The sequence below is a fragment of the Drosophila albomicans genome, chromosome 3 (assembly GCF_009650485.2).
Source record: "Drosophila albomicans strain 15112-1751.03 chromosome 3, ASM965048v2, whole genome shotgun sequence".
Taxonomy (NCBI): domain Eukaryota; kingdom Metazoa; phylum Arthropoda; class Insecta; order Diptera; family Drosophilidae; genus Drosophila; species Drosophila albomicans.
In genome coordinates, this window is record NC_047629.2 from 22,670,772 (window position 1) to 22,742,397 (window position 71,626).

Below are 71,626 nucleotides of genomic sequence, written 5' to 3' on the forward strand. Positions count from 1 at the left end.
GTCAAAAAGCATTTGGCTAAAATGCTAACAAAAGCCAAATCATTTTGATGCGCAAATACTTTTGGGGGAAGTTGAGTTGGCAACCAAAAAAATGAAAGCACACACACTAATGACTTTGGCCATTTTGACAGGCAGCAAAACCGCAAAAGTATTTGGCGCTAATTGAGATAAAATACAATTTAATGTGCATGCAAAATGGTTAATTTTTGCATTTCGAATGTATTCTGGCAATTGTAGAATAGATACAATAAAACGGAAATGGTATGGAATTTCTAGTGGAATTTGAACTACAATTTCAGCATGTTTATATATGTTTAGTATTTTCGAATTTAGTATTTTTGAGTTGAGTTCAGTATATCTTAATTTAGTACATATATTTAAAAGACAAAAAAATGGAATATCAAGTGGAATTTCAATAACAATTTCAGCATGTTTAAGTATATTCTAATTCAGTATGTTTGTGTATATTTAGTAGATCATAATTTAGTATGTCTAGAGTAAACCAGAAGTATAATTTCTAGTGGAATTTGAACTACAATTGCAGCACGTTTATAAATGTTTAGTATTTTCCAATTTAGTATGTTTGAGAATCAGTATATGGGCAATTCTCTGATGTCGAATGCGACATTTGTACGCATTCAAACTGAAAAAAAACATGTGCCAAGACATTATTTTAATTTTGTTAAAATTGAAACTTATAGCTCTCGGTTAGCACTATAATTGGTGCTAAGATGGATTTTGGGCAATTGTTCGTTTTCAAGAAAATTGCAAAAATGTTGCGCATTCGCACGCGACAAAAACAGAAGTTACTTTTTCAAAAACCAGTTCAAGCACTTATTTCAGCGAAACGTGATGAAAGATTTTAACGCAATTAATTTTAATGTATTATGCATATATTTATCTAAATAGTGTATTTGGTTTGACTTAAAAATATTAAGTTGTCTTTTTTTAAATTAAATTTTAATCACTGTCGCACGCGACATGTCGCACGCGACATTTTTTCCATCATACTTTTTATGCTGTTTTTTGTTCTTTTTAAGTTCATTTGAAGAGCATATGAAGCATTTTCATAGTTTTTTAATATACTCAATATATATTTTTATTTTCAACTGAAATTTCATACTTTAAAAAATAACTTTAATAAAGGTAAACAAAACGTAATATATTTGTCGGAGAGTAAGTAATGCAGATTCGACACACTGACGTCACTGCGCAGCTGTGCGTGCGTCTCGGCACATTGCTGCGTAGTTGTAGGTGCACTTTGGCATTTTGGCAATGCGTAGTTGCTTGTGCGTTTCGGCACATTGTCAATGCGTAATTAAGAGTGTGCATGTTAGATTGCATGATTCTTCATTTGCGCTTTGTTGGTTGTCCGCATTTTGTCGCTTTGCCAAGTACAGTTATTGCGGGACGACAGCGTCGAGACGCTGTCGCTGAGTGTGGTTCGATGGCTATGGCGTAGGCAGTAAAAGGATCGAGCGGGCAGTGTGCACGTAGAATCGCCTGTGAAAGCATCGAAACTCGCTTCGCGATAATGAATAAACAGACTTCGGTAGAACAGACTCCGACATCAGAAGTGGGATTCGGCCTTGATCAAAGTACTTCAAGGGATGTCTTTACGTTAATAGAGCAACAAAAATCGAAATTTTTTGGCATTGATTAAGATGCCGGCGAGCGAGTTGTAATAGAATAGTGAGATCTGTTTGCCGAATGTAGTCCAGACATTGCTGGTGTGTATGCCATGCAGTAGTCTGCAGCGGTCAACATAAATTTGCGAGAAAAAGTTATTAAGTGACAGTGCTCTTATAGTGGTGTTGAGTGAAGCTTTGGAGGGCTTGGCGGTCCAGTGGTTGTGTCAAATATGTTACCCTGGAATAACCTGGCAACAGTTTCGGCAATCGTTTGTGCAGCGGTATGAGACATCTGAGACGCCAGCCACCGTCATTGTGAATCTTTGAAGAGTCGTCCAAGCAATAGTGAAAGTTAGCCTGTTGTTGTGAGTTGTTGTGTGACAATACTGTGCACAAAACTGCGAAATTTAAATTTCGATCAAATTGCCATTCCGTTGGTTTTTGGACAGATGGCTAATTTCGATCGGCGTCTGCAGCATGGTACATACAACACATGTAACCAATCGACGTGAATTGCAAGCGGAGTTGCAAGTGTTCTCAGCGCTAAGAGAACGTCGTTTTATATCAAACGGGGAACTAGAGGCCAAGCGTGCTAAAAGTGTGGAAATTAAATGTTATCAGTGTCGAAAACTTGGTCAAAAAAAAAAAAAACTGTAAAACTGAAATGAGTGCACAAGTTCTGGGAACTGGAAAGGAGTGGCGATCAGAGCAGTCTGGTCATGGAAAGGCGAATGTAACTTGCTACAGATGTCAGGAGCCAGGACACATTGCCTCTAATTGTCCAGAAGAACTGGGAGTGCGATCGGAGGATAGAGTGGAGCTGTGAGCTATGGTGTAGCCTCAATCGAGTATGCGGGTGAGAGATTTCCAATTACATTTCATTTGGAGCTGAGTGCTCATTATTTGAAGAAAGCGTTTCGGATAAGTATTTTGGTAAGCGGCGTTATTCCTTGAAAGGGAATAGGTAATGCCAATACGTACAGTACCGCACAAGCGGAATTAATACCATGATTGATGATAACTCTTTGGTTGTTTTGTTTCCTGTGTTTTGTACCAGTCGAAAGTATGAAAAATAATATTGTAATTGGTAGAGAAATATTGGATCAAGGATTATTAGTGGAAGTTTCTTAAGATTGTTAAAACTAAAGTTGTGAACGTGTGTGAAACCGTTCTACATGCTAGTTCTGATAAGATTGAAACAGAAATGCTCGAAAATTAAAAAAAAAAAATAAATAAAAAAAGAAGTCTCAATATTACTAAAGCAATAGTCAATATTTTATATCGAAGGATGACGCATATTAGCGGTTGCAACTTGTATTAGACGTTCTAGTCAAGGCAGATTCTCATTTAACATTCAAAATGTTTTTTTTCTTGAGATTGCATTGGTTATGGGATGAAGCCGAAGGAGATGCATTCAAGGTTGGAGAAGGTAGAGTTGCTAGTGTCGTTGATCCTAGGAACATGGAAGAGGTCGTTAGATGTGAGAAGACATAGTCTGATAAGGGTAAGGCTAAGGTAATTTGATTCTGTGTGGGTGGCTTTGGGTTGCTTAGAAGCGGTGAGAGACGGCAATCGGAATTGGACCCGTGGTTCAGAGGACCTTTTTGGTGGTTAGGTGTTGGACGGAGACCGATACATTTTGGAGTCTACACAGAACAACAGACGTTACAAGTACCTACACGAAAGTTTGCGAAAGCTACCGGATGTGCAAATCCCAGAAAAGTTAGATGTAAATCATAAAGAGAAAAGTCTGTTGGAAAAATTTATTGGAAAAAATCTATTGGAAAAGTCGGTTGAAACAAAAGAGAATTCGTGAAGTCATGTGATTGGCGATGGACGAGAGTTGCTTTAGCAATGCGATTGTTGATTTCGTGAAGCCAAGTATTGGGTGATGGACGAGAAATATGGTTGATGAATTTGAGAAGCCAAGAGTTGGGCGATGTAAGAGAAATATGGTTGATGAATTCGTGAAGCCAAGAGTTGGGCGATGTACGAGAAATGTGGTTGATGAATTCGTGAAGCCAAGTATTGGGCGATGGACGAGAAATATGGTTGATGAATTTGAGAAGCCAAGAGTTGGGCGATGTAAGAGAAATATGGTTGATGAATTCGTGAAGCCAAGAGTTGGGCGATGTACGAGAAATATGGTTGATGAATTCGTGAAGCCAAGTTTTGGGCGATGGACGAGCAATGTGGTTGTTGGATTTCGTGAAGCCAAGTTTTGGGCGATGGACGAGCATAATAAGAGAAGTGAAGTCAATGTTTTTGGCGATTGACAATTTAATTTGTTTGTATTTAAAAGTTGGCTGATAAAAGCCTGGTTATGTATGTACAGTGGATTAGGAACTGATGTTTTGATCTGATTAATGTATAATTTGAAAATGTTTAAATGGAATGGAAATTAAAGAAATGGTTTATAAGAGAATATAACCTGAGATATGTTAGAGTAAAGTTATGTTATGGAAGACTACATGGATTTGAGATTATTTGACTGGGTTATTCTGAGGAATTGAAATTGGAAAGTGAGATTGAAATTGAGATAGTTATTATAGACACGAGGACGTGTATATGTCAGAATGGCCGTGTCGGAGAGTAAGTAATGCAGATTCGACACACTGACGTCACTGCGCAGCTGTGCGTGCGTCTCGGCACATTGCTGCGTAGTTGTAGGTGCACTTTGGCATTTTGGCAATGCGTAGTTGCTTGTGCGTTTCGGCACATTGTCAATGCGTAATTAAGAGTGTGCATGTTAGATTGCATGATTCTTCATTTGCGCTTTGTTGGTTGTCCGCATTTTGTCGCTTTGCCAAGTACAGTTATTGCGGGACGACAGCGTCGAGACGCTGTCGCTGAGTGTGGTTCGATGGCTATGGCGTAGGCAGTAAAAGGATCGAGCGGGCAGTGTGCACGTAGAATCGCCTGTGAAAGCATCGAAACTCGCTTCGCGATAATGAATAAACAGACTTCGGTAGAACAGACTCCGACATATTCATATCATGTACATTAGAAACATAATTACCTATGTATCTTAAATTACATCATTAATGTCAAAATATTTTTTTTTATGAATATACTGTTCTAGTAGATTTCGTTTGTTGGCCATTTCAGCAAAACAAATTCATTTGGTTTATACCCGGTATACTGTGCACATTCATTCTATCATTGTTTTTAATGACAAAGTCTCAATTGGCGCTTATGACATGAAATTTATATTATTTTTTGCACATAAAAAGAGTATACATCATCTACACTAAAAAAAAAATAATTTAACGAAAAAAAAAAAAAAAATTTTTTTATGCCATGTCGCACGCGACAAACTTTCAAAAATTCTTAAAAATGAAGTTGTGCTTATATTCATCCAAATTTTATTTTATTATATTTGGTAGCAAAATATGTGTTTGGACACAATTTTGCATGCTCAATGGACAAAAACTTTAGATGCACTCATAACAAATGCTGTTTTTCACTGTCGCACGCGACAAAAATAGAAGCTGATTAGCTGAAAAGAAATTTACCGTTATTAGCTATTGCATCATTTCTTTTATATATTTTGTATATTCCTTGGATATTAAACAAGATATTAAACTAAGGGTATCAATGCATAAAACAAAACTTGCAGTAGAAATCTTCAAAACAGAACTTTTGCTCATCTTCGACTTTGCATTGAAAATTTTCAAAATGTGTTATGAGTAAATGGAAAAATCGTTTATATTAGTTAAATGTAATATTTTCCCTATAAACAAATGTGAAGAAAACATTCTTTTATAGAGTTTGAATTTTTTGGCGCCGGTTGCACTTTCTAGAGAATTGCCCATATTCAGTATGTGTTAATTTAGTATATTTAAAAGACAAAAAAAATGGAAATGTTTAGACCATATCAAAAATATAGTTGATATGGAATTTCTAGGGGAATTCAATAAAAATTTCAGTATGTTTATGTATGTTTAATATTTTTGAATTCAGTAAGAATGTTTAGAAGACACCAAAAACACAACTGATATGGAATTTCTTGTGGAATTTCGATTAGAATTTTAGCAGTATTATAATTTTCTCTAGGCAGCCGCATTAACCAAAAGCTCATCGCTCAATGTGTCAATTGCTGGAACGAACGCTACAACTGCCTGGCAGCTGTGGCAAACAAAAGAGGCAGCCAGTGAATGTGAATGTGTTGCAACAGCAGCCACAACAAGTTTGCCATTGCTGTTTCACAGCTGCCACATTGACAATGACAAGTAGAGAGAGACCGAGGGAAATGCAAGCCGAAAGCCGAAAGCTGACTGCAATTTATATAGCACTAGGTTGTATCTGAAGTTGTTGCGGATTTTCAATATGCATTTACAGAGAATACTTAACAAGTTCTTCTGCGTGTTGCAGTGTCTTTACAAGTGCCACAAATAGCGGCAGCTTCACTAACAAGCATCAAATCGCTTCGCAACAAAACTAAACACCCTCAAGACTAATTCTCTTTTGCCATCTCTCGGCACTCCAATTCCAATTCTCCAATCCAAGACAACCGCATTGCCAAAGCAAAGCTCGAATCTGAAACTGAAATGCTAAATTGTGAGAGGAGGGAGGTGGGAAGCAATCGCTGGCTGCGCATTGCGGTCAACAATTTTGATTGTTTTGTGGCCAAGTTAAAGTTAGCATGCCAATATCAAAACTGTGGCCCCAAAATGCCGGCCTCTATTTTCATAGATTTTCCCACAGTTGGTTTTGCTTGATTGTCAGTGTGTGGTTGCCATTCGCTCTCTCTCTCTCTCTCTCTTTCTTTCGTTCTTTTTGTCTCCCTCTCACTCTCTGCTTAGCACGCCAATCAACGGTAAACAAGCATAACCGACTCTCTCTCTCTCTCTTTCGCCCCCTCCGGCAGCACACAATTTCCGCACACTCTGTTGCCACCTTTGGGAGAGCCACAAAAAAAAATGCCTTTGATAAAAACCAGCTACAACGTAGACAATGGCCGACTCTGAAATATGCTCAATCGACTGCTGTGACTTTTGAGTTCCTCTATGAAGCGATGAAATCTTTTAGTGAAGCGTTTCAAAGTGGTTTGCAAACGTTTTCAAAATTGCCTTCATAGCTGTGCTGTTGAAAACAATTTGGAATGCTTATGTATGTTTAGTATATTAGAATTTAGTATGTTTGTTTATATTTAGTATTATTATTGGTTTATTGGGATTTTTGTATGTTGATGTATTTTTGGTATATTTAAATTTAGTGTGTTTATGTTACTTAACTGATATTATAGTTCAGCATATTTATTTATATTTACTATATTCAAATATAGTAAATTAATGAATGTTTGGTATACTAGAATTTTGTATACTTAAGTATGTTTAGTATATTAGTTAATATTTATTTTGTAGGCACAAGACTAAGTAGAAGTATATTTAAATATATCCGGAATAAACTTTAAGTTTTAATTAAAAAAGGAAAATTTCTAATAAAATTAATTATTATACATTTCACAAAAGAATCGGAGAAAAGAAATCAAATATTTACCAAACAATTCTCGTAAATTGAAGACAATTAAGTGCTTTAAATTGAAAAGGGATAAACTACTAGAAACACCTATTATTAGATATTTTACAGAAAACTTAAAATAAAAGAGAACAATAAACTTTGACAACTAGCTTAGAAATATTCGGCGAACATTTTTGGTGAGTTAAACCCATATTGTAAGTGCTTTAAATTCGAAGGGAATTAACTTAAAAAAAAAATTTGCTGCATATGCACTAATCAAATTTACATGAATTCATTGATACATTCACTTTTCTATATGAAAAAACCCTTAAGCTTGATAAGTAATTTTATGTCTTTAACTTAGTTATAAGTTAAGTGTATGTTATGCTTGCCACAAAAAGTAAAAAGCATAATTTTAAAGAATTCTCCTCCAATATCTTGACTCTTAAATGAAATTATATGATTAGCAACTCACAAATGAAGTCAAAACTATTTCCAATCACATTTATAACTAGTGTTAAATGTTAATCGCTTGTTTAAGCTGCAACATCTGTAGTTTAACCTACTCTACATATGTTCACAATTTAGCATAATCGAAGAGCACATTTATTCTCGAGATTCAGACGCATTTCATGGACTTGTGCGAGATCGTTACAAGAGACATGATGGATGTGATATGCCCAAGCCTGGCACTCGCTCGCAGTGGCTGTTAAAAGCCTTTTGGCAGCTTTTATGTTTATGCGCGGCCCAAGTCCATGCCCCACAAAAATTGGTGAACATCGCAGTCGGAGTTGGAGTTGGAGTCGCAGTCGTAGAAGGAGTCCAAGTGGCATACATTTTATGCACTTGCAATCAATTTGCGGCCATAAATTCCATGTGGCCCCAGCTCTCAACTCTCGACTGTTGGCTGCCTCGGTCTGTCTTGGTTGATGGGGTGGTGTTAGTCTGTTTTGAGTCGCCCCTTGGCGCATCTTGTGCACGTCTGCGACATGGCCAAATAAAAGCTAAAAGCAAGCATAATGGTCCTCCTTACAACCCTTTGCTGCAGCAAATAAAAATTTATTACCAGCCAGATGAGGAGAGCAAAAGAGAGGGAGAGAGAGCACGGCACGAGCTCAAATAAAATATTGGCTAATAATCGCATAATAATGCCGAAAGGATTCACATTTCTCGGGGGCAGCAATGGGGCATTATGTGTTGTGTTGTGATGTTATGCTCTGGGGACAGCGCACGCTGCGTATACGCAATCTACTCACTACGCACTGCGAAACCATTTACACTTTTGGCATTTTGCGCTACTTTGTGGCACGTTAATAATGCTCTGGTTTATTTCGCTCCCTCCGCCTTCGACTTGAGTGAGTGGGGTGGGCAACATTCATAATGACAACTCGTTTACTGCCCTCGGCATCAAATGTAGCCTCGAATGTCTGACTTGCTATTCTGCTTGCCTCCTTCTTCTCTGCTGCTGCTTATCCTAATTGTTGTTGTTGCTCACTCAGCTGAGCTCAGCGCTCGCAGCCGTGCCGCAAATAAAACGTTGCCCCAGTGGCAGCTGATAAGCTGCCGTCCGTTAAACTGCACACTGAAGTTGCGTTTAAGTGCAGCTTCCCTCCACCTTCACCTCCAGCTCTTTTCCACTTTTGCACTTCCTTTGCCACCCCGCTGGCTGGAACACATGTAGTGTGGCACGGCAAGTGCCTATGGTTAAGTTGTTGCACGTTGAGCGCCTGTAAAACTTATCCCTCTATTATTATAAGTATGTGATAGTCCTTGGCCAGAGCCTTGCGCCTTTGTCATTCCGTTTGCCACGCACAGGATTAACTTTTGCCATATTATGCGCATTTTACTTCTAATATAAATCACACATTTTATGGCTGCAACTTAAACTCTACTCTTAAACTCCGCTAGGCTATTTACTATTTAATAGAAGACTTCCTCTTATAAAGTTTATATCATTGCTTAATAGATCAGCAAGAAGTTATATTTTCATTGTAGTAGTTAAGTTAAATTCATATGTTTCCTATTCACTTTCAATATTTCCAGTAACTTTTTTTTGAACTTGATAAAATTTGAAATATGACTTTTATTTTCACATTAACAACTTCATAACACTTTTGTTTATATGCCAATTATTTACGTATTCTATTTTAACTTTGGTCTTTAGCCTACTGCTTGAATGATTCTTTTTCGAAAAACCTACAAATTTATATGTTTGTTTTTAAACTGCAATACTTAAAATTCCTTATTTTAAATGCTTTAGTTTGCCAAGTTTGTATTTAAAATCTAGTAGATAAACGAACTAAGGCCTGAAATCACTGTATATATAAATCGTCAATCTTTTGTCAGAAACTTTTATAAGAATTAACTTAAATATTCTTTAGATTGCTCTAACTAAAATATCAAAATCGGACATCAATTAAATTACTATAAAAAATGCATTTTAATTTTAAATCTCTTGCAACTTGGGCAACGCTTTTTTAACAGCTTGCATTTGCAACTCTTAAATGGTCATATTTAATTTGTTTTATTTTGCCTAACACTTGAATGAAATGTTATTAGACACAAAACTAAGACTTTATTTGTGAAATTGTTTTTGTGATTCATCGAGTTGAAGCTGTCGCAAATGCGATTATTTTAAGCTGAAGCCGCAGCAAGTGTAATGTCAATTCGTGTGGCATGGCAAGCAACTCATCCATTGCCACTCATTGATGTAGTTGCTATGCTTGTGTTGCACCTGTGAGTTGCTGCTTGTAGTTGCTGTTGCTGTTGTATTTCCTGTTGCTGCTGCTGCGTCAAGTTAAACTTGTAACTTTTTAACGTTTTTAGTTGTTGATAGTCCAAGTTGGCTAACTCTTTTTGTCAGATATCAAGCTAAGTTGCAGTTTTCCCTTGCAACACGCTTTAATTATGTGGTTCAACACACACACACACCCGAGTACACACACAAACACACACACCAGTACACACATGCATTAGAAGCACGCAAATCGTTTGGCTGGTTTTTAGCTTTGCATTTTTTATGGGATTTGGCTTCGCCACTTTAAATTGTGCGAATAGAAAAAGGAATGGAAACCATACAAAATATGTCAGCCACAATATGCTGCTGTCTGTATGCGAGACTGTATGTGTGTGTGTGTGTGTGTTAACGGGGCCAGCGGCTACAGGCGGAAATCACTAAAGGCGTTTCCTGTCGCAGCGCCCGCAAATGGTGTAAAAAAATCATGAAAGCAACACGCAGCTAACATAATGTTGTTGTTATTGTTATAGTACTTGTTGTTGTTGCTATTGTCGTTGTTGAACACCTATACACAGATAAGCTCGCACGTTAAACGTACTCAGTAGAGAGAGAGAGAGAGAGAGAGAGAGAGAGAGCCGAGGTCAATGGGTCGTTCGCTTTAAACGCCACGTTTGCTTCACTTTCTCTCTATTTCTATCTCTCTCGATGCTAGCAAATGTCAGTCATACTTGTCATAACATCCCACCACACACACGTACACATACGCAAACACACACACACACATAGTCAGATGCTAAGCCGTCAAATGCCGCAACACTTTGGCTCTGGCTCAGAGTCTGAGTCTGGCATTCGAAATGACGCAAACAAACCGCACAAACTGAAGACTTTCCCAACTGCCGCATGTGTGTGAGTGTGTGGCACATTTCTAAGAAATTCTGCCACCCAGCACACACACACACACAAACACACAGAGAGAGGGAGAGGGGAGAGAACGAGGCAGCCATTCTGAAAGCAGCCATGCAAAATATGCCGACATTAAATAACTTCAATCTACTCTAAAGAACTTGTTTATGCTTAGCTTCCCCCCTCCGCATTCGACCCCCCACTTCGGATATGGATAGGCAAGCTTTTTGACATCTCAGCTAGCTGGAATTTCACTGAGAATCCACTTTGACAGCACACACACACACACACGCCTCTCGTATATGTTTATATCAATTTTTGTAGCATACATTTCAGCGCTGCTGCTTCAGTTCGTTACAAGTCTTTAAGCAGCTGCTTTCTGTGCAACTCCTTCTTTCTCCTTCTTATCGCTGTGTGCATGTGTAAGTCCAGATTGCCAGTGTCCGATAATGTGCAGTGCCTGTGGCTTTGCATTCCCAAGTAAATACAAGATGTGATCACTGCAATCTCTTAGCTTTCAATCCTCCCATCCGAATGTCTGTCTGTCTGTCTGCTTGTCCCTCAGTATCGATGGCTTTTGCAAATGACATTGGCAAATGGAGTGCTGACCAAAGCCAAGCTGTGACATTTCGTATGTAAACTGCAAGAATTTGCCAAAGTCAATATTGATTACATATTTCCAGAGGGAGGTTCAAGTAGTTGGACGTCAAGGAAAAAAATGTCTAGCTTTCAATAATTTCAATATAAATTATATTATTTAATATATAAGAGTTATTCTTTACTACCTTAAACAACTCACTTTACCAAAGAATTTGCTTTGAATGCAAAATCAGTTTTACGTATTTTGCTTATTTATCATAAATGTGTATTCAATATCAATTTAAACGTAAATTTCGTAAAATTCTAGAGAATTATTATCAGTTTTGCCTGACAAATTTTTATTTAATTGAAGCTTAAAATCTTTCCAAAATAAATTATATTACCTTTTCTTGTCTTTTATATTTTACTTTCAACAATTCACTTTTCCGAATTCTCTTTGACTACGAGCTCTGTTGTGCATATTTCTCAGAGAATTAGTTTTGTCTGACATGTATTATTTAATAGATGCCTTAAATAATTCACTTTCCCAACCAATTTCCTTTAAATACAAAATCAGTTTTATATATTTCTCATCTTTATATTTTTATTCAATATCAAAGCAAAATTCATTTACAAACGTAAAAGAAAAAGTAATGTGTATTTTGTTTCGTTCAATATTTTGCTTACATTTAAATGTTAATAGCTAAATAATACAATGGTATTAATATATAGTATATGACTATGCTATTGAGTAACTGTACAATACGAAAAAATACGAACATAATTTACAATAACGTGTTTCTCATAGTATTTTTTGGCACACAATTTGACTATAAATACAAATTTTGGATCTCTTGCCGTATGAAAATATTTACATTGATCTAGAGAGAGACAGAGAAAGAGAGACAGGTAAACTGGGTAAAGAAAGAGACAGAGATAGAAACAAGGCGTATGCACTTTTCGAACATTTTTGTGCTTGGCCCACAAAAATGCAAAAGTTTGCCTCGTATTTGTTATTCCTTTGGTACAATGTGTGTGTTCTTTTGCTTGGCCGGATATATAAAAATTACTTCGTTTACATTTGCCAGCATAAGGTTAAGGATAAGAAGCATAAGAGCGAGTGATGAAGCAGACAAGGAAAACGGGTCACGCAGTGACCAGAGAGACAAGTAATAACACTTGACGCACGTCCGGGCTGCCGACGACGAGGACGTGCCTAGGACATTCGCCACTCGCCACTCGCCACTCAGGTGTCCCAGCACCCGAAAACTAGACAAAACTCTCCTGACGTGTTAAATTGAATTTCAGCGACGACGACGATGGCCTTCTGCTTCGCCCACTGTTGTTGCTGCTGCTGCCCGCTTGAGCCTCAGGCGTCTGATGTCCACTGCTAAACGTTGCTCCTCCTCCAGCTCCAGCTCTAGTTCCGACTCCAGCAGCCAGCAGCAGCTGCTCCTGCTGATGGGCCTGCAGCAATTGTCGCGCCAGCTGAGAGATGTCTCCACTGTATCCGCTGCCGCCTCCACTCTGATCCAACTGGGCAGCTCCACCCGCTCCACCTGCTCCAAGCTTGTCGGTGTGCATGGCCAGCGAGTGGCGCAGGAGATCGGGGAGACACCACTGCTCCAAGAGCTCAGCTCCGAGTGTGTGCGAGTGCTGGACGAGACGCGTCAGCGTGTGGAGAATCGCCTTAATGCTGCGCCGCTGGGCATCGCATTCGGCACGTGAGTCGTAGGTCTTGTAGAATTCCGTTTGGTAAACGGACGTGATGAAATTTATGATGATGCCGTTGGCCAAGTGGCTGTGGCACTTCTTGTTCAGCGACATGTTCTGCAGCATCCCAACGATTTGCTCCTGTTCAAACGATATAAAGCACAAATGTTGATGAGCAAAAAAATACATGTAATACAAACGTATAAAAGAGAGAGAACGAGAGTGAAAAGAGAAGAAAAAGATAGAGAGAGAACTGTTTGTGTATGTGTGTGTGTTCGTCGGACGCAAGGCAAATGAAAAATCGTGGCCAAGATTGTGAAAAAATTGCTTTGCAAATGCACAAATAAATTTTACGAGCTACTTCCAAGCAATGCTTTCAATAAAATTGCCCAGCAAAGCAGCAACCAGGGCTGGCAATCGATGCTCAAAAGCAACAAATTAGCTCACAAATCGATTCTCAAATCGTATTTCAATTGTTAGCGCCCTTTAAAGTTTTAAAGCTCTAAACTGTTGTGTAGTTAAAGTAGAGTAGAAGAGCGAATTCGTGAACTTTAAAAGGAACGAGTTATCAGAGAAGTTAATATAAAAAAAGGGAAGTTTCAACTAATCTCTATAATAATCTTTGTAAATATTTAGAACTGGATTTTGTTTGGAACTAAAAATAGTTACAAACTTCAACAGTGCTCAATATGAAACTAGTTAAATATAATGTTATTATTAATTTTTGTGTTCAAGATGAAACAGATATATTTCATATACTTAATATTAAAATAAAATGATGCACATTTAGAGAACTTATTCATTTTGAAATGAAATATTAAGTGAGTCTGAATTACATTAAAATCAATGACAATTTGAAACTTTAAAGAGCGTTTAAGTCAAATGACATTATTATCTCTATCCATTATATAATCAAATAACGTGCAATATAGAAATAAAATGGAGTGATTTTTGAACTCCTTTCGAAACTAGTTCCTTGCCTCACACACACACTAAAACATCCATCCCTGCCGCTCAGTATAATTCAATGTTCAAAGAAAGAGATGCAGAGAGTTAGCACTTACATAGAGAAAGACGCTGATGCCGTCGCTCTGATGCTCCAGCGTCGAGATCAGCCTGAAGATGGCCTCATTCGACATGATGGAATAGTGCGAAGTGACCTCCATGCGGCTCAGATTATTCAAAGCCGCCGCACACAGCAACAAGGTCTGAGCACAACACTCGGGTGTTAACAAAGCAGCCAACCCGGCAACAAGAGTTTCAGCGCAGTCTTTGAGTCCATCCACACGATGCTCGGGTCCATGCCAGCTGGCTGTGATTTGAGCTAAGAGAGAAACTGCTTCCCTCCGTTCGATGCCACCGCGTTCCACGTTGTTGTTGCCACCCACTTGAAGTATGTCCCGGACAATCTCAATCCCACCACAAGCGCCCAGCTGGGCAATTGCTTGCGGGGCACAGCAGAGTGTGGCGAGTGCACGCAAAGCCAAAGCACGCACTGAGCTCAGCTTGTGATCGAGCACAATGATGAGCAGCGCACGCACCGCTTCATTTTGGACAAAAGCATCGGAGAGCGAGGCGAAGCCATCGTAATCAATGTTCATCAGAGTGGCCAACATATTGATGTTGGCACGCAGCAAAAGATCGCAGCGACTCTGCTCAATGCTCAGCACCAAAACACGGGCCAAACGCTCAAAGATCAGACGCAAGGTGATCAAAGTATGTCTTTTAAGTAGCTGCACATCATCGAGCAGCGAATCGAGGTTCATGTAATGCTGTCGCTCTAGAGAATACCGTGTATCTTTGCTCACGGTGCGTATCTGCTCGAGATGCTGCTCGAAGCGTCGCCGCTCAACGCGAGCATCGTTGAAGAAGACGCCTCGACGCTCCAGGACACAGGCGAACTCATCCAGATGCGTCAGCAGCCTCGTGGCACCAGCCAAAGCTTCGGCTAAAGTTGTGGCCTGCATCCCAGCGAGCACTCGCTCGGTGCGTTCGAAATGCGCCTGGAGATCGAGCGCCTGCTGCTGCAGCTGACGCATCAGCTTGGCCACCGCGCTCGTCGTGATGGTGAAGTTCTTGTACGCCTCCTGGGCAATCGATTTGTGCTGCAGCATGCACATCACCTCCGGCTCGCAGCTCCAGCGCTCCTCGTGCAGCCAACTCTGCACAGCTTTGTTCTGCTCCAGCTGCTGAGGCTCTGGCTTCATGGGTTGCGTTCTCGCTTTCGCCTTGGGCGTGCTTGTGCTGGCTGTGAAGCGACTGCGCAGCGGCGAGAGTGGCTCGAATTTCAAAGTATCCTCCGCATCCTGTTGCGGCGCAGTGCCAAAGGTCACGGTTTCGTTGTTGTACGGCGGCGGCGCTTCACCCAAGTAAACTGTTTCGTTGTTGTACGGCGGCGGTGGCGTCACTGGTGACATGGGTTCCTCCTCGTCGGAGAGTTCGTGCTCCTGCTCCAGTTTCGATTTGCGTGCCAGGCGCTTACGACGTCTCACAGCCGGGCGAGGGGGCGTTGGTGCTGGCTCCTTCTCATCTTTGTCGTCCAGCTGCAGACTGTCGAGTTGCTCGAACAAGCGACTGCGACTGGCGGACAACTCGTCGTCCTCCTCCACATCGCCTTCCTCGCCAGCTGCTGCCAGTGGCTGCTTCTTAGGCGTTGTCACGCCATTGAAGGAGATGCGACGTGTTACGCTGACCAACGGCGAGTAGAAGGACGAGTTGCCCACGCGGCGTATGACTGTTGGCGGAGTTGCCACCGATCTCAAGGATGTGGGCGATGCACTGGGCGTGCCAGTTGCTGTTGATGTGGCTGTCGTGTCTGCCACAGCTGTGGAGCTTTGGCTGTGGTGCTGCTCCTCATTGTCAGAGAATCCCGAGTCCTGTAAAAGCAATACAAATCGAAATTTTAATTTAGAGCGTAAATTAAGTAAATAATCAATGGGTGGGGAAATAATATTGCATACGATCATATTTGAAAGGACAAAAGAATAGAGAGTCTTTAAATTCACATGAAAATAATTTAGGCAGGGAATAGATATTCATATGAAATTATTCAGAAGATTTCTTAAAAAATAATAAGAATATAGCAAACAAATATAAAATAAGTGAAACATATCGTTAAGAAGAAATAAGTGAAAGATGAAATCTATATACGTACATATAATTATATTTAAAGTATGTATTGTATAAGGAAAATTATGAGGAATTAAATATCGACTCAGTGAAACTAAAGGAAATGAATCAGTGAAATAAGATTATGAAGTGCATAGTAATTAAATTTATTTAAAGAATTGCACTCTTATCTAATGAAAACAGGTGACAAATAAGGAATATGAAATCATTATAGAATGATTCTGAATATTGGAAAACATATAAAGAAAGCATATATAAAACAACTTAATCACAAGAAGAAATAAGTTCAAAGTAAACCTTATATAACCTTATTTTGAATCATAAAATGTTGTAAAATATTATGACAAAAAGAATTAAAATAGTCAGAATAGAACTCTATTTTTAATTTACAATGAAAATTATGTGCAATAATGTGATGTAATGAATGTAAATCGAAGACAAATAGATTTTTTGCTAATAATAGAAAATATGTGTTATTCAATACGAAGAGTTTACAAATTTCAAATTCAGACTGTACTTTAATAAAGCAAAAAAGCTGGTAAAGAAATATAATACATTCGTTAAGAATGACAATGAACGGAATTGCCTCAAAATTAATAAGTGAAAATAAAGCTTTGCAGAATTTCTCATTTTACATAAATGTTGAGAGCTGAATTGCAAATTAAAGCGAAAGCTAAAATGGTAATACAGATTTCGATAGTATTTCGAGATGGCTGAAGAGATACGCATATAATAAAGTAAAGTATATGTAAAGTATATAATATGCTGGATAACACACCTGACTGCGCAGACTGCCGGGACTGTCGTGTTTGTGCCAGGAGAGCTTTGAGCTGTTCTGCTCATCGTCCACCTCCTGAATGCTGGACAGATTGCCAGCGTTGTTGCCCAGATGCCGTTGCAAGGCGCTGTCCAAGGATGCGGGCTGATGTTGCTCCTGTTGCAGCTGCAGCTGCTGCTGTTGCTGCAGATGCTGCAATTGTGGTTGCTGGTAACCGTAATTGAAGTGCGAATAGAAACCGCCGCTGGTGAAGCTGCTGCCCGACTGTTGGCCCTCCGAGCCCCACCAGACTTTGCTGTAGCTGCGCTGAAAGGACATTCCTGAGAAGGAGAAGAGAGAGAGAAATGCAAATCAGTTGCGTGAATCATTTAATAAATTGCCTCATTTGTTTAACCGCTTTAAATTCATTAAGTTTAATGCAATTGACGCCTGCTTAATTTATTTCAACATGCCCCCAAGGGTCCAATGGCATTGGGGCAAATGTCAACAACTATCAGGCCAAGTTTTAAAGTATTTTCCTCGCTCCCACACACACACACACACACACATACACACAAGAATAAACAAGCACAGACAGACGCTTCGTATTAATATCCGTTTGCAGAAAAATTAAATTTCCGCCGAGCAACGCAACAAATCATTATTTTAATCAATACATTTATATATGTATGTGTGTGTGCAGGTCCTTTTGGGTGTCCCTTTATGCTTGTGTTAAAGTGACCCTAAGATGGGAGACAGCTGCAGAGACTGGCTTCAACTTTGATTCGGATGAGTTTTCAGGCTTAATGCAAAGTTGCTGTTATCAAAATGACATTTGACATGTGGCAGAGACATAATTAGAGTGCAGCCTGCTGTGGCAACTTTTGTGCTCTCTCCTCCCCCTCCCCCTCTACTCGTCTCTCGCTTTCGCTCTATCTGCACTTACATATATAATTGTGTTATAATTTCAAAGTAATTGATGTGATGCCAAATTGTGGCCAGGTATTTATGCAGATTTTACTGCTGTTCCCATTACCATTCCCCTCTCATTCCCCCTTGGAAATCTGCGCACCTGTCCAGCCTCATCTACAACTCCAACCGGAGTTCCATCTACAGTTTATACAAGTGGGGGGGAAAAGGGAGAACAAATGCAAATGTTGGCCAAAAGCATTTACGCTATATTATGCAAATGAAATAAAGTAATTATGCCGCACATTTCTGTGCCGAGTGCTTTACAATATTTGCCACTGCTGCTGCTGCTGCCTGTTCTTGCCCCTCATCAGTTTTGGCTGGCACTTTTTGGTGGTTTTACGACATTCCTATATATATGTATATATACATTTTTTGGGTTGACAACAAACATAAATATATACATAGAAATATATTTTGCGGCTTTCACTTGTAGCAACATATTTATTACTGTTTATTTATTTACTTTTTGCCCACTGTTTACTGTTCTGTTTTTTTGGTTTTAGCATAATTATGCAATAGGAGTGCCGAAAAACGCAGTTAACCGAAAGCATTTACTGTATTTTCGTTCGCCACTGCAAAGTATGCAATGGTTTTTGTGCTCGCCGCATATTTGCCATTACAGTTTTGCAAGCACTGCTGCTCGCTGCTCAAATATTTAACCATTTATGCGTGGAGCGATAATAATGGAATAATTCGTAACGCATATGTGCTCTAATAGGTAAATATTTATAAATAAATGCCAATTTAATTGTTTAAAAGCGGAAACACTTGAAAAAAGTTGAAATATATAACTAAATGGCATACCGGGGTAAATTAATTGAAACGAACAGAGGAAATAAAACCTTTTCTGCTCTGCCTACTATGGGCTGTATTAAAAACTTTATTGCCTCAGAGAATACATGTGTAGACTTGTCTTTCTGCCTCGACTACAGGGTATATGGCAGTGCATGTTAATTGTGTTTTTAATTGAAATAAATGCAAAGCAAGTATTATTGTTAATTGTTTTACAAGGCATCTGAGAGATTTTTAATTAAAATGTGAACAATAGAATTTACGCAAATTAATTATACAAATATAAATAAATATCGAATAGCATTTTGTTAACTATTTAAATAGCAATGTTAAATTATACAATTTCAAGTCTTCGCGGATTTCTTGCCAAACAAATTCATGTTGATTTTCGCTTTACGCTTAAAAGTATGCAATGCAAATTTTCATTTAACGATGCGGCATAAAAAAGATGGCGGCGGCTAATTAATGAAGAGCTTTGCGAACACCCAACGCGCTGAAGAGGAGTCGAGAGGGAGAAGGGTAGGGGAGGTGAGGAGCAAGCCCATGGCTTGCACAATAAATATTGCGCAATGCTCGTTGGCGTATCTGCGCCGCCACGAACGTTTGCTGCAAGGCGATAAAAATTAACGGTACTTAATACCAATATGGAAAATCATTAAGTGATTTATAGCCGAACGCAGCGCAGCAGAAACGGCAACAGCAGCAACAACAAAAACAACAAAGGCAGAATAAGGCCGATTAATATTTGTCAACGCTTTTAAAGCACTTCAGTGAGACAGCAAATCAACGAGGAGGCGGTCACATTAAAAGTACGGCATCCCTGGTTTAAGCTTATTAATTGTAAATCTCGATGAAAACGGCGCGAGGCTCATTTATTGAGAATTTCATTAAAAATAACAACGCAAGATTTTCCATCACTGCGCTTATTAATTAACCAACTGGCTTTAATGTTGCAGCCCTGGTTGATGATGGCTTTATTCGAGTAATGCTCTGGGCACTTATGTTTCACTCGATCACACAGATTAATCGAGCATATCGATCATTAATTGGGATTTTCATTATTTTGATAAACACATTCAATGCGAATTTTAATTAAATAACATAATGTGAACTCATTAAATTCGCAAATAATTAAAGGTGCTTTGAACCAGCGCAATTAAAAGATAATCGCGCCATGACTTTTTTTTGTTAATAATTTCGTTTATTTCATTAAATCTGTTAAGTATATACAATATGATCCTAGCATACAGATAAACGCATTTTATAATACAAAAATACACAGATTAACAATGTCAAACTTGTTTGCGCTAAAGCATTTTGTGAAGTCTTCTCTCGCTGTGTGCAGAGAAAACTTGCGACTAAAAGTAATACATATAGAGATAATATCAAGAACCTATATCCAATGAAGGCCACAGACAAATTACGAGTCGAGTTTACAACCAAAGCAAAAACGAACACGAACACAAAAAAAAAAATGGGAAAAGGACAAACAAAATGTGATAGGAAAATGAAAATAATTATAAATTTTAATGGGGAGACGAAAAGCGAAATAAAAAGCAAATTGAGTCGAATTTTTTTTGCTAGGATTTCCTTTTCATTTCAGCTTTTCGTTTGCTCTCTAACATGTTGCATAGTAACGCGAGTGTGTGTGTGTTTGTGTGTGAGTGTGTGGCAGTCAATTAACAAACGCGCCACATAAATTTTCATATCGAATACACATATTCGTTTTTTCGTATTTGTTTAATCAAGATAAACGAGCTGTGCGCGCGGCAGCAGCCACATCGAATATGAGAGGCACACTCACACACTCGCTTTTACGCTTGCCACATGCCACACACAACGCAGCGGGTGGAGGGGGGAGTGTGTTGATATTACAGTGTTCTCAGTGAAAGCCAGCACCAATCTGTAGGGTAGGTAAACAGGATATTTATTACACATCGCCATCGCCTTCTCGTTCCTCTCTCTCGCTCTCTCTCTCTCTCTCTAATCCTCATCGCGGCACATCGTTCACCAGCAGCGTGGATGTGTAGCTGGGCGCCTGGATGTGCGCCGTCTTTGTGGTGGCATGCAACACCGTTGCAGGCTTCCCATTCACATCCACCATATGCGCAGGCGTCTCCTCCACATAGCCCACCGTGGTCACCTGCACACTCGTCTTGGTCAGATGCAGTGTCCTCGACCCGGAGTTCGGTCTGTCGATGTCGCCGCTGTGTTGGCGACTCACAACGTTGCCATTGCTGTGCTGTGTGTGCCGCGTCATGATCTGTGCCCCCGTCGTGGACTCATCGTCGCTGTAGTCGCTGGTCAAGGCGCTGCTGCTGCGCATGGAACTGTCATAAGAGTACGGAGATTGCAGACGATGCTTCTCGATGCTGTTCCCAATGTTGCTGTTGCTATTGCTGCTGCGCTGCTGCAGCGTTGTGGTGGAAACAGCAGCCGTAATATCCTCCTCGGAGATGTCATCGAACGCAGGCGGCGGCGTCGACATGCCCGACAACATGGCCAGATTCACTGGCCGCCCTCCGCCGCCGCCGTTCACCGCCACGTTTGCCGCATTGGAGGCGGGCGTGCGGGGGAGCGGCGTGCGTAGTTGGGTGGTAGAGGTTTTGCGCTTCGAGGGGGAATGTTTGAGCGGAAATGTGGGTGTCTTCTTGAACACCTGCTTGCCCATGGCGTCCTGGAAGCGCTTCGCATAGAACGACGGACGACAAACGGAGACCGTGTCACCATTGTACAGTATGCTCTTGAATGTGTGCTCCAGCTTCTTCTCCAGCCGATAGGATTGCAGTATATCAATGATGCCAATGTAGAGAAGCAAGCGTTCATCGTTCGACGAGCGTGCGGGAATGCCGCCCTTTGGCTCATCGTCGCCCTCCTCGATCGTGGCATCCAGATCGGCGGTGATGGACTCCATCGCCGTGGAATGTGCCACCAAACGCTGGCGATTCATGCTGCGCGTGCGATTCAAACCCGCTGCCGAGGTGCCCGGTATCGATGCGTAAGAGGCGACCGCATGCAGTTGATTCACCTGATCCGCTTCGGGTGCATCGTCATCGTTTACCGTAGCCAAAGGCGCCGCTGCTGCGCTTCCCTCTTTGCGCTGCAGCTTCGCTCGTGCGTTGCGGATGCGCTCCTCGCGTTTCTCTTTGGCCGCAATGTCCAGATTGTGTATGCCAACCAGCAGGGAGTAATCCATAATCTGGAAACTCTCCAGCACCATGCAATCCCTTTTGATAGTGTTCATCAGTGCCGTATAAGTGTCTGCCTCGAGGAAAATGCCATCGGGATGATGCTCGGCAAAGTCGAGATCCTTGAATGTGGGACTCGCCTTTTGACGCTCCGCCTTGGACGCCTTGCGCCTGAAAGTGGAACCCTTTAGATCGTATTTGGAGTGCATCTTAATGTCCGAAGGGAGCAGATTGTTCATGGCCACCAGTCGCACATTCTTTGAGTTGTAGTGAAAACAGTAGAGGCCAAAGAACTTGGGCAGCAGCGTTCGCGGATTCTGCGAGAGATTCATGTAGTAACCAGGCAGCAGTTTCTGCAGAAATTCACACTCTTTCTTCTGCACCGTCTTGATGATGAACTCATCATCGTCCGTCAGATAGAAGATTGATCCCGAGGCACCCGGATTGGACAACTCGCGCATTGGCGATGCCACCATGGACATGAGAAAATCGTCCGGTTCAATGTTGAACAGATCGCGGAAGTAACGAAAAGCTATCGGTGCATAGACCTTGAACCTAAAGTCGCTATAGTGATGCGCAGGCGTTAGCGAAGAACCCTCCGGGGGAAAGGCAATTGTCTCCATCTCCCAGAAGTCGTTCATCAGCAGATCTCGCTTCGGTTTGCTCGCCAAGCTGCCCACCGTATGCTGTATGCCCAGCTGAATGGAGCCCATGATCTGCTTCGACTGGATCTTCTTGTACGTCACTTCGCCGCCCTCTGCCACCCGACGATGACCGATCTTCTTCTCGTGCTTCGTCGAGGGATTCCTCGACACCGTCGCGTCCAACATCGAACTGTCGCTGTACACCTTCGGAATTTGCGTGGCCGCAATGTTGCTAATCTCCTGCTGTAGCAGCGCCAGCGACTCCTGGCCGCCATGAGCGTTAGCCGCTTCCCTGAAGAGTTGCCGCGATGTGCCTGCCACGGGCTCAACTGGTTGCGGTTGTGGCAGCGGTGTGCTGGGCGTGCTGCACGTTTGCTGGATTACTGGTATCACGGGCAGCTGTTCTGTTGTGGTGGCCACATAATCGTTGATCGAGTTGCTCGACGTGTTGATGTTGAGTTTGAGTTGAGGCGGTTGTTTCGGTTGTGGCTGCTGCTCCTCCACTTGCTGCATTTGCTCCACTTGTTCTCCACTTGCTTCGCCGTTGCTGAGCTGCTGCTTGTTCAGCGGCTGCAGCTCCAGCTGCAATTGCTCCTCCATGCTGCGGGCTGTGGCAGCAAAGCGTGAGGGGGAAAGAGAGTGGGAGAGTTAGCCAGAGAATGCAATATTGGGTGTTGGCAGTGGCTCGCAAACTGTAAAAAGCAACGCTCAAATTGCAGGCAACAAAGTAAATGTGTGTGTGTGTGTGTGAGTGTGCATGTGTTGGGTGATGATTAAGCGTCGCGTCTTGGCTACAATTGTCACGTTTGCAATTCAACACAGTGCGCATTCGCTATGACGCACAGTGGAGGCAAGCAACGAACGCTGACCTTCCAGCGAAGCGAGTGCAAACCGTAAAGCAAACAAATAAATCAACTGCAAACTGCCTTCAATTGTGCTGCAATTGTTGTTCTCTTTTTCTCATATCTTCTCGCATTTTTCTACTCAAAGCTAAGGCAGCTGCTGCCACAGACATCGCCTCATATATGCTGCTTATCATTGTTTACTCTACACAAACAACAAATCGTTTTTATCGTATTCCATTTTGGAGAAGCGTGACTCCCAAACTGTTATGCTACTCAAACTGTAAGCTTCGTCATGGAATTTGCAACAATTTAATAATAATTTGCATGTGCAATGCAAAAAAGATTATAAAAAAGAAGAGAGAACGCAAAACAATTGTTTGCATATGGCAAAAGTCAAAACAATTAAATTGCGTTAGAAAGAAAAACAATTATTTGGATTTTGATTTGTGAAATTGAAAGCCAAAAAAATATACAACACACACATACATTTGCCAAGTGTATGTGTATGTTATTTATATTATTTTTGTGCTTGTCAAGCGCTCTCTTGGCTACAGCTAAAGATACAGATACAGATACGGATGCGGAATTATGTATAATAGCGAATGTATATATTTTGTATAATAGATAAATCTATTAACAACATATAATGACAACGGAAAATTTTCATAATCTCTTTTTGCTGAATGAAAAGCGAAATTTTATGTGTGTGTATTTATTATTAGGGGAACTGTGGGCGTTGTTTTGCCTTTTGACCAGCTATTTGGTATTTTATCTTATCAGCGGCAGAAAAATACGTAGACGCCATTGACAAGCCAAAAAATGTATTAAGGCTTATGAAATGCGCTAATTAATTGTTTTTTTTTGCTCCAATTGTTGTTAAATAACAGTTAACAGGGCCGCGTTAACAGTTTTGCATGCTTAACAGAGCGTTTAACAGTCGTTAAAATTAAAGCTCACATCATCGCAGCTAATGTTGTTGTTGTTACGTAGATAGTGAGGCAATAGTTAACAGTGGCTTAACAGTCGTTAAAGAGAAGCAGCCGCTGTTAAAGCTACCTAAATAGTCAAGGAAGCTGAGAAACCTTTGGTCACAATACTGTTGTTGTTGTTGTTGTCAATGGGGAATATATGTACACATTTATGAGCTTGCAATTAAACGCGTTGCCTTTTGTTTCAGCCATTTGCTGCCATTTGAATAAATTTATTAGCGTACTTACACACAAAATGCTCGAGGGGAAACGCCGCCAAAGGTCACACGCACACAGCTGACTATGTGCGTGTGTGTGTGTAAGTTTAGTGTAAGCAACAAGTTGTAGTTGTAGTTGTATAGCACTCCAGCCAATTGCTGATGAGAGCTGCGAATCTTATGCGCCTCTCACTCTTTTACTCTTGCACTTCCAACCCTTCGCTGCAGCTGCTGTTGTTGTTGCTGTTGCTGTGACGCGTCGATCAATGAACGCTTTTATTGTTTCGTTGTGCTTCGCGTATTTCTTCTTGCTTGGTCAGACAGTTTGTGGTTTGTTGTTGTCGCTGTTCGATTTCCAGTTGATAAATTGCTTTCATAATTCACATATCCAGCAACAATTTCAATGACTGCTTAGTGCATATGTGTGTGTGTGTGCTTAGTGTCTCTCGCTATGTATGCGTGTTCGATGACGTCGGCGGCAAACAGCAAATTTCTTTTATGTTTCGCGTAGCAGCGACTGCGGCAGCCGCATGAAGACCCCGAACATCTCTCACTGTGCTTAATACGAGAAAAAGAACAAAAACACAATTGAGACGCGCGCGCACCGCAAACAAACCACAAAAAACTTTTGCTTTAACTGCCACACACACTCGTAATTTCGACTATTGTTTAATAATGTTTAAAAACAAAGTGAAATCTTGATACACTATTTTTTCTCTTTTTTTTTATTTGCAAGCGCACAGCACAGCTGGCCAAGTCATACGCGCAGTGTGAGTCAACTCTGTAGAATGATGGTGCGACGAAGCCAGCAGGGACCACAGCCAGACAACTTGTGCGTTAGAGCAGTGCCGCTATACAATCGCACCGTGTGCGAGAATGAGTCAACAGGTAGCGACTGTTTATTTCGAGTGCTGCAAAGCGCTGTGAAACAGTGCTGTGGAATGTTGCCAACTGCTGGCGCCACCTAGCCGTCGTTAGCACAAATGTCACAGCGATCACTCCACCGCTGCGACGTTGACCTATCGATATACATTCCAAGTAAGCGTTATTTTTTAAATGGCCAACGCAACGCAAAATCTAATTAGAATTAAGCATCATAAATATGTAGATATATTTGTGTATGACAAGAGCTAAGCGCGTTACTGTCGCGGCTCTGGCTTAACTAATTAGATTATGGCCGACACAAAGTGCGCCCCGAAGCCAGCTAAAGACACTCCCCCCCTTGGCAAAGTCGACTCACATTTTTGTGGTGTTAATTTACAGCAACAATATAATGCGCCTCATTAGCACCACCAACAGCAACAGCTATAGCAGCAGCCTCGCAATAACTGCGACTGTAATTTTCAATTGATTAAAAAAGAGAGAAAAAAACCTTAGCGAAATAATAGAAACAGCAGCGGGGAAACGCCTCAAATCGATATTTATTGTTGGCGATGAGTAATTTAAATAAATGTTCCGCTCATTAAAATTACAACAACAACCAAACAGCTCGTTACAAAAATACAAATGTCGACAATAACAACACAGTCACGATATATTTTGTTCAACAAAATTGCATTTAACAATTGACTGAGCCTCGAGCTGTGTTTAATAGTGTACAAATTGATGTAAAATTTCAATTTGGAATTCAATTCCTGACTTGAAGCGGAGACAGGGAGGTCTGCCATAATTATAGCTCATTCTATAGGACTATTCTTCCTCTCCTCCCCTCTATTTTGTCCATCCATTATTATCTGCATCTCTCGTATTTGTTTAATTAGCAGATCGATAAGCAAAAGTGGCGACAAATCAAATTCATATGCAAATTGTAAGAAATGTAAAAGAATCTTAATAAAGTTGTTTTGCAAATGAGGCGCAAACAGGTTTTGAGTTATCATTCGAATGAGTGTTATTCATATTATATTATAGCTATTCGAATTCATAGCCAGCAGCATTCTCGATATGCGATGCGCTTCAAGGGGGAAACAATTAATTGCGCTTTATCGGAATGCTTAGAAAGGGCATAAAGTGAATATCTTAATGGATAAACTGCTGCCAAATACCCTGTAAATTTAAATATAGATAATTTGTAGCAAAGAAATACAGCTAGAATAGTATTAAATATTTTTTCATTTTAAATAAGGTTTCAAATGTATTTTTCTTTATTTTTTGTTAAATCTTAGATCCAATCCAATTTTGTTATGTTTGTATATTCCACTTTTCATGCAAATAAAATGAAATTGAGCTAAGAAAGTGAATTTTTTTAATATTTTATTTATTCATTGATTAGTATCAAAGACTTTATCATTGACATTTTTAATTAGAAGTCAATTTGAATTTGTAAAAATCAATTTCTTTTTGTTTTGGCTTTTTTAGAAACTTGTGACTACACATAAAGAGTTTCCTCTTCCGATTTTCTTATTTACATAAAACTTGTTTACAGATATAGAAATTTGAAAATTGTAGAATTTCATTCATATTTAAGATTAGAAATTTGGCTTGCACTTCCTCTTCCCCTGTAAATTCTTGACCCCAACTAATCGCCTCCTTGTAGGGTATTCAAAGCATACAACCCAAAAAAAATAAATACGAAATAATACTCATAATTTATGCAACACGCGACGCAACAAAAGCGACGACTGTTAACGGCACTTTTGCTTTAAGCCGAATACAATAAGCCAACACACACAATTGGGCCCAAGCCATTAACTTCTTTGGTTCAAAAACTTTCAAGAAATGTCGATAACAAAAGCGATTATCGATAACATATTCGGTAAGTGCTGATTAAAATTGTGATAAGAAATACGCCCCAAAAATGTGCATAAAACACCCATTTACAATATTTAATGTAAAATTCAAAATGAATCAAGTGAATGGAATGCAATGAATGGAATTGAATAAGTGGATATCTCGAGAGGACATTAAGGACGACGTCATTGAGCAGGTCAGTGGATGTAATTAATTAATGAATATTACCATGGTTATAAAATTGTGAATAATTATGCAAATTTCTGAGAGTGATTCACGCAGAATTTGGGCTGAATTGAAACGGGTTATTCATTCACAAAGAGAGAAGGGAAAGAGTTAAATTTCATTCGAAATGTTATCGCCATAAAGTAAACATTTAATTTGGTTTACAAATATCATATTTCTATTTCCGGAATAATACAAATTTAATAACAATTCTTTAACTTTCAAAAAGATGATAAACTGAAATTGTTGCGAAAGTTTTCTCCCAACTTTTACAAAGAATATTATTCATAAGTTGTGTTCACAATTTCACTGTTCATTTAATTAACAAATTGTTGAGGCATTTTCGGTGTTTTTTGCGGCACTTGAAAAGGAAAAATGGGGGATTAACTTAATTAAGCGGCACTTGAATAATTGATAATAAAACAACAAAAATATACCGGGCGCCTTTTTAATAGTTGTCATATTAAAATGGTAAATAATAAATTGATAAATTGAATAAATGTGAAATGTGAAATCCGAAATGCGGAATAAGCGCAATAAATTTTAATCGCTGTGTTAAGCATTTCCCATTTGTTTATACACACACATTTTGCCAATTCATATTGATTATTATTACTCCACGTAATAATATTATTGCCCGCCCCTCGCTTTTGTTTAAATACTTATTTTGTCGTCTGGCAGCTGTTGCATTGATTATAATGCAAATTATTTATTTATTCATCTTTAAACGGGGCGGGCATCATCATTTATTCAGTGGATATGTGTACACCGAGAATAATTGGATTCCGTGTTCCCAGATGCAAAATCGCTGCAATTTCACCAAGTTAGATCCCTTTACATTTAGTTAACTTAAAGCTAATTGTTTACTTTTTAATATGTTGAATGCTATTTGTTTTTCATTTTTCTATTTCTTACATTGTGAATATGTGTAAAATGAGAATAATTGGATTCTGTGTTCCCAGATGCAAAATCGCTGCAATTTCACCAAGTTAGCTCCCTTTACATTTAGTTAACTTTAAGCTAATTGTTTACTTTTTAATATGTTGAATGCTATTTGTTTTTAATTTTTCTATTTCTTAAATTGTGGATATGTGTAAAATGAGAATAATTGGATTCCGTGTTCCCAATTGCAAAATCATAGTCATTCATTGTTTATATTTTACAACGTTGAAACATATTTGCGTTTAATTTTTCAGTTTTTTAATTTACTAAAATATATTTTCAAAATAGTTTTTTTAAAGCGTATTAAATAGTTCATTTTTAAATTCAATTCGCTTTGTTTTTGCGACTCTTTTGTGTTGTGCTCTGTGCATATGGCATAATTAATTGTTGTCATTCAAGTGACAAACAATTAAATAATAAATCAGTTTTTATATAATTGTGCAATTATGTTGAATGCGGCCATCGCCTCGATTTAACTAAATATTTTTCTTTCGTTAAACTGCATTCAATCTAGTCAAGTATTCTTTTTTGTTTTTGTTATTTTATGCTTATTTGTTTTGAGCTTGAATGACGCATAAAAAGCGCAAAGCAAACAAACACAATTGTTAACAACAATTGCAACAATAAACAATTGCCAAATGGCCCTTAAATAGAATTGGTTTTTTGTCAAATGGCGAAATTTATGACACATTACGCAACACTGGCGACAATACAACACTAGAAAAAAGCTTCTACTATTACAAATGCCTTTCTTTGTTTGCCGTTGTTTCCATTGTTGCTCCATATTGGGGCATCGCGATTGGCATTTTCAATGGAAAATCAATTGAATCGCCGCGCATGAAACATTAATTCAATTTAATTACACCTTTAAGAGCAACCACTTTGCCATTCCCATTCCCATTCCCATTCTCCATTCCTATTCCGATTCGATTAATTGTGGGTCTCTCTAACGGTAGCATAATGTTATCGACACCATTGTCATTGATAAACATCTCATCATCAGCTCAGTTGAGAATGTGAATGTGAATGTGAATTCGAATCGCTCAGGTGGATGACTTTAACTGGAACTTGGACTGAGCTCGCGACTGGTTTAGTTTCGTCTCGTGTGGTCACTCGATTGTTGCATGCCACCGCCTTGTAATCAAGTCGTGCAACGCCTTGACATGCTCACTTACTTGCCGTAACCAGGCAGCGATCTCACTAATGACTCCTCTTTAGCACCAATGCTCAATGTGTGTGGCACGTTGCAAGCGTATTCAATTTGCCGCAGTGCCATAATCAAAGGTATTAACAAATTGTCTGTAAACAAATTTCGCTAAGCTTGACAGATTGATTAATAACAATTAAAACTCATTACTCAACGAGGGCAACTCAAAGCGTTCTTGAAACTTGCACAAAGTTCAACACATAACTTCGTTTGTTCACATTTTTCATTGCTCAAGTGATTAATCAAAGTTTTTAGCAAGAGCAAAGCTTTTGAAAGCACTCTAAAAAGTTTTCAACTTAAGACAGTTCTTTGCAAAATAATATTATGAAGTGATTTTGTGTTTAAGAGGAAATTGCTTCATAAGTTTTTTTCCATTTTGATCTTAGACTGAAAATGTTTTCTTATGCGCTAAATCTTTTTGTGCTGAGAAGACAATTTATGATTCTTCTCCCATGAGTCACTTATTCACTCAGGTATTCACCCCAGGGAAATGACGTCACAAATGTTGTTTTAATGACATTCCAATTGACAAACAAGAAGAAACTTCTATTTTAATTAAAAACCCAGTTGTGAAACTTTGAGGACTGACTGATTATTCATTCAACAGCTCATCAAATATTCATATTAAACAGATAAACAAATACTATAATTTGTATTTATTCCAGTATCTTATCAAGGAAACCAAAGCGCCAATGCTTAAGACTGACATAAGTGTGTCACTGATAAGATTGGGACAGTTAACCACACTTCCCTCGTGATTAATTTCGCGAATTTCCCACAGTTTCCCTCAGATGATTAATCAAATGGCGAGTGTAACAACCTGAGCTCAACTTGTGATCACTCACTCGCTATGTAAAAAGGGGGAAAGCTCCCCCAAAAGCTCGACGAGTTGTCCCTGTCGCTATGCTCACCTTTCAGACAGTGCGATGACTCACGGGATCTACAATGCGACGATATAAAACCGTAGCGAGAACATTAAGATATAAGAAAAGCAAACAAAGACGCTAAAAATCCCTGAGTCATAAAACGGCGCTTGCGATTTCAGGTTGGGCTTTGGCTTTAGGTTGTGTTAATTTTTTTTTTTTTTTGTGGGGTTTGTCAACCGCCCCAAAAGCAAAGTGAATGCTCTCGTTGTAGTCATAGCAATTATATTTTTATATGGCCAAGTGTCAGGGGTCTTTAATGAGGGGCGTACACCGAAGGAATGCTGGATAATTTTATTGTTTATATTTGTTTTTGTACTTTTATTGATAAGCTGCCCGTAATATGCTTGTTGATAAAGCAAAGCACTTGCTTATTGGGGTCACCGTTGGGGCGATGGGACACAAACATAACATAAACATAAAGAGCCGAAAAGCACATTCATACTTGGACGAATACGCGAGTATGAATATGAGTGTACTTATGATTATGGCGCGTATTCGCTGTATTCACTTTTACGGCTGTTGTTGTTGAGAGGGTGCCAAACTTACCGTTGTTTATTGATAAAGCAAAGTCGAGGTAATCCCAGTTTAGTATTAATATCGCTGTTTTATTTTAAGCACGTGTCATTTGATTATGGTCAGTGTTATTTACACAAACAAAGCACACAACACCAAACACGATACACAACACACACACAGTTTGTCAATGTTTGGGGTGGGGTGGAGAAGAGTGGGAAATAGTTTTACACTGCGCAACGGTAAACGATTCCGATATAAACACGAAAAACACCGGGCGAAATACGTAAACACTATCGATGAATAAACACAAAATATACGCGACGATCGCGACGTCTGCGTCTGCGTTGTTCGAATGTTGGCAGCAGAATGGCAATCGCAGTGTCACCGTTGCTGTTAGCAAGCCCAAAAGAGCGCCGCTCTCTCAGAGAGAGTAGCAGAGAGAGCGCAAGAGAGAGCTAGGTGACGTGCATTACCTGAGAGCGAAGCACACACCACGCGCTATCAGCCAAGCAGCTGCCGCTGCCGCTGCTGCGCCCAGTTTCAGTCTCCCCTGCCTCGGGTAGTTTGTTCATAGTTGTTGTTTGCTTAATCATATTGTACATAAGTTTCGCATAATGCAGCGCATTGTTCGCTCCATTGCTTGTTGTCGTTGTTCGTGGTGGTTTCTGGTTCTGCTGCCGCTGCCGCTGCTGTTGCCGTTGCTTTCTTACTACTTCTTATCATGACGTATTCTGCACAGCTGTTCGCTCACCCAAACCGGTAGCGTTGCTTAGTGAGCAAAACAAAGCGTAGCAGAGTGAGCGAGAGCGGCCAACGACAACGAAACGGAGGCTGCGGAAGATCACACCTCTCTCTCTGTCGCTCTTTCGTTTTGGGCATGCGCGGCATTCCATTCATTTCAGCTCTCAGCTGCCGTGATTTTCTTGATGTGTTGTCGTTGTTTCTTACAACCGTATTGCTGTTCTGTTCTGACTTGCATAATTACACACATTTTTGGCGCTGTCTTTATTTTTTGCGTTGTGTCATTTGCATAGCTGATGAACACATTAATTGAGTGAGTGAGCGAGGTAAGTTCCAGCAGTTGTCTGGTAGAAAGCTGAGCTTACTCACACTGTGGTGAAAACTAGGGCAACTCACCTCAGCTAAGCTTGTGTGTCGATTTTCACCTCAGACTTTTTTCAATTTGCTGCAATAGCATTTCCGTTTCGAAATTGCTGAATTTATAGTTTAAACACAAGTGCAGATTAGATCAAAAAATATTATACGACCAGCTGAATTGTGTAAACGTTGAGGTAGCCGATTGATCAGTGCGATAAGCAAACGATCGAGTTTCAAGTTTCGCTGTGTTGATTCAGCTGCCGAAAACTTTCAATATCAACAATTTGATGACAATTAAACAATTGAAATAAAGGCGCAATAAATGTTATTAATGTCGCGCCCACCTCGAAGCAGAAACAAACAATTGATGCAACCCACGCTCATTTGTTAAATAATTTGCCAATTTTATAACAATTTTCAGTCAAGCCAACGCTCTCAAGTTCTCGAGTGCGTGAAAGTAGACTAAAGGCAAATTGCGACAGAGGAAGGGAGAAGGAGAGAGGATGAGGTAACGTAAGAAATTAAAATTTGAAAACAAATGAGAATGAGCATGCAAATTATTGAGAGAGAGAAAGAGAGGAAGCTCACGACTTGCGGATATCCTCCAAAAAGTAATGAAATAAATGAGGTAATTCTGTAATTTCTTATTTCTGAAGACTTTTATTATTATTTTTAGTAAGGTAAGCGCTGACACACTTCTGGATAAGGCTGAAATCTTTCCCGCACTCGGTTTTATCAATTGTAGTTGCAGGGGAAATAAACTTGCGCCGAGAATGTCGAACTATTTACAATGAAGAAATTCGTGCAGGGCAAACACACAAACACACATATATTAATGCAACAGTATACGTGTGTGTGTGTGTTTGTGAGGGAGGCACATAAAGAAAGTTCAGAGTGCACACGGTGAAAGGAATTTTCGTAGAGCGAGCAATGTAATTTGTCAGTTCAAAGACCTTTGCACGTAAGCGCATCAACAACAACAACAACACCGCGATGAAGACGAACTAGAAGAAGTAGAAGTAGAAGCAGCAGAAAATGTAACAACAACATCGACAACAGGAAGAGGATGCAAGGATCTACGTGCATATTTTGCTCGAGATGTTTACACTGCCGACGGCGACGGCGACAGAGACAGAGACAGAGACGCCAACGCAGTCGTCGCTGACGTCGACGAATGAGAGACAAATGTGCCAAGTGTGCAGACGTGAGTTGAGTTCCCCCTTTCCCTTCTCCCCCATTCCAGTCGACAACCCGCACACTGCAGTGTAGGAAAAGAATGTAATCAATGTATTTTTGTCACGTTAACGAAATTTAGACTGTTGAGAAAGCAACAACAAGAAGAACAACTTCAAATAGGAAAAGGAGACGGAGCAAAGCAAGAAGTTGGACTGTGGCTCGAGCTGTGCAGCTGCCTTTCGGATTTGTTTTTGTGCCTGGAAATAAACATAAATTCAGTTGCAGTCGCAGTCGCAGTTGCTGTTGCAGTTGCCGAATTTGCACGGCGCACACAACGAAATCCTAACAGTACAAAGGATTCAACACACACACATATACACAAACGCACACAATATATGAGAGTAATTATCCTCAGCAGCAAACACAGCAACTCAACTAAATTTGTCGCAGCTGCCTTTGGCGCGAGTTCACCTCTGTTCTCTCTCTCTCTCTCTTTCCCTCTTACTCATTCACTCTCCCTCTCTCGCTTCAATTGCTCAATTGCAGTGATGTGTGCCTTATGCCACGACTTCCGAGCAGCAAGCAGTCTATATTCACCCCCCGATATGAGAGACTGAAGAAAACTTAAGTGCATTATGCGCCATCGTCTGCCAGCTGTCTGCACCCCTAATGCCAGCTCCCTAACTGTGCCTCTCCCTCACACCTCTTGGGCTCTCACTCGCACTCGCCGGCTCCGTCGAGTAATTGAGTTCAACGTTATCGCAACTGTTTCGATATGCTGCCGTTGCATTGGTAAATTTACGAGCAGCGCATTTGCTTTAGCTATTTATAGGCCAACTAATTGCACAACGCTACCAAAAATCGACTCTATCGATAACTGGACAATCTTACAACATATTTCACTTTAACTTACATAGCCGATAAGAGTTTTAGGAGCTTTTTTTTATTTAAGTACAGCATGTTCCAAGGTTATTCACTTTGAAAAGTTAGTTATAATTACATAAGGCAAGTTATGAAAGATATTAAGATCGAAAAATTGTTGTGCAAGATTTTTCGAAATAATGTAGGCTTACAACCCTCGAATATATAAAAATATATTTTTTGCGTGCAAGCGAAATGAAGTGGACTACAAGAAAAAAATATTACAAATTTACAAATATTACAAATAAAAAATGTTCAAATTTTAATATAATGAAAAATGTCTGTTCCGTTTATTAAAAAATGTATGATACGTGGAATTTATGAAATTTTATTTCATAATGAAGTTTTTGGGGTTTTTGTTTTTAAATATATAATATTTACCTTTGCACCGTATTCAAATATTTATAGATATGTTAAGGTGTTACAGGAATAAGAACTTTATATTTTATGGAGAACGTATAAAACGAAATGAATTTATAAAGCGCGCTGGTGGCGTCGTCTGTGTTTGTGACACAAATAATTAATAATTATTGATGCAAAAATATATAATAGCATGTTTTCATGACTCATGTAATAAAAAATATAAAAACGTAACCGCTACTGTGATAAATATACGAATGAATTTTGTACAATATATTTTTCTTTTATATTTTTGTTTATTTTTTTTCATTACTCTCATAATAAATTTAAGATGGAATATTTTCATAAATTAATAAGGTATAAGTGATATTTCCCATTATACTAAGTACACAATTGACTCCAAAGAACAACTGGAAGTCAACTACAAGATAGAACGCTTTGCTCATCACTTAGTTTTTATAGATTAGTAATCATATTCATTCTCTTTGTTTAAGACTTATACATAAATGTAAATAGAGTACTATTCATTTGTTATGTTGAGATGAATCTGAAACGCATTTCTCCGATCGCATGAATCATGCAAATTTCAGATGTGTCAGCGAAATGAATAATGGAAGTAAAAGAGAGAGGGACTGCGATTAGCTTTTCGCTGCAAAGTCATCCAGTCTTCCAGGTGCCTTCCAGCCACACAGTCTTCCAGGCAGTCAAGTTGTTGTCAAGTCGGCAACAAAAATAAACAGTTTATAAGCTGAGAGTATCAATAACATCGCACAGCGATAATTTGACTCCTTGTCGGCGCCTTAAATTGCATATTATTATTTATTTCACTTTTTTTTTATTCCCCCTCACCACTTTTAACGCTGCTTCAGCATTTTCCGCTTATCGGCGGCACAGCTCTGTGTCATCATAAAGTAATATCACAAAAAAAAAGAATAAAGAATATGCCATGCAGTAAAGAAAAATAATTTAACGATGCGAAGCCAAGCGACGCGTCGCGTCGCGTCGAGTTGAGTTGCGTCGCAGCGCCGCCAGTGGAAATCAAAAACAAGCGCAGACAGCGATAGCAGCGACGTCGACTGCAACAAGTCAGTGTTAGCAGCGTCAGCAGCAGCGACGTCGACGTTGCAGTCGCAGTCACTTGCTGTTTACCTTGTGTCAGTTGTCAATGCGGCGTGAAAGAACTGACATCTAAAGTTTCACACAGACTTGAACCGTTATCAGCAAGTGTTGTCGCCCTCCCCCCTCCTCACACTCTTTGTGACACCCACTCTAGCTGTCACTCTCGCACTCTCTCACCTCCACGCTTTGCTTTAGTGCATTGACATTGTTGCTGTTTTGCCCTGCGGTTGTTTTTAAGCTGCAGCAAAAAGCTCTTAAAAGCTTTAAGCAAATGCTTCAACTTTTGTGCTGTTTCTTTTCTTCATAGAAGTGCAAATCAATGAAATTGCTAATTCGACTAATTAAAGCATGTTTTTGTTTTTTGTTCTTTCTAAAGTGTTTAAAGCGTGCTTGAGATTGGCTTTGTCTTGGCTGCTGCATGCACTCAAGAGTGGCGCTTATTAAGTCATAGTCAAAGCCAAAGCCAAAGCAAAGTTCACAAGAACTTGACGCCCACATAAGTATGCTACACAATTTATGCATGTATTGAGCTGAGCTTGCGCTGCTGCGTCGCTGCTCCTTGTTGTTGTTCTTGTTTTGTCGTAATTTACTATTTTAGTAGCTTACACGCCTTTGTTTTAATGCATGTGCTAGACAGAGATAGCGCGCCCACGCTTCACTTGAGGCGCATTGTTGTTTAAACTTGTGCTGAAAAATCACACAATTTACAAGTGCTGGGGAACAACAACGAGACAAGAGCGCTGTGGCCTATCTGCCACAACAAGCGCACCACAAACAACAACAGCAACTACAACGGCAACAAGTTAACAATGCAGCGGCTTTTATATATTAACAAGCGAAAGGCAGCAGCAGCTGCTGTTGCTGCGAAAAAGGCGAAAAATAATACTGTTGACAATGACGCAAAACAAGCGAAAACATTGCATAAACTTGGGCGCACACCCACACGTAACCTTGTCTGCATGTGTGTGCGTGTGCGCTTGGCTGAATGTGTTGAAATTTATGCTGTGGAAAATAATGCGATGGCAACGCTGAGTTGAGAACAGAGAACAGAAAGAAGCAAGCTTTAAGAAGGCAGCGTAAAACTCTTTTCGCTTTGCCATTATGGCTGCTTATCGGCATGTTGCTCTCCCTCTCTCTCTCTTTTCTTCTCTGGGTTAGTGCAATAACATATGTAGTCTATGCGTGTGTGTGTGTGTTTGTGTGCCCGTCTGCGGCCTGTGCGTGGATTATGTAACAAACTCGCTGCATTTGAACAATGCGCCGCTTTGTTGTCCTTGTCGCTTTTTCTGCTCAGACAACACACAAATTTTGCCTTCTCTCTTTCTTCTTTTTTATTTGCGAAACACTTTTAAGTTTACTCGTATGTGTGTGTGTGTCTGTGTGGAAAAGCCAAAATATTTGAACAATTTGCGCTGCAGATTTCCTTTTGGCAGCGCAACGCGGCAGCCGCAAAAGCGCTTCGCTAACGGCCTTTTGCTTTAGGTCCTTCTCTCTATCTCCATCTCTTTCGTGTGTCGCTTCTGCATATGGCAAACTCTAACTTCCTCTTGCTATCTCTATCTATCTCTTTCTCCTTCTTTCTCTCTCGCTCTATGGAGCTGCTGCACTCGTTTAGCATCGTTAAGCTTTCCACTTTCCGCTTTTGTGTGTCGGCCACATTTTTCGTGCTAATATCGTTAAAATGTTATTACAACGTAGTTTTTGCTTTAAATTTCGTTCTCCTTCTCCTTCTCTCTCTCGCTCTCGCTCTCACTCTTCATCTTTTACTTTTGTAAAATTATCGTTAGTTTTGTTTTTTGCCCCTAACTGCTGCTAGCTGGATTTTCGCTACATCGTGTAAAATTAATTGAATGTAGCTGCCTGCAGAGCAGATGGCCAACACGAGATGGCCAAGGAAATAGCTTGTAGAAGCTGTTGTTCAATCTAGATCAAGGGGGCTACTGTGGGAGGTGGGGGGACTGTTCGGGTTACTGCCAGTGGGGCATATAATTTAGCAGCTTGCCAGGCTGCTCAACTACTTAACTGCGCCTCGCCTCGCCTCGCCTCGTCTGCTTCTCATTCTCTTTTTCGGCCCACTAACTAAGTACTTAGTCCAAATGCTGCTCGGCGAGTGCTTTGGCAAATCGTTATTAAATATTTATTGACGCTGTCGAAACATTTGAATTATTTTTATAATCCACATTGAGCTACAACCATATTTTGATTTTCTGTGCATTTGCTTTAACTTTTTAGTTGCTGCTAAAGCTTGATTAGCAGACTTACTTTTAAAATGCATTAAAATGTTAATTTAAAGTCAAACAATTACAAGATTTGAAACAACATTTTTAACTCTAACTTGGTCTTTTCTGCTAAGACTTGAATAACTTAATATTTCCTTACATGTATCATATTTTATTGATGTTAATTATATTAAGTTTAGCTTAAAATTCCTACAAATAATCCAAGGTTTGTAATTATCTGTGTACCTAATTGGCGTTTATTTAAATTGTATTAGAAAATTACTGTACATTTAAAATCATCTTTAAAATATTTATATAATCCTAATAGAGCTGCAACAATATCTTAACATTAACTTTCTAGTTTATGTTATAACTGAAAACTATTCAGTATTATAAGCTAAAAGCAGCTTATTTTAAAAATGCATAAATATATAAGTACATATATTTTATATTAAACTATAAGTTAAGCAGTGTTCTACTATATTTTGTATGCACTTTTTATAAACCAATATTTAAATTGTATAAATCCAATACAATTTATTTTGTGTCATGATAATTTGTGCATTGAAATAACAGAGAATTTAAATAAATAATATTTTGTAGTCTTCTGCATTTTCATTTAGATAATATCCATCTAAACTATCGTCTACATTTTATAAGTACTTTAAAACAAAATTCCATTTGCGGAAATACAGCAAATTTATATTTTCCTCTCAAATATTAAAATAAATTACAATAAATAGAATAAATAGAACTTTCATACAAATTTCATTTTAACTTTGGACTATATTTTTATAAGCTTTTAACTAAAACAAATTCGCAATGAAATCCAGCAAATTTGTGTTTTATCTAGATTATTCGTTCATTGAAATAAATGAGAATTTCAATAAATTTGTTTTTATTATTTACTCGTTTGTGAATGCCAAAATTAAATTTCGACAGAATTGAAAAATGAGGAGAAAAATCATTGAATAATTAAGAAATCAATTGAAATATTCATAGAGGAAATACGATCACATTCATTTACAGTTTGAAGTGTGATTATCTCGAGTTGATAGTTTGATTTTCTATTTGCCCAAAGCAAACTCGGCGAACTCCATTTGAAGCCTCTTAAGACCCGATTTGAAAATACACTCGTGAGACATGTGCAATGTTGTTGTCGTGTTGATACTTGAAGTTGATTTATCTTATCTCAGTTCTCTCTCGGTCTCTCTACCACATGCGATTAAATGCCCCATGCAACACAACGCATTGAGTTGAGTTTCTGGCTCGAGAAAAAGAAACGTGATAAATATTTGTTTATGCTTTAAGCTTTGACTTTTAAATGCTTGCAGCGATAAGCGTAGATACTTTTTGTTATTTGCTTGGCTGACTCGAAAGTTTATGCCCCGCACAAACACACAGATACAGATACAGATACAACCACAACTAAGAGTCCACTTGGGAAAAGGCATAATAAATATAAAGTATATGAGCATGAGAGAGAGACAGAGTGAGAGAGAGAGAGCGAGTTGTGGCTCAGTTTAATAATGTTTAGCAAATATTTGCACGAATAAAGCAAAGGCAAGCATATTTTAGTTGGAAAATGAGCCAAGTTTAGTTGCGAGTAGGGTTAAGGACATTGCATGAGGTGGGGCAAAGAGTCCTTTGCAAAGGGCGACCTTGGGCGAGGACTACGCAATGGGGGGGAAATTGTGGAAAGCATCCACGCACATTGCACTAATGATTGGATTGTACTCGTTGTATGTGTGTGTGTGTGTGTGTGTGCTCGTCGAGTCAGCTAGCAAATTGCGTGGCAGCTGCCACGTTGCGTGTCTATGTCGGACCACTTAATTAGAAGTGTCTGTATCTAAAGTGTTGCAGATACAAAAGTATCTCAGCTATTTAGTGGATACTTATGGCAAAGCGTTGGAGGTGCAATGACTTGTAGCTATGCAGCAAACGAATAACTGGCGAATGGCACGAGAAGTGCAAGGATGAGAGTGCAAAAAAAAGAGTGCAACACTAAGAGATACCCTGTAATTAAGAGTATTTCTTAAGTTATAAAATATGTAGTTTTTACCATTGCAAATTGTTAGCTTGTAGTTAGAATGAATGTATTTAAACGTTTATTTGCATATTATATACATTAGTATAAGGTTTGAGCTTGTCATATTAAAACTATAATAAATATTTTGTTAGATTGCTTTATAAGTCAGTCTTTTATTTCGATTGTATGTAAGGAATTATTTATTTCCCTGCCAAACTTATTTATTTACAAACTCATTATCTTAAAAGTACTTAATAAAAGAAAATAACTTTGAATAAATCTTATGCTGTGATGTTTTTAAATAGAACAAATAAAAAGTAAGAAAGTCGAGTGTAATAGACTGTGAGATAAAACGATATATTTTAAAAATATATCAAACTAATATGCCAAACCATACTAAATTTGGTATATTGGCATACTATTTTATTCAAAATACACCATAGAGTACAAAATATACCAAATTTTCAGCCTATGCGACTAAGACCCGATCGCAGTAGTCGTTTACATAAAGCTATGATATAAAATAATAATATGAAGTGCAGTAAATATTATTAATTTCTATAAAAAATAATGTCAGCTTCTCCACTACTATATGTATATCTTAAATGCGTTCGAAACTACTTTACTTAACAATGCTAAGTAAAGTTTGTTCGCTACTCGAGTGGACTTACTTTTTATCCAACGGCTATTAGGGAAATGCGAATTTATTTTCATCCATCGTTTCATCCTTTCAAAGCAAACCGCTTCCATTTGTATTTAAGGTTCTGTTGAAATGCTTGAACGGTTTACTTAAAATTATTCAAAATACAGCAAATTCCAGGAATTCAGTCAGTCTCTCGCCACTCACAGCTTGAAAACAACATTTTTCTATATTTAAAAATACTTTTGGAATTATATTGTTTGGGCGAGAGTTTTTGCCTCTGGCGTTTTGCTTATCAGTGATGAAAAGTGAACTATTAGCCAGTGGCCCATTGGCAGAAGGCGCTCAACTGAGACGCCTCGTGTGGCACGAGGCATAAAGGACACAAAGGAGAGGCAAGCGGTAGCAGCAACACGTAAGCATAACCCCCGACGAAAGTTGCCTATACTCTGTCGTCTATCTATCAACATTCCAGCCCCGTGTGGGCGCCGTGAAGCGTGGCCAAAAGGGAAGGCAAGACGGCAGGCGACATGTGGCATGTGGCACGGGCGGAAGGCAGCGTCGGGACACGCGTCCTTTGAGTCTATTATGTTAAGAGAAGGAGGAGGTGGAGGAGGAGGGACGGCTTTTGTGCCAGTTTTTCTTGGCCTGGCTTAAAGTTAAAGGAAATTAAAATGCGCACAACAGCAGCTGGGCCTCGATTCGAGTCGAGTCGAAGTTGAGTTGAGTTGAATAAAGGAAAAGCCGAAAACTATTCAATTGCGGTTTTCTTTTCCTTTTCTCTCGGCTTATCTTGGCCGGAAATGAGGACGCTTTTCGCTTTGACAGTTGCATCATGCAAATGTGCCGCTTATCGGCGAGCATTTGAAGCTTTCTATCAAGCACACACACACGCACACACACTTGAACACTCTTTTGTTGTGTGTGCGAGAGTGTGTTTATCTTTTTTGGGGCCCGCAGCATTCGCTGAATTTCGTCTATGTTTTGGTTTCGTCAATCAAAAGTGCGTGAAATCAAAAATGTATGCCTCATTGGCAGTTGGGGCACGCGTGAGCGCATATGTAAAGGCGTCCGGGAAAATCACAAGTCAGATAAAAACCGCAGCAAAAGGCAAACGCAAAAGCAAAAGCAAAGGCAGTCAGCAACAGGAACAGGAGGAAACCATCAGATATCAGTCGCAGATATGCGGTCAACAAAGTGGAAGAGAAACGCCATAAAATGCCACAATAAAATCAAGATATTTATATATACGTACATATAACTGCGAGGCCAACACAAAAATATACATTTTATGAACCGACAAACGCAGAAGGAACTGCACAAAAAGATACAAAAGCTTCAGTTGTAGAGATACTTTTACAAAATGTTTTAACCACGCACCTCTTGGTGTGTGTGTGGTGACCACAAGTCAGCTGCAGCTTCTGCTTCTGCTTCAGCTTCGGCTTCGCATTGTTTGGCATTAAAATTGCATGAACTTGAAGTTGATTTGAATGTGGCAAGCGTCCAGTGGCTGCCTCACTCTCTGCCTCGTTGTTTTGTGCGTGGGTGTGTTGAAAAATGTATCACCTGAGCCTTGGCCACATGCTCGCATTCCCAGGCGCATGTCAGGGCCAGCATAAATTCATGCCTCCCCCCTTCCCCTCTTCCCACAAAACCCTTTCAAGTGTGTGCGTATCGATAAGCCAGGCTAGAGTTGTGCTCTACACGATAGTAACGGCTTTTTATGGCAGTAGTGAATGTGTGGCATGCCACATTTTAGTTTCAACCCCTCTCTCTCTCTGCTCACTTTCGAAATCAACGTCGCGGCAGATGTGCGAAGAACGCGACGCGACGTTGCGATGGCGCAGGACACGCTCGGCAGCGCAGTAGCAGCAGCAGGACATGTGTGCCACATGCCGCATATGCGGGACGCTCACCCTCTCCCCCTCCACCACTCTCCCCTCTATTAACTACCTTTCCCTCTTGATGAACAGATCAACCCTAGAGCGAATTATGCTTGTTGTTTAATTACACTTTTCCTCCCTCCACCCAAATATTCATATTGTAATCATTTCGACATCAAAAAAAAAAAACACACTCACAATATCTCGATGTTGTTATTGTTGTTTATCTCTGGTTGTTTTTGTAGTTTTTTTTTTTCTTTGGTACAGGCGCAACTTGATCATAAAGCTGTTGTTGTCGCCGTGCCAGTTGCTGTTGTTGCTTTTATTGTTGTTGCTGCTGTTGCATGTTTACATGTTTCATATGCTACGGAAATCCTTGATGAAACTTTAAAGTGTTTGCATAAATTTTGTAAATTTACTTTTTACACGGGTATATCTGCTTTAAGTAAAGGTTGTTATAACATAGGATTATCAATTGGGTTATCCCATAACAGTCCAAGAGAATTAGAATTGTTCGTTTGATTAATGTTAATTTATGAGATTTGATAATGAAGATGAAAAAAAATTAAGAAAATAAATGTATAATAAATTTAAATAGGTAACATTCATGTAGAAATAAAATAATATAAATAAAGCTTTCAGTAGTATAAAGTATAAAGTATGAAAAGATAAGACTCTATTTTATTGATTTTCCATTTACATTAATTGAAGAATAAAATCCATGTTTAATTGGTGTAAAGAGTTGCTAACACCACGAGATAAAATAATATAAGGTAATTATTTATGAATATATCAAACTTAAAATGAAACTAAATAATAACTGGATTTTCATTTTTATTAATATTTAAAATATAATATTAGTTATTCTGAGTGATTGATTAAATTATATGATTATCTTTAAAGCAACTGAAAGTGTCTCATTTACAGGGTATCACTTAGTCGCTTGACTTCTCTTTGCTGGTTTGTTGTTCTCTTTTGTTTTTTCTGCTTCTTCTTCCTTGTTTGTTACTTTGCTGATTTTTTCCTTTTTTTTTTGTTGAAATGCATTTTATGAGCAAAATATTGGCTTTACTCCTGCTGCACAATACATTGTGGCTCCATGTTGTGCAGTGTGTAGTCTAGTGTGAGTAATAAAATTTAATATTTTCACAGCATGAGCGGAAAAAGTTGTTTCATCATTTGTTTTTGCTTTGCACATCAATTCAGCGGCTAATAATAAACAAATAAATACAACAAACAATATTTTGCAATAAAGATTTATACAAATGTATTTTAATATAGTATTAAAATGTATAAAATCAATAAATATTTCAAGTGTTGCTGTCAAAGAAGTAATAAATACTCAACTCTTATTTATTTTGAAATATAATATTTTGAGGTAAAAGTTTAATTGAGTAAAATGGAAATAGATAGGAATTTCTATAAATAAAAAAAAAACAAATTTTGACGCCACAAAATACCACACAAAATTGCATATCAATGTTATTAGCTTGAAAATTAAATCAAAGTTTTCGTTTGTTGTTGCTTCTTTTGTGTGTCATTTCAAAATTGCAAAAGCAAAATTGCAAATTGCCAATTTTTTTTTATAGTATTTTTATACATTTGCGAAAAATTATTTCTCTGTATATATATTTTTTGCTTATTTTTCTATTTTTGTATTTTACAATCAAACTTGAAACTTTTGCCAAATTTTGCGGCAAACAAGCAAAAAATTTACAAACTGCAGACCACATAAAAGGCATTTTCTTTTATGATTTTCTTTAGTTGTGCATTTTAGCATAGCATTTTTCTATGCTTGGCAGCCGAAGGGTAAAAGAGAATTATGAGTTTGTGCCGAACGGAGAAAAGAGAATGTAACAGACAGGTCATAAAAAATATTTAGACATTTTGAGTCTAGAACTTTAAAGATGTAGGTGTAAGATAATAGCTATAAGTATTCAATTTTACTTAAATACATTATTCTATAAAATACGAAATTTCATAAATAAATGAAATAAAAGGTAATAATACTTAAACTACAATTCGTACTTGTCCCTTAATTGTAATTTATTAATTTGAAATGAGTAGTAATATTTCTTAGTCGAGCAGACTCGCCTTGAACTTTATCGCTTATTTATTTTTTCTTACAAGGCGATATAGAACGAAGGAATGAAATAACTGGTAGAGAAGTGGGGCAGAAAAAAGTAAATTCTGTTGCATAAATATGGAAGGAAGGCAGAGTGGCAAGCAGCTTAAAGTGTCGGCAGAGTTCTTTGGAAAGTGTTAAGAAACTCGAAAGAAAAAATGGGATAGAAAAACGTAAGCGTAAGAGTTGATTCATGCCCATGCATTCATTCATTCATACAGCCCGTTACTCATTCAACCATTCAGTTCATTCATTCATTGGCTATGCAAATCCTCCGACACACACACACACACAGACACACAGATACAAATTTACACCTTGGGTGTAGTTTGCAAAGTCCTCGGATAATCCGCATTAGTTGCACAATGCAGATGGACTGCGAGCATATGGCTAGGGTTTAGTTTCGAGCTCGTTTTGGTTTGGTTTCAATATCATGTTGTGCCTCAACCACGTGGCACATTGCAACTCCTGCAAAACTATTGCACTTGTCGCCAGTTGGTTAGCCAGGCCAATGACAATGACAACGACAACGACAACGGCAACTAGGAGTACAACAACAACATTTGCAAGGAGAACGGCGAGGACATCGACAACGCAATGTAAATTGAATCGTGTTTTCTAGCATTTCATTTGGCATTTGGCATTTGTCAATTGTCCAAATGTCCAAATGTTAACCTCAATGGAAAGCTCAACGCTCGGCAGAGAAATGCAATAAAATATGTATTGCATATTGCAATTTTAACTTCTCAATTCATTTTATGTACACTGTTCACACCGACTGTTCTTCGCTTGTTGTTTTTTCTCCCATTGCCAAGGTACAACAGCAGCACAAGTGGGACGAGGAGTAAGGAAGCAAGACAGAGGGGCAGCCACAGGAGTGCCACAAATAACAAATTGCTTGTCATTGGCATCCATCGGCCCATAGACGCATTCAGCAATTTCCAGTCAGTTGCTCGGTTGTCCGCTACACAACCTATATCCCCAGTCGGGGGACATTGCATTTACAATTTCAATCTCTATTAAAATTCATTGAATCCCTCGCATTAGTTACCCCACCGTCTTTGCCACGCACAGTGGCCTCAGCTCTATTCACATGAGTCCAATTAAGATGCAAGTTAACTTCGAGAATAAGTTTGTAATTCGTGGCATAGAATTGTGTAGATATTATGTGCCAGTGTTAAATTGTTAGCATTTTAATAAATATTTAATTGAAAATTTCGCAAGCATGTTTTTAAAAATAAATATTTAATATCATAGTCTTTATATATAAATCATATAATTTTTTGAATACACTTCACCCTTTCGGGAGGCTGCAGCTGAAGCTGCTTCATTCTCATTGACATTAGTTAAGTTTATTCTTAATACAATAATGCATTATTCTGATTATACCACACAATGCGGATTTGATGTTAAGACATATTAAAAATACTAAGCAAAAATAATAGAAACTAATCTTCAAATGATCGCAAGCAAATTTTCAGAAATCAAGCTACTAGTTAAAATTATAAATACAAAAAATTCGATTTTTTTTTTTGTCGAAAAATTATAGTCTTTTTTCTTATAGTCTCTGAGATCTAGATGATCATACGTCCAGACAGGCAGACGCTGATCAGTATATTCTATATTCGAAGGTGCCTCCTTTTAGTTGTTGCATAAATTTTCTGTTGACACAAAGTTATTATACAATTTTATCCTATGGGTAGCGTATATAAAAAGTGGAAATTTTGGTCAACTTTGACCTTAAGCAATTAGACACATTTATTTAGAGTTTACGGTTCGCTTTAAACATGCATGCATAATAGATTTAAAGGCTCATAAAAGCTTTGAAAAGTAACCGTTGTATTTTAAACATAATTTTAATTACAGAATACAATTAGAGCGAGTAAAATTAAATTTATTTGGTACATATATGTCATAAGTAAAATATTATAAATTAAAGGTTTTTAAATTGCTTTAATTAATAGACAAATACATACATGCTTGTTTAGATTTTTGAAATAGATTCCCTTTTATTTTAGGGGTTTATTAACTTCCCAGCGAAAAGCATAATGCTCTGCTTATTGATGATATAGTAGTTAAATGGATGGTCTGCGTAGAATCTTTTGGGCTCCCGTGGCAACGAGGGCAATGAGAACCCAACAATGATTGAAGCTGTTAAAATAACAGAGACAAAAACAAATAAGATTGTAGTATATAATTTGATTATGATAGCAGCTCTGCTATAAATGCTTGTTACTGTTAAAATGAGAGATAGAAACGAAACAAACTGGTTAGATTATACCTTTTGATCATGAGTGTGGCAAATTTAAACGTATTCAATTTAAAATGTGTTTGAGACATAAAAAATGTTTATTTTATATAGTAATTTAAGAATCTACTTTGGAAAATATATTAAATATGCTGGGGAACTCAAAAAAGGCTTATGTAGCAACTTCTGCATGTAACCCGAGGATGATGTGCATCATTACATATATAGAAACAAAACCTTTAAACTTACCTGTGGCTGCAGCTGCCTCAGTGCCCTTCTCATTCACCTCGATAACAGCCTTGTGAATGATTTTCGACACTTTTAACCGCTCCGAAGTTGTGATCATTCTGCTAAAGTCAGCATCATTCGAGAACATGTCGGACATTCCCAACTATTGATAGTTTCACATAAGGATTAGTTATATTCATTGTTAGTAGAAGTCTTTATAGTAAATATACCTGCTTAAAAGTGTGTTTCAACTCCACCTCGAATTCGGACTTAAACTTTGGCAGTTTGACAATTACGTCCCTCCAGTCAAGTTTTTCCGTAATCTGGCTGAGCGGTGTTATGCGAAGTTTCCTCTCCAGTTGTGCCAAACCAGTTTTGCTATTAGGCAACACGATCAGCATGGACAAGTCTGAGTCTTTGTAGCGCAATTCCAGTGCAGTGGCATTAAGATTATCGAGTGTTGCATATCTAAAACGCTTTTTCAAGTTCATCATGGGTACATCGATGCTTTTGTCAGTGTTCCCATAGAAAGGTTCATTTCCGGTGTCTCTCTCTGGAAATTGATGCACCCAGTTTCCTTTGAAGTGTATCGCATTGATCAACAACAATCGCGTACTCGCCGTCAATTTACTTGAATCAACTATATCTTTTATGAGGTTATTGGTTCGCAATGCGACCCAGGAATTGATTTTCTCTGCAGCCCTTACATCTTCGGAGAAGTCTATGGGCTCGACAGCGGATAAAAACTTTTTAAAGATTATTGAACTGAACTTATCCCTAAGCTGATAGCCAGCTTTTATGTATATCTTGTTGGCAATGTGAAGAATGCTACTCTTTTCATATGCAGCGAGTACTTTGTGGAAACTCTCGGCAATCTGTGCTTCATTATTGGAAATCAGTTTAAGACCGCGATCCAATTGAGCAGCTGTTTTACCTTTCGCACCCATGCGTGCCATGGCTGCACAGGTTTGGATTGAGAAGGGTGAGAAGATGATGTTTTGATTGGAGTTCTGCGCGACTAGTTTGGTGTACACGTTGATGGAGAATTTGGCCAAGCGTTTCGAGAATATACTGGACTGATCTTGGGCGAAGGGCAGAGGTGCCTGTAATAGGACCAGTATCAGGAGCATCATGTTTGCCATACGGTCTGTACAAGTGAGAATCAAGTAAATGAATGTGTGAATGCATTAATTTATCTATGTCTCAATGGCCACTCAATATGACCCAATTTTGTGGTACTTCTTCTCTTCTCTATTCGTCTGTCTTTAAAGCGGTTATTTCCAGAATGTTTTTGTTATTAATATTTTTGTAATAAATACAAATAATTTATATAAATTGTCGACACACTTTTACTATTATAAGTAGCTTATATGCAATACTCCATTTACTAGAGATTTTAACTTCTCATTAATGAAATTTTATATTATCATTATATTTTACTAATTGTAATTGTGTTCTTTTTGAACAATACTTAGCCATTTACCTCTCATCTATTTGTCATTTACTTACTAAATAATTTTCTTTTTATCAACGCCATCACCTCTAACTCCAAATACTCAAGTTGCTTCAACAAGTGAAAGAATAACTTTGGATACACGGTGAATAATACCAGTACTTATATTAATTGTCAATGCTGTTCTGCTAATCAAGCTGAATTTAACGGAATTATACACGGAATTATTCAGAATTCCGGATTATTCTCGCTACATTACTTATACATTTACGCTTTAGTTAATTTATAAAATAAACGGGCAAACATTTAGAAATTCTTGGTCAGCTTTATCAGCTGAGATATTGGATAACGTAGTCTTGAGACAAATATCGTCTCTTTTTATAAGCTTGACGTTTTGAAGTTTTTTAAATACTTTTCCTTTTAAAAATGGTATGGAAACTGGCCTCGATTCTTTATTTTATTTTGTAATATCAAATATGTTACGTCCACTTTTAACATAGAATGTATTTTTTCTATAATTCAAAAAAAGGCTTCTCAATTTAATAATCATTTAAAATTGTTCTGACAAAACATTCATGTGGCACTAAAATTTAAAATGAAAGCCTATAAACTTCAAGTGTTTATTAAAGTTAAACAATTTGTTTGGAAATGAGTACCTGGGGATCGCTTAACTTATCCGAAAGTAGAGTATTTTCACATAAAACTAAAAGATAATAATAATAATTATGTAATAATACATAATACTCGTTGATCGCTACTCGGGTGTTACGTCTAAGGTCTTGATAAGATCGGGTACCTTGCGTCTTTGTATTTTATCGTTGGAGGTCTTTGGCAACGCATTAATGAAGAAAACTCCACCACGAATGTGATAAGCGCTGCTCAAATGTCGCTTTACAACATTCCTCACATCGTCTCCCCGCAGCTGCTTTCCTTCCTTATCCGCAGTGCGAACCACAGCGCAAGCGGTAAGATTGCTGGACACTTCGTCATGTAGTCCAAAGACGCAGGCCTCAGAAACACCCGGAAGACGCAGAATAAACTCCTCAATCTGCTCAGGATAAATCTGAAAGTTGTTGTACTTGAAGACATCCGTGTCGCGGGTCTGAATATACAAATAACCCTCGCTATCGACATAACCAATATCCCCAGTCCGCACCCATTGGCCGTCCGGACTGAGAGCTCGCTTTGTGGCCTCGGGATTGCGATAATATCCCGCCCACTTGTAACGCAAATGAGCATAGATGATGCCCACCTCGTTGATGCCCAGCGGCATGCGGAGTTTATCCAGCACACGCACCTCCATGTTGCGCATCACCTTTCCCTCGCTGCCCAGTGGACCACCTATATTCTTGCTGACCCCGCCCACCTCCGAGAGGCCATAGCCCACCACGAAACGCATGTTGCCAATCAGCTCGTACATGCGCGCAGAGACCGCTTTGCAGACCTTGGAACCAGCGCCAATTAAAACCTGCACCGACTTGAGTTGAGCTTGTATCTTGGGGAGATCACTTTGACACTTGGAGAGCAGTGCAATCTGATGCGAGGCGAGGAAAAGAAATGTCACCTGATGACGCTCGACGATCTGCAGCAGATACTCAACGGTGTAAGGACGATGTGTGATGATGCGCTTGCTGCCATTGAGAAGTGAGGCAAGGAGTATAAAAGTGCCGGAGATCCAATACAAGGGACTGAAGGAGAAGACTGTGGTGTCGCGGGTGTAGGTTTTGGGACTGAATGGAGAATAGTGTCATAGTTGATGATACTTTTAGCAACTACACTCTACTTACTTCTTGCAATTCGAGATGAGACTGCGATGGGAACGCGTGACGCCCTTGGGCATGCCTGTGGTGCCGGAGGAGCAGACAATGAAGGCGGTGTCATCGCCATTAAGCGTGGGACAAGGCACATAACTGCAAAGGGATAAACTTATTAACATAATTGTATTTAAGACAACTTGAAACACATACTCTGCTGCTGGAAGGTCTTTGTCTTCTTTGAGTAAGTCCCAAACATCAGACACTCCCTGAAGCTGTCCGTTCACCAGATAGATGAAGGCTGGTTTGACCAAGCGTGCATTGGCGGCCTTGATGATCTCGTAGTTCTCCACATCGCAGAAGATCAGCTTGGGTTCGGTGATATCGTACATGTACTTGACAGTCTCTAAAAGAATGAGAATCATTAATATTTATAGGAAGTTGGAAACCTCAGACTCTCTCACCCTCATCAAAATCTGGATGCAGCGGATTGAGCGGCGTGCCCGACAACATGGCCGCAATCGTGACGCCAGTCAAATAGGTTGTGTTGTTGGCCGAGATGCCAATGACATCGCCACAGCTCAATTTGAGTCTTCTAAAGGCCTGTGCGATGATTAGACCTTGTTGCGCCAATTGACCGCCAGTAAGCTCCACGCCCGTGGGATCGCAGTGCTGCAACACTTTATCCGCATTCAAGTTGAGCACACGCATTGTCACCTCACCGAGTGTCATTTCGGGACCGTAGAACTCCTTGCCACGCGGTCCCTGCCACGTGCGTGTGGCAGCATCGTAGTGCACCTCACAGCTGGCGCTTGCTCCACCGCTGCTGCTCATCTTCATGCTGCTGTCGAGTTTGTCTCTCAACTAAGTGTTTTATTGCGCCGCACTTCGTTTTTTATACGATGTCGTAAATAGGAAACAAAAGCTGTTGCTGTTAATTGCCTCGACACGCGGCGACATCGTCAGCGACAAGTTTGTTTTCTTGTTCTTCTGGTTGTTGTTGTTTGACACTCTTTTGAGTCATTGGATTTGGTGCAAAGAGATGCTCATTGAGTGGCAACATGATCGGGTGCAGACATCTGGCGCAGTCTGGAGTTCTACCGCTAGGTAAATAAAAGTTCAACTTCAATTAGAAGTCTGGCCATTCCTAACTGGAGAGACATCTTCCTGACTGGTCAATTATATTAATTAGTAATTCTAACTGGAAGCTGATGTAATCACTTGCCCTTTTTCCCAGACCTCGCTATGTCTGCTCTCTGTTGGAAAAATTCCTCTGATTATAGCATTGGGAGCTGTTGACGTTCTTCATTCTCTCGTCAAAGATTTCTCTGCTCTAAGAAGATTTGCATAAATGTTGTCTCTAAATTTTGTACGGATAATTCCTCTAATCTTAGCTTTAGCAACTCTACATATTCATGAAATAACTTTCATTACTTCATGACAACCTTATACATTTAATAAGAAGAATCTTCTTTACACTGAGTTTAATTTTCATAGCCACCCAAATTGTCGTTGCCGTTTCTTTTAGAATAATTTATAAACAATCCTAATACATTTGATAAATCCTGTTTTATTCATAGCTTTAACTATAAAAGTTGTTTTTATTAGCACAACTTTTGCTAATCATATTTTATTTCTTTACAAAATACACTCGTGATGACTTTTTCTATATTTTTATTGCAACTTTGTGTTTATAAATGCGTGGAACTAGAATTATTCTTAAGCTTAGCGAGAATGCGACGTCGCTGTATCTTCTTATTCGTGGTCTTGGGCAGCGAGTCCACAAAGTAAACGCCGCCACGGAGATGGAAGGCTTCGCTGAGATGCTCCTCCACAATGCCGCTGATCTTTTCCGCTGTCAGCTTTTGTCCCACCTCGTCCTGATCTCGCACCACAGCACAGGCAGTTAGATTCGTGGAGATGTCGTCGGGTATGCCAAAGATGCCCACCTCGTGGACACCCGGCAAGTGGAGAATGACATCCTCGATCTGCTTTGGATAGATCTGAAAGTGATTGTACCGAAACACATCCGTGTCGCGGGTCTGGAAATGCAGGCAACCCTCGTCATCGAAGTAGCCATGATCGCCAGTCAGCAGCCATTTTCCATCGGCCGAGAGTGTCGTCTGTGTGTCCTGCGGATTGCGATAGTAGCCGCCCCATCGTTGATTGAGACGTATGTGAATGTGACCCGTCTGATTGGGACCCAAAGCATTGCCCTGCTCATCGAGCAGACGCACCTGCACATTGCGTAACAGTTTCCCTTCACTACCAAGGGGACCACCGACATTCTTGCTCACACCTCCGATCTCCGAGAGGCCGTACAGCACAGCAAAGCGATCGCTGCCGAGCAGCTCGTAAAGTTGTCGCCAGATCGAAAGCGGCAACTTGGAACCACTGCAGACAATCGAGTTCAGCGACTTCAGTTTAGGCAGCAAACTCTCCGACTGTGGCGACTTGGCCAGCAGAGCCATGTGATGTGGCACAGTGAGCACAAAGTTGACCTCGTGACGCGCAACTAGCTCCGCAAAATACGTGGCACTAAAAGGACGATTGGTGATCACGCGTTTGCAGCCATTGACCAGCGAGGCGAAGAGCGTGAATATGCAGGAGACCCAATAAAGCGGGCTAAAGCAGAACATCACCGTCTTGGCTGTGAACAACTGTGGACTGGGAGCAGAAAGAACTGTAATGAGTTAGGTAATAGCTTAAGAGTTGTCTACTCACATTTTGGTGTTGTTCAAGAGACTGCGATGCGAGCGCGTGACGCCCTTTGGCAAACCGGTTACACCGGAGGAACTGATGATGAAAGCGGTGTCGTCGCCACTTAAATGGGGGCAGGCAAAGCTAGCAGAAGAGTTCTTATAGTTCACTTTCAGTTAAGGGAAGAAATAAGTAACTTACAGTGTGGTAGGATCGTAACCAACGGCGCCGTCTCTGAGCATATCCTGAATGTTGCGTACGCCTGGCAAACTGCCGCTCAACAAAATGAGTTCAGTTTCGAATTTGAGACTTTGCTTAACAGCCGCCAAGGTCTCGTAGTTGTCCACATCACAGAAGATGACCTTGGGCTTGGTGATCTCATACATATAAGCGACAGTTTCTAGAAGGAAAAGAGAGAATAATTCTTAGCTGCAACTTTGATTGCTTAGGAATGTTTTCTTACCCTTGTCGAACTCCGGATGCAGTGGATTGATGGGCATGCCATTGAGCAGCGCTGCAATAACCACCTCGGTGAGGTAAGTGGTGTTGGTGGCAGAAATCCCTACAACATCGCCACGATGCAGCTTCAGCTGCTGAAAGGCGTGAGCTAGCAGACGACTCTGCTCATAGAGCTGACCTCCTGTTAAAGCTTCCCCCGTTGGATCAAAGACCTGCATCACTTTGTCCGCGTGCAGTTTGAGTATGAGCAGCGCCACCTCGCCGAGTGTCATGTCGGGTCCATAGTATTCCTTGCTCTTGGGTCCCGACCAGATCTTTTCAACGCTGTCGTAACTGGTCGCCGTCATGCCTTCGCTTTCCTTCGCTTACCAAAACAGAGATCAACACACACTTCAATCCACCAACTGAGCAAACGATTTAATGTATGCACTCTATATATAGGGGAACAGCTGCGAATCAAACTTCCAATTCATAGCTGCTAATTGATTCGACACGCTTTCATCCAAGCTAAACCAAACTAAGCTGTTGTTCTAGCCGACAATCATAACAACAGCTCAGACGCCGACAACAGCTACAAATTTGACATATTCTCTATAACTCGAGGTGACACTGATTAAGACTCGCTTTTACCGATCGCTTTTCAAAGTGATAGACTAGACATCAGACGTCATTTAAAAATAGACTCGGTTTTCTATAAACTACAAACGAATTGCCTCAAATATAGTTTGACTGAAGATTTGTTGAAGAAAAGGTTTCATGATCGTTTACCTAAATACTGTTGTTGTATAATTATACAAATTTTGTAGATCACTTACATTTTTTGACATCTGTAAAGTTTATTCATTGTTAATAACTACTTATAATGACAATTTAATATTTGTTTAAAGTAAAGTAAGGCCAAATCTTTTATTTATTTTCTTAGGAAGTGTGATTTATAAATTTTCTTTTTCCATCTTCTAAGGAATATTTGCTTGTATAAACATTATTAATAATATAATATGAATTTAACATAATGTTCAGAATTCTTTGAGTTGAACAAACATTTTGTGATCTGTCATTGTCAATCGTTTAAGCCTATTGTCAATTTCTTTGTACAAGTAGGTTAAAAAATACTACCATATCATTATTAAAGCAAATTATGTTATCATATGGGTAATTCTCTGGTAAATGTCGCGTGCGAACAGGTTTTCAGTGACAAAAAAAAACATAAACTAAAACAATTTTAAAATTAAGTGAATGTTTTTCTTAAAGCTTTGGATTAGCACTATTTTTAGAGCTAAGATTGATTTTAGTAACTTATTCTGTTTTACGATAAAATATATAAATTCGTTCATTTTTTGGTTTTGCGTACGAATTTGTTAATTTTTGCAATTATCAGAATAGAAAATAAAACAGAAAAAAATTCCAAAACCATTTTTAGCTCTAATTTAAGTACTAATCTAGAGCTATAAAAATAACCTTTTCTTATTTTTAAAATTGTTTCAGAATATGTTTTTTTTTGTAACTGAAAAGCTGGTCGCACGCGACATCCCTCAGAGAATTACCCATTTGTATTAATACCTTTTTTGTATGTTGAAAAAAGTATACACAAAAAGCAATACCCAATCTTTCTTCAATGCTTAAAATATGATGTTATATTGATAGTTGATATTGATATTATACCCTTTTCTAAGAAGCGTTTTTGAAGCTGTTTGATGTCATTCACAACAAATTGTTGCTTAACTCCTCAGATTGTAAGCATTAAAAATCATTTCTTTCCACTACCATTTCCCACGTTATCTTGCACCACTGTGCAGCTACAGCAATTGCATAATTTTAACGATTAAACACAGTTTGATCTGATGGCTCTGTGGTTGCTGCACGCGCAGAACTCTCTTTGAATCTCCCTGCTCCCTGCTTGTGTCTTCACATTCACAATCCCACTGCTGCTACTGCTTCGTTTACTTTGTGAGTCGTACAGGACATGGAACATGGAGGAGACAGGACACTCGCCGATAGAGTGGCGCATCCTTGATGCGTACACGCTTCATTTGCGTGCTTAGTTAGGAAATCAAGCGTGTGCTCCAGGACATGCCACAGTCAGAGATGGAGACTCGCAGTCAGAGATGGAGACGCGTAGTCTGAGTTCGACTTGCAACTTAACATGCAAGGTGCAAGCAAGGGCTGTAGCTTCTCCTCCCCCTCTTTCTGCACTTCCTTCGCTCTCGTTGAAGTGCCGTTTCAAGGCAAACTTCAGTTTGGGGAGGCAGCGCAAAGTTGTTCGAGTTGAGCGACAGCTTCTCCTACCTGTCGTTAGCTACTTTTCAAGGAAGGATTCTTTGTCTTCTTGGTAGTTGTAGGTGTGAGTGTGTGTGTGTGTGTGTACTCACATATGTGTGTGTGAGGCAGTAAAGTGAGAAATGAATTTGCTTGAAAGCTGCAGAAAGTTCATTTATTGATTTTCATTGCAGAGCAGGGACAAGGCTCTGTTTCATTGTTGCTCTTTTCGACTACAACTTGGCTAATAACACGGCCCGCTAAATGTGCATACAACAACAGTAACAACAGCAAGAACAACAAGTTAAGTATCTGTCGGGTTGAGTGATGGGCTGCAACGTGGCTAATAAAACTTTGGCAACAACTTTGCTATTGGCTTTTGATGAGGTCATTAAACAGTCAGGCAACAAAACGACAACACAACAATACACAGACAGCGCCCACACACACACTAACACACATTCACACATACATACATACATAGAGTGAGAGGGCGAAAAATTTGTGTAGAAATCTCAGCAATTAAGTGCGAGAAACTGACACAAAACGAGCTGAAAATGCGACACAGCGCCAAAAAGTTGGTGAAAGGCCGCCACTAGCTATCGCCCCCTCTCTCTCTTTCTCTTTCTTCTTTGCTCTCCGTCTCTCTCCCTTGCTGTCCAAATGTAATCAGGCTCAACATTATAATTAACCGCAAATGCAGTTAAAGCCGCGAGTTCTTCGTGCTGAAATGCGACCCGCTTTTGGTCCAGCCGCGGGGCAATATGTTGTCGTCACCCCCCATTACATCAACCCTCGTGCCTCCCCTTTCTCCTCTTTCTCCTTGGGGCACTGCCTATTGCCAGTCGCCAGTCGCCATCGCAGTCGCAGCACTGCGGCGACCAGTCTCAGCTGCTATTAAAACTTTTACGACAAGTAGGCGAAAAAATTACTTAATTAAAATGATTGACTAACAGAAAAGTTTGTGCGAAATCATTTTTACTTTTTGTATACCCTACAATAATGGCAAAAATAGAAAAAGTCTTCTGTTAGCCCATAAAATAAATTATTGATGAGCTTCACTACAAAGTAGTTGACGAGTTATAAAGTTTCTATTTTGGTTTGCCACTCAGGTCACTTTTTATAGATACAATCTTTGATCACCATAATTCATTTCTTTTTTTTAATTTGTATTTATTATTTATTTGGCATTTCTTTTCATAATGATGTGAAATTCAATAGTTTTATAGATACTACTCTTTGTTCTATTATTTATTTTAGCTTCACTTTTTTATGAAATCTTAAAATAATTTAATGATAAAAATCAATATAATAAATGAATTTAACTGATAAACTGAAAAATTTGTTTGTTGTTACAAAATATTTCTTAAGTTCATTTACTATGTATATAGTTTTTTTCCTATCTCTTCTTGTTTATAAATATTTCATCTAATTGTCTTGAAAAATTTAATTAAAAATATTCCATAAATATGCATTTCTTTAAGCCATTTAGTAATGACTTGTCTAAAACTATTATATTGTAGTATATACCCCAGTATATTCCAGTCCAATTCCAATTGCAACATGCTGTTTTATAAAGTCTTAGAATTGATACCATAGTTCAAGTCAATTTACAGGGTATCTCCTGGTCTCAGCTGCGACATTCTGACTTGTGTTTTTTGCAGTTCGCTGCGGATAGTCGTAACTAGCTGGAATACTTTTCCGGAACAATAGTTCTTTCCGGGCTTGCGGTTCGTTTGGTCTCTCGCTCTCGCTTTCCCACTCGCTATCTCGCTCTAACTCTGTTCATAGGCCATCTCGCTCACACACAGCTGCGCGTATTTATTGTTTGTCTTTGGCCGCAAGGCAGTGAAATTTGTAGGAAACAGCGCGGACATGCTGCGAGTCGGCTTCTGGCCTGGCTTAAAACGTGCTTAGATACGAATGCGAATGCGAAAGCAAATGTACGTATATATAAAGCTTATATATGTCTGTAGTATCTAGTGGTCTACAGACGGCATCTTGTTGTTCGGCTAACAAATTAACGAGCGCCTCAAGTGTTGTTGTGCGGTTTCCTTCATTTTTTTGTTGCGCTCTCTCTCTCTCTCTCTCTCTTTGGTTTCTATGCAGGCGAGGGAAAAACTTTGAAGTGTTAATGAATTGCAATGGAATGAGTGCGGGTGAAAGGGGCAAGAGAAGGCAGTGTGGAGTGTTAAGAGGACGAGAGGGCATGGTCATGTCAGCTCCTGGGCATTACGGTGTAATGACCGTTGGTTTCTGTGGTTAATTTTGCAGCTTGTAATTGAAATTATGATTTAATTGAATTTGCTGCGTTTTGCTGTGCGGCTTCGTCGTCGGCGCTGCTTGAAGTGAGCAATGCGAGAGCAAAGTGTAATGCTAAGGGTGAAAGAGGTGAAAGGTAAAGCGATTCAGTTAGACAGCTCAAGAGGCTGGCTCAAGGGCTGTTGCTCTTGCTGCCCTCTCATCAAGTTGATCATCATCTCTGTTTTCCAGCACTCTGAACTCTCAACTTTGCACGTCATTTAAAACATTTTAATCGCCTAAGTGCATCACTTTAATTAATGTCCAAGTTTAGCTGCGCTGCAATTGCATTTTGTAAGAGAGCTTTGAAAATGCCAGAAAAGCCTTTACCTTTTGCATTTAGACATAATTAATACTTAGCATATATTAAATTCTAAATTGCGTGTCTTGTTGAGCTGGAGACAACTGTGGTTAAATTTTAATCGAATATTACACTGATGAGTGCTGCATTTTGAAGCAAAGCATGAAGGGTTTAAGCAGCTAACAAAGCTGAGATTATGTTACAATTATTTATGACAAGGAAATTGAAATCATTGAAAATATTTATGCAATGGCAATTACAATTTAGTATTTCTATTTAAAAATAATACGAGTGTTTGTATTTCGTACACATTTGCATTTATTGTTGAGCTTAGACAAATATCAAACAAATTGTAATCGAATATGCCAAAGATAAATGCTGTTAATGTAACACATAAATGGGTTATTTCAATTATTTATTGTAAGGAAATTATAATTAAAGAATAAATTTCAAGAAAGTAATGCAAATATCAATTAATATTCAAAAATAAATGAATTTCTAAAGGTACAAAAGATACATTTTGTATTTAACATCACACAAAATTATTCGACATAAGCATTAAGAGCTAAGAAAGCTATGACAAAGTTATGAAGAGTATTTAAGGCAAGGGAATTTAAATTATAGAAAATATATAAACATCAGCATATTGTAATTAAATATTCCAATCTAAAGATATATAATTAAATAAATTAAAGGACAACTGTGTTTAAATTTTTATCAAATATTACATAAACAAATGTTGGCCCCTACAAGTATTTTTTGCAAGGAAGAGCGCCATATTTAAATAATATATTTCATATATATTATAAAGTATTAATTTGTATATCTTAAATTTTAATTTTGTTTAATTATATAATATGCTATAGCTGAAAGTGTGAAGAGCCTTAACAGCTAATAGAAGATATTAAGATAAAAAAATGAAATGAAAAATGAAAATAATTAAATTTTTATTAAATATGCCGATTTTAATAATATGCACATATGTGAACTTTGAAATAGCAGTGCGACAGAAACAAATTTTCATAACGATTTTTTTTTTCATATTCCTTTTTGGTTAGTTGATCACGTTAGGTCGGAAGCACTGCTATTTCAAAGTTCACAGCTGTGGGTAAAAAATAACTTCACATATTCGAATGCTATCCTTACACATCTCCAATTAAACAGTATTTGTAAGCTTTAGTTACATGCAGCACTAATTAATCAAGTACATGCGAGACTAAATCATAATTTAATCCCTAAATAATAAAGTGTCTTATCTGGTCCTGTGTGTATTTACTCTTGAAGTTCAACATTACATAATTTATTGTCTTGCTCCGATTACTGCCGAGTACTTTTGCTCTTCACTTCGACTTCTTCCCGGCTGTCTGTCACAATTTGGTTAACACTGACACCTCATCCGGCGGGAATACCTGGAGCTTGTCTCGCCTTGTCTTTTAAATTAGTTTGGTATTCAAATGAGGCGGCGCCACATACAACACGTATGTACATATATAACATAGTATATGAAAATGATTGTGAACACAAAGCAAAGTAATCGATTGTTTTGTGCGAAAGTCTCTATTGTCAATATTATTGCGGCATGTGCAGAACAAGTATTCTCTACTTGAAATGAATTGAGTTGAGTTGAGGCTTGCAACAAAGTTGCCAGAGAACAATTGAGGTGTGATTATGCAGCAGAATTTAATAATTCATTGCAATTATGTGTTTTAGGCGTGATTACAAATCGCTACAAGACTAATAATCCGTTCAAATGAGCAATTAACAATTAATTAGAACGCCTCAGAGGAGAAGTGTTTGTGCACCACATACACACACTCGCACACTATCATACTCGCACACACACACACATGTGCATAATTGATGCCAGAGAAGAGACATAAAGTGAACAGGGTCTTGTCGCTTGGAATAGGAAACCGAGAGAGCAGCCACAAACCAATTACATATTTGATTTCAAGTCCTGAAACCCCTTAGAAACTGCGCTACTGCTAATGGAGTGCCAGTGAGAAAGAGATGGAACACTCTGAGAGCAGGACAGCGTGCAGAAATCCCTGACGGCATATAAAAAGCATTTAATTTAAATGTTCTTGCTTTGCCTTCAACTTGGTTCGTTGGCATTGCAGGAAAAGCCAATGGGCGCAAATTTTAATTACAAAATTCGCACATATGCCAGTTATGTGACCAGTTAACTGGAACAGCGCAAGGCGGGAAACTGGAATAGGTATGAAAATGGGAAGTGGGGAAGGGAAAGAGGAGAGGAGAGAGAGAAAATGGCAACGATAAGGAGAAACGGTAATTGGAACTTTCATCGCCAAACTGCGCACATTGCAGAAATCACAATCGCAATCACACGCAAAAGTTGCCTGGCCTACACCTACTAAGTCTGTTCATAGGCAGACACACACAGGACATGCAAGGACATGCAGTGGTACTGGACAGTGAAGCAAAATGCTGCCGACACTTTGACATCTAATAAAATCATAGGTAAAGCTATTTTTTAGTCTCATATGAATTGTAGTCAGAATATATTTTATTCTTAAATAGTCTTTAATAATATTCATTATTATTTCGTAAAGTTTATAAACAACTTATTATTATTTATTTGTACCTTATAAATTATAAAAAATATATATATTTTCTTTATCTTCTGATAAGATTTTCTTCTTATTAATAAAACTTGGTCTTATATAAAATGTGCTTGAGATTGACATCTCAATCACATTCAAATTGATGGATTACAAAATTTAGAACATATTATAGAGTTAATTTTAAAACTATGTAATAATAAATAATTACTAACAAAATCTTTAAAATTTAGTTTGCTTAATATTTAATACGAATTGCCACACTGTATCTAAAACAAAAGTCCAATGCGATTACAACGAAAACATTAGTTGCAACTGTGCATGCATTTCACATAAAGAATTCGTATGTTTTGCTTCAGTGTTTGCATGGGGCAATAGTCGAAAGCGATTCACAGTGCGACACGCTCGTTTCCGTCGTGTTCCCTTAACTGACAATTAAAATGTTCATTTAGCGAATTTTCTTTGTTTTACCGACAGCTTTCACATGAAAGTATTACTACAATATATAGAGAAGAGGGAGAGAGAGGTGCAATCTGAGTTTGTCTGCATGTTTTTTCCCTTTTCAATTTTATTAGCTTCTGAAGGTGTGTGTCTGTGTCAATGTGTGTGTGTGTGTGTGTGGCAAGTGGCAGCCATTTACGCTTGTTTGCCTTTGTGTTTTATTGACATAATTGCTCATTATATGTATGATGAAATAACACACACACACACACCCAAACACACTCTTGTCTGCGTGTGTGGGAAAAATTGAAATTTAATTAATCGCTGCATACTTTGCGGCGCTTTGAGTGTTGGCACTTTTATTCGAGTATACGAGTGTTTGAGTGCTTATTTGATTACATTTCGCAGGGCAGGTTAACAAAAATCGTATTAACTCAAGTATCTCATGCATTTTTACTTGCCTACATTTGGAATTTTTGCAGCAAAAATTTTTGCAACTTCCCCAAAATAACATGTTCCCAGACGTTCGTGTTGTTCTTTAATCTACAGAACGTATTGTGCATTGATAATGCAAATGCTAGACGAGTATTTCCAGTTGAGTATTTAGCAAACAAGAGTATCAACAACACGTTCTTATGCTGCATGTGGGCAATACACTTTTTCGAGCTTATGCAAAGTGAATTCTGAATGAGGTTTGCAACAAGTCGTTAGCTTAAATGATTAAAATGCCATTAGTAAGAGCATTAAGTATACGACGCGTTGCTGACTCATAAATATGTGCTAGCTAACAGACAGCTGATAGACACAATTACTATTCCCACAGCAATGTCTGAGCAGGTATTTAACGTAGCATAAAGCAAAGATATCGTCTTTGGTTCCTATCGATGTGCTGCTGCAATAATAGCAAATGTGAGATGGAGTTATAGAGGCCAAGTAAATGGACAGCTATGGGAAAAAAAAAATTAATTTTGCTTTTGCTCAGGCCGCATAAAATTTATGCTCTGCCTGCATAAACAAAAGCAAAGTAAGTTGAAAGGAGAAACAATTCAATTCATTGGCTGTGTACGGCCTGGCCTGGTCGAGTCTAGTCTTTACTGGTCAACGTCGCTGACCAGAAGACAAACTTTCTGCCAACTTGGCCTAAAGAGCGAGCTGGTCATAAAGAAAAAAAAAATAGAGACAACGATTGGCATAGTGGGAAGAGCCAAGGCAACTAGAGCGAACATTCTGAAAGCAATTCTTAGATATTGTCTGAGCACTGCAGCAAAAACGCTTTAGAGACAAACATTATGAGTGCAGTCAAGTGCTCAACTAGTAGATACCCTATTAAATTCAAAGAGGTAACTTAATGTGGTATACAAATTAAGATTGATTGTGATTTTATGATAAGCATTTAAGAAAAGTCTTAACATTTTTCTAAAAAAATCTAACTTAAAAATCAATTGATAAAAATACAATTTGGAAAGCTTTACTTTAAAGTAAATCTAATATAACTATCTGAAAGATATTTCCTTGTATTCAATTAAAGAATATTTAACATTTTGAGCGATTTCAAGAGCTTTACTTTAAATTTTATTTTATATGACTTTTAATCGTATTCAAAATACTTAAATAAATATTCATCTAGGCAATACTTGAGCGATAAAAATGCTATTTGAAGAATTTTACGTTAAAGTTAATCCAACATGTTTATCATCTATCTATTTATTCCAATAGATTTAATTAAGATAATATTGTCGTGATAAAAATAGAACCATTTGGTGAGCTTCACCTTAAAGTATATCTATCGTAACTAAAGGATTTTATATTTAATTGAATACTATTACTTCGAAGTAAATCTAACAAATCTGGCAGCTATTTACCTGTATTTTATTATAAAATTCAATATCCTTTACTTTAAAGTTGGGTTTCATAACTATCTGACAGATACTTGCTTGTAATCAAATAAGCGATTTGAAGAGCTTCACTTAAAAAAATATAAACATATTAATCTTTATGATCTTTACTGGTGCTTAATTGGGTACGAATAATAACACCATTTATAGAGCTTCACTTTAAAGTATATCTCAATATCTATCTGACAGCTATTTACTTGCCTTCAGTTAGGCAGCATTCATTGTGCAACATACCCCACTAGACTTGGGCATTAAAGAGCTGAAGCTGGTCATGGAGCTAACCACAGTTATTCAATTCAACTAGAAAATACAACTCTGTGTTGCAGTTGCAGTTCTGTTGCTGTTTCTCTTACAGTTTCTGTTTCTGTTGCTATTTCTGTTTCTGTTTTTGTTTGTTTGGTTGCTTGTTTGTTTATGTGGCTGCCACTGCGTTGGCTCTCTGTCGCCGCGTTTGTTCCTGCCTCAGCTGACTTAGCTGCTGCGTTTTTATTAGCTTCAACGCAGGCACAATGCAATGAGCAAAACAGAAAACAAGAAAGAAAGAAGAAAAAAACTGCTCCTGCTCCTGCTGACTGGACTGGCTGGCTGACTGTGCGTATAAATAATGAAAACACAGCAGCAACATCCAGTGGCAGCAGCCTTGCGTAAATAGCAAAGCAGAGCTGTGGAGAACGCGGCTGCGTTCGTCGCGCCAAGAAGCATTAACAGCAACACACTCACATTTACCCTTAAAGCACAAAAAAAACAAATGAGGGGCAGCAAAAAAAAATGGTAAAAAATAGAGAAGATGGAAGAAAAGAAAAGAGGAAAACGTAAACTCAACTCTCGTTGAGTAATTTCGTGCAAAAAACCGCATTTAAAGTTTTTAACAGCGACGGCAATTGGAGCGCAGCAGCAGCGGCAAAACTTTTTACTCTGCGCTGTCAGTGTGTTAAGTGCACCCACACACTCACACACATACACTCGTACACTCACCATTCAGCAAGAATTGAATGCAGTGCAATGATCATTAATCAGCAGAGCTGCAAATAAATAAATAAACACCAAAAAGCGCAGCACGCTACTCGCGAAATTGGCAACTTGCAACGCGTGGCACACGAAAAACTTTTCTTGGCTTCTGTCATTTCAATTCATTAGTAGCTAAAATTTAATAAATTATGCAAATGCAAATACGAATACGAATACTCGTCGCAAACTTTGCAAACGAAACAACCTTCAATCAAATAGCTACCATTTCAGTTTCTACCATTCATTAGCCGACCTTTCTCTCTCTCTCTCTCTGTCTACCTCTCTTTTCATCTATCTCTCACACACTTTTTATCTATTTGATGATAGATTAATGGGAACCATCCACTGCACAACGTATTTAGCTTTCAGATATCCTGTAGTTAAAAGTTGTTCTGCAGTGAAATTTTTCTATTTTTTTAGTTTCTGAAAGTTTCTTCTTTATCAGTGCTAGGATTTTTATTTTACAAACAAATTTAAATTAATTTCTGAGTATCTCTAAAAAAAAGTGTTAAGTTAATTTTTATAATAGTTTTCTACTAAAAGATTATCTTATCTCTAGATGTAACTAAAGCTTAATTTTTCATAATTTCCAAGAACATTTTTTAAACATTTTTGAGTAGAAAGAAGCTGCAACAACAAATTTGAATAACACATTAATGTTGACTAGATATTTTTTTTATCAAGTGTTAAATCCCTTCTAAAGCAGAAATCTTAATCAACAGTCTTTCGCTCTGCTAGTTTTACAACTTTAAGAAAAACATAAATGTTTTCAGTGCTTAATTCCTTTTCCTTTCGTTCTTTCATCTACAGATCTTATCGACAGCTTATTGCAATACCAACTAAAGTTTTATTTCTTCTCAAAGCAATTTTTAAATGCTGGTAGTGCAGAAGTTGAGACGTGTACGCATTAGCTCAGGGATAATCTTAATGCCCAGCCCATTATTAACATAATAACAATGCCCATTCAAGGCTATGCGGGCAGGCGTTAATTGTGTCAGCAAGCGAGGGTTGCACGAAATGTTTGAATGGGGTAAAGAAATACAGAAGATGCATGTGTGTTAAGATAATTTAAAAGAGGATGAATAGTTAGAGGAAAGTAGATTAGAAAAACTTTACTAATCAGGAAATTGTCTAAATTGTAATTGGTTTTAAATTTATTACTTCCAGTTTTTCTCATAAATTTATATAATATACAAGATTATTTACATTTTAAAAATGTTTGAATAAAAAATCTTGGGCATTTTCAGAATGAACATTTTAAAATCTTATTGCTTATGCATTTAATATGTTTATAAAAGCAAATATAATTTAATAAATAGATAAAAAGAAAGTTATTTTTAATAAACAACATTTTTATATAGAACACAGTTTAAATAGCAAAAAAAAAAAAAGTAATTAGGCATATTTAACATTAAAAAAATTGTTATTTTTAGTAATTAGGCATATTTTCAATTATTTAAATCTTCATCGTCACTCAAGTGTTTACACATTTGCGTACAAAAATTTGATACACTAAGTACAACAAACTTTTAACTTCATTCATCCATAGTAATAACGTATTTTTATAATCATTTAAATTTATTTTTGGTGAAATATTTCATATGCTTAAAAGGTAAAATTCTGAAGGAATTCCTTTAAAGCTGAATTCTCAATTTTGTAGCGACTATTTAAGTTTGCCTAATACATTTTTGTACTCGACTAAGCTTAATTGTGTCGTAAATTTAATTTATGGCACATATTTGAGGCAACCCTGGAAGCGAAGTGCACGAATGTCGCCGTTGCCGTCGCCGTCGCCATCACCGTCGTTGTGTCGCAGGGTCGCGGGTCAGTGCTGAGCTTTGTGTCCTTGTCCGCGCGCATATGCGCAATGTCCTTGCCCGCAAAACGAATTATAACTTGCACTCAGCTGAGCTGAGTTAACAGTTACATTGTATACGAGAGCACAGGTGTACTACTATATACTATTTAGTATATGTAGTATATACACACACTCTTATGTATAAACTATAAATCGTATATGCGTTCTTGGGGCAATTTATTTCTCGCTTTGATGCTCGACTCGTCGACTCGTTGACTCGACTGGCTCGACGACAAGGTTATTCTCGATGTAATTAGCGAAGTTTACTGTTATTTTTATGTGCCACATCACAAGTGCTGCTGCAATATCGAGAGCGAAAGGGGGGAGGGTAAGTGGATCAACTGCAGACTGAAGTTGAAGCTGAAGCTTAGTGAATTTACTTTCATTAGCGTTTGATTAACGCTAGCAATTGCCGTTGCTTTGAGTTATTTTTCCCTTTCGCTCGCCCCATGAATATGCATGTCAAAATGGTAAGAAAATAAATCAGTTAGTGGGGGAAAATGGGGGAAAATCTGAGTGGAAAATTGTATGTCAATTGAATGCCCAGAAATCACTGTTTAAATTTGCATGGCATTTGCAAGGCAATCGGAGCCAAAGGACAAAAGCGGAAGCAGGTCAACGAGAGATAACAATATCAGAAGCCGGCTCAGCAACACAGAGACACCAAGAGACACAGACACAGAGGTAACTCTGGTAACAGGTAACGAACGGTTAACGGTAATGCCAACGTTAACGGTTAACGCGCAGTGGCCAAAAAGCCAGAGAGAGAGAGAGAGACAGAAGGGAGTGCAACTGCGGAACATGCATAAAACATAAGGATAACGAATGCCAAAGGACATAAAACGTGCGAGGAAGGAAACGATGTATAATTAAAACTGCATTCAAATGCAAATGCAAATGTGAATGCGAATGCGAATATGAAAACGTTGCCCAAAATCGTTTAGAAAAACACTGTGAGTAAAAAGAGAAAGAGCTGAGAGATTAGACATAAACATCCTGATCCAACGCGCCATTGATAAACTTATTTTTTTCGGTCAGACAAATCCTATTAGTAGGAGGTCGAGAAAGAGTTCTGAGCCCGGGCTAATTTGTGCAGTGCAGTCACAACACAATGGCACATCCTGCTTAAGGCTGTGTCCTGGCACATAAGTGAGCGGGAATTATCACAGCATTTCGCCTGAGTCCAGTCGCATCCTTTTCGAACTGGGAAATCGAAGTCGACTCCTTTTTGCAATTTATGCGCACCGAATTCCTTGCATTCTGTGCAGAAAGAAATATTGAATGGGGGAGACGCTTGAAATATTGTGAAATGCTGCGACAAGCATATTGAAATTTTATTGAGCGCTATGAAAGGATGTGTATGGATGTGTTCGGGGAGGTTAAAAGGATATGCGATTCAGTAATATGCGAAATATGTGTGCGAATGGAATGGCAAAAGCGTTTTGCATATTTGGGTTCATTGCATTTTCACACCTTTTAGCCCCGGCTTAGTGAAACATCAGAAAGCCGCAAAGCCTTAAGCCAAAGACGAGTGGACGACAATGCGACGATGCCACACAGCGTGTTGCACGTGCCTCAGTCAATGGGCAACAGGTAAAAGGAAAGGGTGAACTGCCCGCAGGTCGCGTGGCAAGCGACGTCCACGTGTTGTTGTCACTAGTAGAGGCAGCTGACTCGACTTGCCACACTATATGAACCATATAGGGGCACGAACAGACTATTTTCACATGTGGCACACGTGCGTGAAGTTGCAACAAGTTCAAGCTGCAAACGCTGCTTGATGTCTGCGGGTCACAATTCTAATTGATATGCATTGTTGCGGCTGTAGCTGCAACATGTGGGTTGTTGCCACAAGCTGCAAGCAACTATCGAATTGTCGAGTCTCAATCATAATGCGATTAGAGTAACAATTCCAATTTTGATGATGACATCAGACACACAACTTAATGAACTGCAAATAAGTATCTGCATTTCTTGGCTGCCACCGAAGAAGCTACTGCTGTGGCAGCTCCTTGTGGTACGTGGCTGGCGTTTCAATATTTGCCGCATGTAAATTTGCACAGTGCTCGCAATGGAGCGCAACAAATCGCAGCTCAACTGCAGCTGCATATCATACTTTGCATATTAATGGCCAAACGCAATTGCAAATCGCAATTGCAACAGCAACTCAACTAGCAACAACCACGGCATGTGGCATGCCACCGCCAACGCCAGCATCACCGCTGCCAAGGACAAGCATCAAGCGTCAAGCGCAGCAGTTTTTCCAAAGCATTTTCCACATAGCAAATAGCTGAGAAGCGCATCAGCAAAAGATCTCCGCTCTGCAAATGAAAAGGAAAAAATTATTTGTTTGCTTTCGTCGCCTGCAAAGGAAAGCTCAGCCAAAGCAAAAGTTTTCCTTTTTACATTTTCTTTTCAATTTTACTCTTCGTTCTCGTTTTTTTTGGTTTTTTGTTTTTTCTTTCATTTCTCAATTGCAAAAATGCAATATCAAAGCAAATGCTGTATAAAATGCAAATGAATCACAGTGAATTGAGAAAATGTTACCAAAACGAAGTTTGAGGGACGAAGAACAAGGCACTTTGAAGCGGTGTCAAAACCATTTCAAGTTATGCAATTGTAAAGCGGCAACATTGACTTCCAATTGCTGATCTTAAAAATTTCATTATTGTTCAACTTTATTGCATTTCGTGCTCCAGGGGAAACTCGAGGTGTAAAGAGATTATTCTCTATTTTATTTATTTTTATGAGTGACATAATGAAAACCAATTCATAAATAAATTCATTGTTTTTGATTGCATAATACATTATATTAAAATTATTTTGATATTTTATTTTTATTAATTATTACAATTTCGGATTTATTTACTTTCCTTATTTCTACGAAGAAAACAATCGAATTATAGAAAACAAATATTTGGAAATGGCAAACTTTTTATTTTTATTTTTATTATTAGTATTATTATTTTTTTGAATTTCTGAATATTGATTAACAACAATAAAATCTATAAATTTAATAGAATATACCAAAAAATAAGTTTCTTACTGAAGTCTCTATTTCAATAAAGTTCGTTTGAAACCTTTTTTAATTTATTTTCTTAACTAAATTTATATTTTATTAAAAACAGTCTATAGGATGATAGATTTATTTTTATTATTTCAGTACATCTTCAACTGAACCGAAAAAGATAGCGTAGAATATTAAATGCATTTATTTTTTTTCCGCAAATCTATTATAATAAAGTGTTCAGAAATGTTTGTTTAATTTAATTTATATTAAAATGATTTTATTGTAAAAACACTTTGCCCATCTTATGACAGCTTAATATGCAGAGTTTCAGCAAATTTTTATTTATTTCCAACATCTAACTGCACAAACTTTGAAAAATAGCAAAGTTTGCAAAAAGTTAATCTTATTGATTAGCAAGAATAAAATGTGAAAATTTACTTTAATATAAAAATAAAATAGTTTAGTTACATTACATAAAAGTTCTTTAGAATCACTTGTGTATTTTATTTTCCAAATTAAAATGGTATTATATTAAAAACTGTCTGTATATCAAATCACAGCTTAATATGCAGAGTTGTCTTATTAAGAAAATGTTCATTCATTTCTCACATCTTCAACTGAACTAATTTTGAAAGATAACAAAGTTTGCAAAGAGTTCAGCATATTGATTAGCACGTTCTTTTAACTGCACAAAGGACGAAGAGCTGCAAAGGACGAAGGCAGCAGGCGAATTTTCTGTGTGTGTCGATTGACATATAATTTTGAGTTGGCCCCTAGAGTAAAATCCACTTAAAAAAAATGACTGAAACTGTAGCGCAGGCTTCAAAGGTGTATTAAGACCCATTACCATTAGACAAGGACACTTTGCTGCTTTGGCCTGGTCTAAGGCCGCTCGATGCTCATGAGCTGCTGCTGCATGCCATGAAACTTTGCGACCAGCACATTTGCATCTTTTTTCACGAGTAATAAACGTGGAAGTGACTATAACAACAACAACAACAACAACAACAACCACAAGGGCAATGCCAATACTTAATGTCAGTCACGTAGCATGGACACTTTGCGTGCATTCACATTGCAGGCGTACTTGCCACTTGCCGCTTACTGCTTCCCGCTTGCCGCTTGCCATTTTGCTGCAAATGCTCCGCCATCAGCTGAGCTCAATTCTAGTCACTATGTCCGTGTCCGTGTCTGGGTCCGTGTCCTAGCATAACGGTCAGTTGGTTAGTATGCAAAATGCTTCATCTTCATTCTGTGCAGAGCTTTGGCTCCATTTCTTTTTTCCACGTTTTTTGTTATTTTACTGCAGCTACTCGCCATTGATTTGCCTTTCACTTTGCGCCAACTGATGGCAGAGCAAACTAAAGTTATTAGAAAGGGAGCAGAGCAAACGAATGATGAAAAAAATATCTGAGTAAAGCAGGCAAGCAGACTCGACTAGCTGATACCTTATAAACAGAATGAGTATGACTTATTATCAATTGATGTCCCTAAGATCATTTAGAGAATTTATAAAAATGTTTCAAGTCAAATATTCATTTATTTAAAACAATTAATAATATAGCAAAGAATAATAATTTGTAAAAAGAAGATATATTATTAATTTCACAATTATTAAGAAAAAACTAATAGAAATAAATGATGATGATAAATGATTAGCAATAAATGCATAATTATTAAAAACAATATCTAATACAAATATACAATATTTGAAGAACAAGTAGAAAATATATAAAGAATGAACCAGTAATCAAGAGAATTTGTAGAATATATTCAAAGAATGAATTAGTATAAAATATCTTAAGAAATAATGATGAAAAAATCTAAAGTATTAGTAGAAAATTTCTACAAAATTAGTATTTTTCTGAGAACCTGAAAAACAATATTATTTGTTTCTTCTAATATCTTTTAACATATACAAATTTTTATACTATTATAACTTATTCCCAACTTTCATGTTATTATAAGTTTAACATAAGTATCCGCAAGTTGATCATGCCCCAAGTTATCTCCATAATCACTGCATAGTGCACAAATTGAATATTAAAGTCGAATACCATTTGGAATGGTCGTTTGCTTTGCTTTTTTGTGCCACTTTTTTTTTGCCATCATCTTTTTGCTGTAATTTGATAAGCTTGCCAAAAAATATCCCTGGCACAAATGAGTCGATACACTTTTAATAGTTTTTGTGCTCGACTTGCGATGCACTGAAAAACTTGGAGCAACTTCTTTACAAAACTTTTGCGCTCAGATAAACAAGAATAACAACAACTACAACAACAACAACAACAGTATAAGCCAAGTATAATAACAAGAGCTGAAGCAGAAGTCAAAGCGAAGTGTTGACAGCTTGATATTACGCACACAGATATACGCACACACACACATTCGCATGTGTAGAGAAAGTTTTAGACAGCTCAAATGTATTGTATACAAATGCACTTTCAACGACGACTCGGACTAGGACTAAAACTAGGAGC

General features: G+C 38.4%; 5 protein-coding genes across 5 annotated transcripts; all 5 read right to left on the reverse strand.

Annotated features, from left to right (window-relative positions):
* Positions 1-11,897: 11,897 nt before the first annotated feature.
* LOC117567170 (uncharacterized) lies at positions 11,898-31,434 on the reverse strand. Its single transcript, XM_034246985.2, has 4 exons — positions 31,113-31,434; positions 16,934-17,253; positions 14,091-15,902; positions 11,898-13,167 (listed from the first exon to the last, which is right to left on the reverse strand). Exons 2-4 carry the CDS (start codon positions 17,249-17,251, stop codon positions 12,583-12,585), a joined length of 2,715 nt encoding a protein of 904 aa, XP_034102876.1. The 5' UTR covers positions 17,252-17,253; positions 31,113-31,434; the 3' UTR covers positions 11,898-12,582.
* LOC117567171 (phosphatidylinositol 4-phosphate 5-kinase type-1 alpha) lies at positions 19,857-25,337 on the reverse strand. The gene is made up of 2 exons (XM_034246986.2): positions 24,571-25,337; positions 19,857-23,116 (listed from the first exon to the last, which is right to left on the reverse strand). Exon 2 carries the CDS (start codon positions 23,106-23,108, stop codon positions 20,667-20,669), a length of 2,442 nt encoding a protein of 813 aa, XP_034102877.1. The 5' UTR covers positions 23,109-23,116; positions 24,571-25,337; the 3' UTR covers positions 19,857-20,666.
* Positions 31,435-46,585: 15,151 nt separating the features above from the next.
* LOC117571355 (serine protease inhibitor 42Dd-like) lies at positions 46,586-48,739 on the reverse strand. The gene is made up of 4 exons (XM_034253464.2): positions 48,638-48,739; positions 47,359-48,275; positions 47,150-47,291; positions 46,586-46,803 (listed from the first exon to the last, which is right to left on the reverse strand). Exons 1-4 carry the CDS (start codon positions 48,663-48,665, stop codon positions 46,667-46,669), a joined length of 1,224 nt encoding a protein of 407 aa, XP_034109355.1. The 5' UTR covers positions 48,666-48,739; the 3' UTR covers positions 46,586-46,666.
* A 351-nt stretch (positions 48,740-49,090) lies between these two features.
* LOC117570383 (luciferin 4-monooxygenase) lies at positions 49,091-51,187 on the reverse strand. The gene is made up of 4 exons (XM_034251979.2): positions 50,800-51,187; positions 50,549-50,741; positions 50,369-50,491; positions 49,091-50,311 (listed from the first exon to the last, which is right to left on the reverse strand). Exons 1-4 carry the CDS (start codon positions 51,173-51,175, stop codon positions 49,336-49,338), a joined length of 1,668 nt encoding a protein of 555 aa, XP_034107870.1. The 5' UTR covers positions 51,176-51,187; the 3' UTR covers positions 49,091-49,335.
* An 805-nt stretch (positions 51,188-51,992) lies between these two features.
* On the reverse strand, positions 51,993-53,912 carry LOC117570384 (luciferin 4-monooxygenase). The gene is made up of 4 exons (XM_034251981.2): positions 53,499-53,912; positions 53,237-53,435; positions 53,060-53,179; positions 51,993-53,002 (listed from the first exon to the last, which is right to left on the reverse strand). Exons 1-4 carry the CDS (start codon positions 53,839-53,841, stop codon positions 52,027-52,029), a joined length of 1,638 nt encoding a protein of 545 aa, XP_034107872.1. The 5' UTR covers positions 53,842-53,912; the 3' UTR covers positions 51,993-52,026.
* Positions 53,913-71,626: the final 17,714 nt, after the last annotated feature.

Bases quoted from the DNA above. Each gene is read 5' to 3' on its own strand.
- LOC117567170 (XM_034246985.2), bottom strand. From the start codon at position 17,251: ATGTCCTTTCAGCGCAGCTACAGCAAAGTCTGGTGGGGCTCGGAGGGC. The intron at 15,903-16,933 runs GTGTGTTATCCA...TTGCTTTTACAG, and splicing joins CCGGCAGTCTGCGCAGTCAG to GACTCGGGATTCTCTGACAA. The intron at 13,168-14,090 runs GTAAGTGCTAAC...TCGTTTGAACAG, and splicing joins GCATCAGCGTCTTTCTCTAT to GAGCAAATCGTTGGGATGCT.
- LOC117567171 (XM_034246986.2), bottom strand. From the start codon at position 23,108: ATGGAGGAGCAATTGCAGCTGGAGCTGCAGCCGCTGAACAAGCAGCAG.
- LOC117571355 (XM_034253464.2), bottom strand. From the start codon at position 48,665: ATGGCGTTGATAAAAAGAAAATTATTTA. The intron at 48,276-48,637 runs GTAAGTAAATGA...TCACTTGTACAG, and splicing joins GATAAAAAGAAAATTATTTA to ACCGTATGGCAAACATGATG. The intron at 47,292-47,358 runs GTATATTTACTA...AACTATCAATAG, and splicing joins TGAAACACACTTTTAAGCAG to TTGGGAATGTCCGACATGTT.
- LOC117570383 (XM_034251979.2), bottom strand. From the start codon at position 51,175: ATGAAGATGAGCAGCAGCGGTGGAGCAAGCGCCAGCTGTGAGGTGCAC. The intron at 50,492-50,548 runs GTATGTGTTTCA...ATCCCTTTGCAG, and splicing joins AAAGACCTTCCAGCAGCAGA to TTATGTGCCTTGTCCCACGC. The intron at 50,312-50,368 runs GTAAGTAGAGTG...TTCTCCATTCAG, and splicing joins CTCATCTCGAATTGCAAGAA to TCCCAAAACCTACACCCGCG.
- LOC117570384 (XM_034251981.2), bottom strand. From the start codon at position 53,841: ATGACGGCGACCAGTTACGACAGCGTTGAAAAGATCTGGTCGGGACCC. The intron at 53,180-53,236 runs GTAAGTTACTTA...CTCTTCTGCTAG, and splicing joins GGTTACGATCCTACCACACT to CTTTGCCTGCCCCCATTTAA. The intron at 53,003-53,059 runs GTGAGTAGACAA...TTCTGCTCCCAG, and splicing joins CTCTTGAACAACACCAAAAT to TCCACAGTTGTTCACAGCCA.